This window comes from Polypterus senegalus, chromosome 1, assembly GCF_016835505.1.
Source record: "Polypterus senegalus isolate Bchr_013 chromosome 1, ASM1683550v1, whole genome shotgun sequence".
NCBI classification, from domain to species: Eukaryota; Metazoa; Chordata; class Cladistia; order Polypteriformes; family Polypteridae; genus Polypterus; species Polypterus senegalus.
Window position 1 is genome coordinate 42400178 of NC_053154.1, and position 56017 is coordinate 42456194.

The 56017-nt window shown below is 36.1% G+C and overlaps 1 protein-coding gene and 1 pseudogene across 6 annotated transcripts; both read right to left on the minus strand.

Annotated features, from left to right (window-relative positions):
• Positions 1-3776: 3776 nt before the first annotated feature.
• Positions 3777-47826, minus strand: znf143b (zinc finger protein 143b). 6 transcript variants are annotated; one of them, XM_039748118.1, is made up of 17 exons: positions 47638-47826; positions 38401-38568; positions 25711-25828; positions 23695-23787; positions 20965-21060; positions 20433-20516; positions 20100-20293; positions 19094-19174; positions 18756-18878; positions 18507-18582; positions 17813-17938; positions 16417-16596; positions 15317-15544; positions 12193-12341; positions 9302-9460; positions 8118-8264; positions 3777-4375 (listed from the first exon to the last, which is right to left on the minus strand). In XM_039748118.1, exons 2-17 carry the CDS (start codon positions 38437-38439, stop codon positions 4292-4294), a joined length of 1977 nt encoding a protein of 658 aa, XP_039604052.1. In that variant the 5' UTR covers positions 38440-38568; positions 47638-47826; the 3' UTR covers positions 3777-4291. The 6 variants fall into 6 exon arrangements, with proteins under 6 accessions (XP_039604052.1, XP_039604059.1, XP_039604043.1 ...); XM_039748125.1 differs by having other exon boundaries at positions 20965-21048; positions 46950-47826; XM_039748109.1 differs by having other exon boundaries at positions 46950-47826.
• Positions 35908-36026, minus strand: LOC120520264 (annotated as a pseudogene).
• Positions 47827-56017: the final 8191 nt, after the last annotated feature.

A 56017-nucleotide genomic window follows, 5' to 3' on the forward strand; every position in this document is an offset into this window, starting at 1 on the left:
TTTAATTTCATAGCTTGTTAGTGCTTTATTGGCAAGAATTGCTTTCTAATTAAGCAACCAGGTCAGAACAAAAACCTGCAGCCACTGCGGCTCTCCAGGACTGGGATTGAGGACCCCTGCAGTAGGTGCCTTTCTTGCAGTATGCGTTCTGTAAAGTGATGTGGTTATGTTAGAACCAGACACTGCTGCAATTTGACATTTTATGTTGGCGAAAGCCTGTCATGTTTTATGTATGTTCACCCACACCATACGAAAACTGAAATATAGTGCCTTGTTGGTCACTTAATGGCTTACGGCATGGCAGGCATGATGGACTAAAGCTTGGCAGAGATAGTCCTGACCTATTGGTCAGTTCCCTGAGAAGTGACAAGAACAAGAACTATTGTTAAATTCTGCTCCGTACTTCTAAAATTTTTATTTTTATGCTGTATTGAGGATTTGTTCTGTTCTGTGTATTGTATTGTATTGTATTGTATTGTATTGTATTGTATTGACCCCTTCTTTTTGACATCCACTGCACGCCCAACCTACCTGGAAAGGGGTCTCTTTGAACTGCCTTTCCCAAGGTTTCTTCCATTTTTCCCTACAAGGTTTTTTTTGGGAGTTTTTTCTTGTCTTCTTAGAGAGTCAATGCTGGGGGGCTGTCAAGAGGCACGGCCTGTTAAAGCCCATTGCGGTGATTTTGGGCTATACATTATATATATAAATTGTATTGTATTGTATTGTAACTAGCCGACGTAAACTGACAATAAAACAAAAAAAGTTCTTCAGTGAAAATAGGCAGCATTGGCCCTCTTAAAAGAGAACTAAACTACAGTCTGTACATCATGTTCATCACTTGTGAGGTGCAATATGCTTATCGGTGGTATGAATTGTTATACACGCGAGTCATTATTTAGCTAGGTGGCCTGCATTTCCCTGCTTGATCAAGGGTGTCGTCATTTCTCAGTTTCTCTGAAATGTTGCGAACGCGTGGATCAGAGTTGCCGTAAACATAGTCAAGTTTTCTTTTATAAATCCTGACATTCGTGTGGAAAGAAAGTTACGTTTGCACATTTCCAGTCTTTTTTGTGCATAAACACAAACTTCAAAATCCAGACCCCAGGCAACTAAGGCATTAGAATCTACCATTTAATCTGAATCTCTATGTTCAGCTTCACTAAATAATTGAGAGTGTGGGTGTAAGTGGCCAAAATGAGGTTTCTACACTGGGTTTCTAGTCAGACTTGCTGTGGCAGGATTAGTCCCACAAAGATCTGTGAGTTGAAAGGTTGCTTTTAGATCCGATCTGAAGTTTGAGTTTTCAATATCCCTGGAGTTCTAGTGTCTACCATACTATTTAGTCACTTAATAACCCAGCTGCAGGGTATGCACAAACTTGCTGGTTCCAAGCCCGGATAAATGGGAAGGGCATGTCAGTAAAGGTATCTGGTGTAAAATTCTATCAGATCAATATGTGGACAACAATACAAATTTCCATACCAGATTAGTCGAGACTCGGGTTAACAACGACTGCCACCAGTACTGTTAGCCAAAAGGGTGCTGGAGCAAATTAGGCTGCTGTTGTAAAAAGAAGGAGAAGAAGAGGGGGAAGGCATGTCCAGAGGCAGAAGGACAGGAGGAAGGATAGGAGAGTGGAAGTGATAGTAGGAATTTGAATGTTGGCAGTATGACTGGTAAGGGAGAGAGTTAGCCGATGTAATAGAGAGAAGGAAGGCTGATATATTACGTAAGGGGAGTAAGGCCAGGTGTTTCAGAAGCGAGTTCAATTGTTCTACCAACAATGGGAGGCAAAATAGGGTAGGGGTTATCCTGAAAGAACAGTATGTCAAGAGTATTTTGGAGGTGAAAAGAGTGTCGGACAGAGTAATAATTATGAAGCTGGAAATTGGAGGTGTGAAGATGAATGTTGTTAGTGCATATGTCCTGCAAGTTGGGTGTGTGATGGATGAGAAAGATGATTTCTGGAGTGAGCTGGATGGAGTGGTGGAGAGTGTACCCAAGGGATAGAGAGAGGTGATTGGAGCGGATTTCAATGGGCATGTTGGTGAAGGGTACAGAGGAGACGAGGAGGTGATGGCTAGGTATGGTGTCAAGGAGAGGAACGAAGAAGGTCAGATGGTAGTGGATTTTGAGAAGATGGACATGGCTGAGGTGAATACGTACTGTATTTTAAGAAGATGAAGGAACTCAGGGTGACATACAGGACTGCAGGAAGATGCACACAGGTAGATTACATCCTATGCAAGTCAGTCTGAAAAAGATTGGAGACTGCAAAGTGGTGGCGAGAAAGTGAATTTAGGCAGCATAGGATGGTGGTCTGTAGGATGATACTGGATATCAAGAAGAGAAGGAGAGTGAAGGCAGAGCCAAATATTAAATAGTGGAATCTGAAAAAGGAAGACTGTAAGGTGGGTTCAGGGAGGAATTAAGATGGACATTAGGTGGCAGCAAAGAGTTACCAGATAGCTGGGTACCTACAGCACCAGGTGTAAAGGTGAAAACTAGAAGGGTGATTGATGTGACATCTGGACAGAGGAAGGAGGACAAGGAAACCTGGTGGTGGAATAGGGAATACAGAGGAAGAGGATGATAAAGAAGTGGTATAGTCAGAGAGAGAGATGAAGAAAATAAACAGGAGTACAAGGAGAAATGGCGCAAGGTGAAGAGAGAGGTGGCGAAGGCTAAAGAAAAGGTGTATGATGAGCTGTATGAGAGGTGGGACACCAAGGAGGGAGAAAAGGACCTGTACCGACTGGCCAGACAGAGTGACCAAGCTGAAAAAGATGTGCAGCAGGTTAGGGTGATAAAGGATAAAGGATAAAGATGGAAACGTACTCACAAGCGAGGAGGGTGTGTTGCACAGATGGAAAGAGTACTTTGAGAGGTTGATGAATGGAGACAATGACAGAGAAACAGAGAGAGAAGAGGTTGGATGATGTGAAGATAGTGAACCAGGAAGTGCAACGGATTAGCAAGGAGGAAGGAAAGACAGCCATGAAGAGGATGAAGAATGGGAAGGCTGTTGGGCCAGATGACATAAGTACCTGTAGAAATAGGGAGGTGTTTAGGAGAGATGGCAGTGGAGTTTTTAAACCAGATTGTTTAATGCAATCTTGGAAATTGAGAGGATACCTGAGGAGTGGAGAAGTAGTGTACTGGTACCATAGGAGGAAGTGAGGAGTGGCAGAGAAGTATGTAAGAGTAGTACAGGATATGTACAAGGGAAGTGCGACAGTGGTGTGGTCTGCTGCAGGAGTTACTGATGCATTCAAGGTAGAGGTGGGCTTACATCAGGGATCGGGTCTGCACCCTTTCTTATTTGCAATGGTGTTGGACATGTTGCCAGATGAGATTAGACTGGAGTCTCCATGGACTATGATGTTTACTGATGACATTGTGATTAGTAACACGAGTAGGGAGCAAGCTGAAGAGACCCTGGAAAGAAGCAGAAGATGACTACTTGGCCACTTAATCCATGTGTCTATGGTTCCATATGTGAAAATAACTTTTGTTTTTCTGCAAAACGTTTGTGTATGTGTGTACAAAACGTACCCTTAAAAAGTCTCCAACTGTGTCCCCATGTTCTTGTTGAACTAATTTTAAAGTAACAGTCTTGATTCATTTTACTAATTCCTTTCTGGCTTGAAAGGAGTCAGTTCAGGTGGTCTGGGCGTCTGGTGAGAATCTGTGTCATCTTGGACGCGCCCTATGGTGCGTATGACATCTGCACAAAGCCCTGCTCAAACTCAAAAAGCACCCAGTTGTACAGAACAGTCAGAAGATTGTACTGCTTTAATATTGCACAACCAAAATGTGTTCATCATTTTTACATAATCAGAAGAAAATATAAGAAGAAATGCAGCATTAAGAATTTTCTTTAAATATACAGGGGACACTGGCATCTGATATTTACAAAGCAAAAAAAATCCATTTATAAAATGTTGAGTAAGTGAGAACCTGCTGTGTTAGAATGTTCCATTTCATAACAAGTGCTATTATAATTGCATGCAAAATACTTGTTATCACATTATTTTTACTTTCAGTTGACCTTTATAGCTTAACGGGTAAATTCAAGTAATTAGATGTGTCCAAATGAAAGTCTGTGTGTGTTTTTTTGAACACAAACAAAACACACACTGCACATCACACGCTGTAATGCAGCTGCCACAGTTAGTGACCTCCAGATATTTTTAAAATGTTGGCTAAAGATTTTTTTTTTTTTAATCAGTTGTTTATTTCAATGGGTAGTATGTCGAGACACTGTACTGTTTTTCAGTTCTGAAGTCCATTAGTCATCAAGCCCTGGATTTTCACCTTGTTGTATCCTGGAGGCTATTCTTATGGCTTCTTCTAAGGATGGAGGTTCAGATAACTAAAAAGAAAAAAAATAAATATTGATATAACATATTCAGACCTTCTTAATTCATTTAATAAATCACAAGGAATGGTGCCTCTCAGGGCTGCCTTGGGCACAAGGCAAGAACCAGGTCAGGGTACCAAACCTCTGTAGGGCATACACACACAGACACACGCCTATACTTACACTCATAATTGTTCAATTTAAAACCACAAATTAAGTTAACTGGCACATTTCTGGATATGTGAGAGGAAATACAATGTGACACAGAGGAAAAGGCCACAGAGAGAGACACAGGGAGAACAAAACACACCACAACTAAATTCAACTTAAAAGCATTAATGTGATCCTAACACAGTCCTGTTAAAACTGAAGTCCAAATGAAATTGACACACATTTGACTATCTGTCATTCAGAAGACTGAATGATGAAACCATGACATGCTGTAACCAATAAGGCATACACGTGAGAGAGAGCAAACCTGATTAACAACCTCTTTAACAGGTTTGACCACCCTAACCCACTCTCACCTTGGAGTACTGCACCCTCCACCTATCCTTCTGCTGATACCAGTATAGGAGAGAGTTTCCCCCGACCCACAATTACGGAAACCCAGGTAAGCAGAAAGCTGAGGAGACTTCGTGCCAGCAAAGCAGCGGGTCCAGATGGAGTATTGCCATGACTGCTGAAGGCCTGTGCGCTGGAGCTGGGGAGTCGTCTACAGCGCATCTTCAACCTGAGCCTGGAACAGGGAAGAGTCCCGAGGCTTTGGAAAACATCTTGCATCGCCTCAGTCCCAAAGGTATCACGTACTACTGAGCTGAATGACTTCCGGCCTGTCACTCTGATGTCATATGTGATGAAGACCATGGAGTGGCTGCTGCTTCACCACCTGTGGCCACAGGTCCGCCATGCCCGGACCCTCTGCAGTCTGCATACCAGGAGAAGGTGGGAGCGGAGGATGCCATCATCTATATGCTACACCGATCCCTCTCCCACTTGGACAGAGGCAGTGGTGCTGTAAGAATTATGCTTCTAGACTTCTCTAGCACCTTCAGCACCATCCAACCTCTGCTCCTTAGGGACAAGCTGACAGAGATGGGAGTAGATTCATACCTGGTGGCATGGATTGTGGACTATCTTACAGACAGACCTCTCAGTATGTGCGTCTCGGGAACTGCAGGTCTGACATTGTGGTCAGCAACACAGGAGCGCCGCAGGGGACTGTACTTTGTCCGGTCCTGTTCAGCCTATATACATTGGACTTCCAATACCACTCGGAGACCTGCCACATGCAAAAGTTCGCTGACGACACTGCTATCAAGGAGTATAGGAACCTAATCAAGGACTTTGTTAAATGGTGCGACTCAAACCACCTACAACTGAACACCAGCAAAACCAAGGAGCTGGTGGTGGATTTTAGGAGGCCCAGGCCCCTGATGGACCCCGTGATTATCAGAGGTGACTGTGTGCAGAGCGTGCAGACCTAAAAATACCTGGGAGTGCAGCTGGATGATAAATTGGACTGGACTGCCAAAACTGATGCTCTGTGCAAGAGAAGGTCAGAGCCGACTATACTTCCTTAGAAGGCTGGCGTCCTTCAACATCTGCAATAAGATGCTGCAGATATTCTATCAGACAGTTGTGGCGAGCACCCTCTTCTACACGGTGGTGTGCTAGGAAGGCAGCATAAAGAAGGACGACGCCTAACACCAGGACAAACTGGTGAGGAAGGCAGGCTCTATTGTAGGAACGGAGCTGGACAGTTTGATATCCGTGGCAGAGTGACGGGCGCTGAGCAGGCTCCTGTCAATCATGGAGAATCCACTGCATCCACTGAACAGGATCATCTCTAGACAGAACAGCAGCTTCAGCGACAGACTGCTATAACCGTCCTGCTCCACTGACAGAGAGGAGATCGTTCCTCCCCCACACTATGCGACTCTTCAATTCCACCCGGGGGGGTAAACGTTAACATTATACAAAAGTTATTGTCTGATATACCTGCATTTTTATCAATCTTTAATTTAATATTGTTTTTATCAGTATGCTGCTGCTGGAGTATGTGAATTTCCCCTTGGGATTAATAAAGTATCTATCTATTTATCTATCTATCTATCTATCTATCTACACAGTATAGGCCAAGATGACAGTACAGAGGATCACTCAAACAATTCAGACATTGCATTATTTGTGTATTGTGTATTTGTTTATTGATTTATTTTTCCATCTGACCTCTTTGTAATCAAAAATTCTTTCATTTTTCTGTTTCTTATTGTGGTACCAAAGAAGTCTCAAGTATGATGTAACTTTAATGGAATCATCACAAATGAAACTCTGTACCATGACATCACTTATTAGCTTACATGTAAAGATTCACCATATGCTGCTATTTCAATATAATACGTTTTAAAAATTTACCACAAACATAATCTACAGGCTAATATGCTTAGCATCAACATAGTTTAGGACTAATCTATGAACAAAGTAAGAGACCGACCCATTATAAAAACGCAGGTGATGGATGGAAATCAAACATTATATAGCAGTGGCTCATCATACATAATTCATCATTATATGTAAAACTTTTATTCATGTGATATATTTCATATAATGTTTTTATTTAAGTGATAACCTTAGTAGTAAAATGAGTTTGGTGATTGTTCAGCAGCATTTATATGGGAAAACATTATTTTAAAATGTAACAACATATTTTTGATATTCCAAATGCTTTACATTTAATTCTGAGAACCCTACGAAGCCTAATAGAGCACGCACACTGTAGTTTAAGTGTGGTTACCTGGTGTCCCTTCTGCCTTATTTTTTTTTTTCTCTTTAGAATAATCAATTGCATTGCTCTCTTGCAGTCAGCAACCCTGTAGGTGGTATCCCCTACCCTCACCCTGATCTGAACAAGAGGGTCAGAACATGGACAGTCATTTCTTAAAATAGGCTTGTGGTCAGTGCTGCTTCTCCATAGCTTAGATTCCTGGCCCATGATTAAAATTGCTTTTATGCAATAGAAATTTTTTATGCAGAATGCATTAAACAAGTGGACTGGACAGTGGACAAACATTGACTGTTTTTTTGCAAAGACGTTGAAAATGTTAATTTATAATGAAGTACTCTATACAGTATAGGTACATTTTAAAAATTTTTCACCATAGGAATTTATCTTTTTTTTTTTTTGGGAAAAGGGAAAAGACAGCTGATTCATAGAATTTTCATTCTAGTATAAAAAGTTACTTTTATGTACTTTTACTAATAATCAATCTACTCTTTTAATTAAAGCTTTAGAACACTCATCCAAGGCATACTTAAATGCTCAAATTATCAATTATAACAGCTTTTCATGACATTTAACTTTTTGATACTTAAAGAGATGTTTACAAGAACAATAACTGTGATATTAATTCTTAAGCATAAACGTACTAGTAGATTTCCTAAAAAAATGTAAGAGACAATTTATCCAGGTCCTATTATGCTTTCAAGTGCCACATAATAAGTAGCTGAAGACAGTTGTTAAGACATCATGTTAGTTGAGCGTGAAATGCAATTCTTCTTCTTCCTGAATCCAGTGTTATAAATACACAAAAGACTACAAACAACATATTAAGTATTTATAGTAATTTAACAAACAAACAAATTTCTTGTAGTAGGTTGTAAAAAAAAAAAAAACAAAAAAAAAAACATATTTAGAACAAAGAGTGCTGTGCATATCAAAGATTAAAAATAGATATTATTTTGTCTCACGAACCTGAACTGCAATCTGAGTCCCATTGGAGGTTGCTAGCAAAGTCACCGGGTGTGGACTGCCAGCTACTAGGTGGTGTTCATGCTGTTCATGAGTCAGGTCAGCTTGCGCTGCCTGGAAAGCAGTTAAGTCTGGAGTGACAATTGCAACCTTGAAAGGAAATAAAAGCCATAAATTTGGACAACCTACTAAAATAACATTGTTATAAATCAATACCCAACAAGTCAGAATAAAATATAATTGTGAATAGCTAGATATAGAATACTTTTAATAACATATCAATTAGATATAATTAAATGCACTTCAAAAAAGCCAGTGAACAAAATATTGTACAATTAAAATGTACATTTACTATTAAGCTGACCATACAATATCAATTTAGATCTCATCACGTGCATGTACTATACAGAATAATTATTACTTAGAAGGTTGTCAGCTAATAACACAAAAATACAGAGACAGGACAGCTGTATTTTTTTTTTAAATTAGACAAACATTTACACTCAAAAAACACAAATAACTAAAATGAGGATAATTTAGGAAATTTACTAATATTTACTTCAGTATTCATCTATGCCTTTTTGTTAGCATTTGCCAAAATTTATAATATGGAATCCTAGGACTATCCATTGCTATTAATACCTGACACAGCTGCACTCACAGCTGCAAGGGCAATTTATAGTGACCAAGTAACCAAATGGCATATCTCAGGACAGTGGGCTGAATCCAGGAATTTCAAGTATCTTGTGATAGTTATGTGTGTGGACAACCCTGGTATTCCAAACTCCCTCCGGAAACTGTTCCTCCATTTTTATATATGCTATGCAGTATGTATGGTATAAATAACTTTACTTAGTAACAAATTTAAAAACTGCATTTAGGATCAGAGGCTGGACCATTAACAAATAGCAAAGGCAATGTGAAAACAGAAATCTCAGTCTGAAAAACTGAATGCACTTTGTTTAGCTTTGTTATTTGTTTTCTTTTCTTTTCTAAAAGAGGTAGTTTGAAGATTTTCTTCATAAATACATGAGGGATATGAACTGGACTGGAGATGATCTGATTTGAAAGATTCTTTAGCATACAAGGAAGAACAGCATGGAACAAATTCTGAAGAAACTCTTTTCAAAAATGATAAAGCCCACAACTCAGAGAACAAATGGTAAGATTGGTAGCTAAATCAATACCTGTCCTTCTGTTCCATCTGCTGTGACCATTGTAACAGAATGTGTTCCCCCAGAAGACAAGACTGCTTCATGTGTAGGCACAGTGATTGTAGTCCCATCTTGTGTTACCATAGTTATGGTGTTCCCAACTGTTTGTATATCTGCTTGTGACAAGCTAACCTAAATAGAGGTGAAAGAAAAACATTTGTTTTAATCTAAATGTAGAAATCCAGCACAAGAAAGCAGATATGAACACAACTAACTGAAGGTGAAATATTTAAAAAGCAACACGTATGCATGAGTAAAGATAAATTAACACAAATGCCGAAGCAGTGAAACACTATTTGGCAAATTCATGTTAACAACAGCCTTTTTTAAATAGTACTACTTGTGATTATTTTTTATTTGACAGCAAAGAATTAATCTCTAGTGAGTAGCTTTTCCTGCAGCATAATTATACATAATTAAACTGTATGTGTACAATCAAAAATACTGCCATGTTACATGTATTAATTTATTTCATTTCATAGTTAAGAAACAATCTCAGAATTCTAATATTACATTTAATGTACAATGAGTACATGAGTGATGTAACGTATCTCCCTGGAAAAGAATTATGTCCAGATGAACTGAATCATCTTTCTAGAATGTCCTTACCTGGATTATTGAGCATGCATCGAGATATATGTATAATTGTAAATCTTGAAAGAAGCAGTATATTTGTTACCACTCTTAAAAACTGAAGAAAGAATTTACAAGTAACTGAAATTTAAACACATCCACTTTCTGGTATGGGTGACATAGAAGAGAACCAGCTTTACACAGGATTTGGGGGCATATTTATTCCCATTCAACACTTCATTGTAGTATCAGTTTAAGTAGAAAAAATGATAGTGCTGCATTTTCTTCAGGCTCCCTCTGGACATTTCTGAATGGAAAGTCAATCATGCTCCTGTATTTGCTCCAAGGCAAACCTTGTTTGTGCGTTTCTCCTGTTTATGGGCTAGGTATGTCATGGTCATTTGCACTTTTCATTTTATTGTGCTTGTGTAATATTGACAAAAGGTATAAAAAGGCTATATCATTCCCTTTGTTAATCTGTAATACTTCATTATTTAATTTCACAGTATCCTTGGCTAACTTTCTCTTTTCCCATTTCAATGTAATATTCCATATTTGCTAAATTGTCAGTGACTAAGCTATAGTTTGAATATTGTTATTATGTACAGCACTAAGCAACCATGAAGGGCGCTGAATAATGCCATTTAACTGATGGACTGAAACTACTGTCAAGTTTGAAAAAGACTGTTTACACACTTCAGGAAGTGGACTACAAAGCCACCTATACCTTAGGGGGTGTAATGGAGAGGGTTAGCCAGCTTCAAATGTCTTGGGCTTACGGATGACCTGAAGTAAACCCAACACATTTTAGCAGTGGCCAAAAAGACTCATCAGCATCTATCCTTTCCTAAATTTCTAAGAAAAACCCAAAGATAGTTTTTATCCACAGGTTGTTCAATCATAGTGACCAATACATGTTCTTTAATATATGTTATATTCACATTCCCTTTGTGACTGTTGTTGGCAACTGGTAAGTGAATAAAAATTTTGGAACTTGTGAAGTTTTCATAATTTGTAAATGAATTGTACTATTCGCACTCACATGAAAAATGTAATGGATTTTGATCTATAGACATGAAATGCTAAACTGATATTACTGGAATTGCTTGACTTGGTTAAGATTTAACAGTTTGTGTTCACTGATTAACAAATCAGGTCAATGACAAATCCATTCCAATGGTACTTTCTCTTAATCCGCACAATTATTTACTAAGTGCTTTTAAAGGATAACAAGGGACATGGCTCAGCACTCACAGGATGGGCATGCCTACTAGAAATATAAATCAGATAATAGCCTACTTATAAATCCTTTCTTCTTTAAATAAGATAATATCACACGCTGCTCTGTACCTCTACAGAGACTCTGTTATGAATAATGGAGTGAAAGACCATCATAAAACTAGTGCAACTACAAGAGCCCAGGCTGTATACTTCATGTAGTACTTCTGCCTATACTCCTGGTTATAATATCACATTTAGATTACACTGAATAGTAGAAGAGTTTGTCTTCACTGCTATACTGCTTGTTGTTTCTCCAGCTGAAAGTGTTATATAATAATATTCTGGAGTACATGCTCCCACACAACAAAGAACCTAAAGTTTTTGGACAGTGTAGAAAGAAAAGCATTTTGCGCAATAAAATAGCATTACAATGCTGTCACTAATTTAAGAGAGGACAGTAAGTTAGAATTTCATTATATTACTTACACATTGCAATAAACTTGCACTTAAACTTTAAAGGCTGAAAACAGTAGTAGAGTCAGGATTAGAGTTAGGGTTAGTATGGCCATATGTTACAGACTACGTTGAAATTCTTATTTGCATGTCCTTCTCTGATGACACAAGGATATCATTGTTGAAATGAACACATACATTCAACTACTTATTTAAAAATATAACTCTGCCCGCTCACTTAAGTAACACTAAGAGGCTATATTGTTAAATAACCTCTGATTCATTTTTAATACTATTACTACTCAGTAGCATCAGGTGCTGAGTCATTCAGCAGGAGCACCAATGCATAGCTGTCTCCAACCTATGCATACTTGTTTTGGTATACAGAAAAGCCAATATAATGTGCACAATCCCTAGTTCACTTATTGTAGGAACACATTTTTATTATTTTTTTAAATCATAATTTTTAAATTATTACATATGCTTATAAAGAAATTATTTAAGTTAAATAATATAAGCAAAATCAAAGATTTATGAGCTACTGCTTTTTATAGCTATTACCTTTAAGATAATAAAACCTATAAATTATTTTAGATGAGTGCCACCAATATTCTTACCTGTTCGCTGCCATCTTGGCTAATAAGGGAGACATGCTGACTAATGACAGACTGGTCTACTGCTCCACCTTGTGATGCTTCTGTATCTTCTCCGTCAACTCCAGACACAAATTCAACTTGTGACTTTATAACATCCTCAATTGGATCATCTAATCAAAATATGTTAATTTATAGATCAGTGCAACATTATAAAACATTATTCAAAAATCCTAGTACTAAAAAAGGCCCAGTGACATTAACCAATACCCAACACAAGAAAATCAAGTACAGCATAAAAACTAACCCCTGACAAAGTTTAATTTTAAAGACAGGAATATGAAGAAATTAATAAATATGTAAAACTAGGGTAAATAATTAAATTTGCCACATATCTCATGCCCTTGAAACTCAGAAAATAATTCTAGCATTTAAGCGTCTTGTATGCTCATTTTATATGGGCATTTGTTTCTCATACTTGTATCATCTTTTTTAATATTTCAGAACCTACAAGTTATTTGATCATAAACAGTATGCAGTTCAACTGTGTGCTGTGCTAGCAAATACTTCTGTATATATCCCTGCATTGCTAAGTTTGGAAGAGTATGGGTACTGCTCCTTATATTTTAACTGTGGCACAAAACTACTGCATACAGAAAAATGTTAATTGTTCTAAACATTATTGTACCTAAAGTGCAATAAAAATTTTACTGAAATGCAAGTGTTGTCCCATTTGTTGTATCAGCCTGCAAAACTCTCCAGCAGCAAACATGCACCAGCTTTGTGTTGCTTCTATGTGACTCAAAGCTCTTTAGTTTATCTGAGAGGAAAAAATACCTAATGTGATTGCAGCTACATACAAAACCCTGTGGTTTTGTGTGGATTCCAATGCCTCCGTATAGTGATGGGACACAGTGATGTAAAAATAGTGACACCCTTCAGGTGAAATTTTAAACTGTGGTCTTTACACTTGGTGTTCATAAGAGATTCCTGGGCATCTTTTGAAAAATAGTAGAGTGTATCCTAATGTTCTGGCTAAAATGCAAACCATGGTCTTGTTCATTCTGGCCCTTATTCATCCTCTGTCCTTTATTGGCTGACTATCACTCTCACTCCTTCACCACCTAGTAGCTAATGTGTGGTGCACATACTGGTGTAGGAATGGCTGCTGTTACATCATCCAGATGAATGTTAAATATTGGTGGGGGTTGAAGTAGCTCCTTACTATCTACATAAAGTGCTTTGAGCAGGTTAGTAACGCACTATATACATTCAATAAATAAATAAATAAATGTTATTGTTAAAAGCAATTATGGATACATACTTAATTTTAAAGTCACTATAAAAAAATCATCCATCAATTTTCTTAACTCACTTTTCAGTTCAAATAAATTTTATTTTAGGGGCTAAGATAAAATTAACATGTACTGTTAAGCACTTGCTCTACCTTCAATAAGTTATTATATAATATTGGTGTAAAATGTGAGCTGCCATTTCTTAATTAAAACATTTAGTCATGCATTCAAGAAAACAGTATTCACTTAGACTGACATGTGCAAGCTACATTATCATTTCCATGGTGCCACAGTCTAGCTGTCACTTTTGACCATGGAACTGGATAACACAGCAGATGTGAGACTACAATCTTGGTCTATGTCAAGACAGGTTTCTGATATTTACTTTACTAATGACATAGTCAAATATATATACTGTATAAGGTTAACAGATATGACACTACTGTTATGACGATAACTGCAGCATTGAACCGTCTAGGAATTTTCGTCATTCATTGGTAATATTTAATAACTTCATTAAATTTAAGTACTGTAAAACACACAAGTGGTTACGGCTGCTCATTTGCCTTGGGTCCCGTATAGGTTTACCTTCTCCAGCATCCATGCCAGCTAGAGTTCCTCTCCTCACTGGTCATCTGACCATAGCATATGGTATTAGATTGGTACATTGACTTTTACTTTTTTAATCATGTAGAGATTTACAAATTGATTTCAACTTGAGTTTAATTTTTGAACACCTTCATTAGGGATACTTCATTGCCTACACCTTTTCTAAAAATATTAATCCAGAAGAGGTCTTCTGGGCAGGTTCTAGCTGATTCAAAGGAGCATATTGTCCCTGCACTGTATAAACACAAACAGCCAAAAGTTAAATGTACCCATTACAGATTACGCTCTCTGTCCCTATTATTGAGTTTACCCATTTTCTCCTTGTAAGGCTGTCCCCACAGCTTACTGCTAACTATTCCAGTCAGGTTTTACAGCAGGTCATTCAACAAACGATGCTATCCTTGTTCTCAGGCTGCTGTCTGAGATACACAAAGAGTTCACTCACCAGTATGTCACTTATGTCAACCTCAAGGCAGCCACTGTCTTGGCCGACCACCAACCTTTGTGGAGGACTGGCACTCCAACACTCTTACTAAGCTTGCATGAGGGCACCACTGCAGAGTAAATGGCATTTTCTCAGAGAGTTTTACAACCTCTTCTGGAGTCAGAAAGGGTTGTGCTCTAGCTTCTATACTGTCAGAGGGCCATGCACTCTAACGTCAAACGAATATATTAGAGCAACAGTATCTATTTGCCAGGATATAATTATTTTCTAATCTTGGAAATCCTGATAATGTTCCCTTTGCTGGATGCCTCCACAATCTCCAGATATCTCTCAACCAGCTCGAGAACGACAGATCCTACCTTGGCCTAAATGTGTCTTGTAAAAAAACATGCAGAATTTAGTGTCTGGAAGGTACACTGGAGACATTTGTATTTGAATTCAGAAGGTTGAGGCCATCAACAACTTTACTTACCATCTGAAGCCAAATTCCCTAATTATGTTGTAAATAATTGCTCCAGCAATTTTATTTCATATGAGTTTAATTCTTTAACTTCAAGTTAAGGTAGCTATTTCTGATAAGGAAGACTAATGTTTTGAGGAAAGTTGACAGACGTTTTGATGCAAGGTAGTGACACTCACTGATCATGGTGCAAGAGAAGGCAACATGTTGCATTTTGGTTAAAATACAAGATTGTATATCAGGTTAGATGCAGGCGTTTCTTGCTATTTATAAAGTAACATTTGATCAGTGAAGACACATTCATAAATGCTTAAAAAGTAATTTATTTCCACTACTCACCTGTCTGTGGCTCAAAGTACGCCTCCTGTTCCTCTTCAATGGGTTCTGTATCATTATGTGCTGTCCTTTTATGCATAGCTAGTGTGGAAATCTGTTTGTAGGTCTTTCCACAGTGGTTACAACTGTATGGCTTGGAAGGAGTGTGAACCACATGATGCTTGTATAAACTTGAATATTCAGTAAAACGTTTATCACAGCCTGGTACGGTACACACATATGGCTTTTCCCCTATAAAAAGAATAAAAACGAGTCATTGAAGTTTGCCTGAAAGCAGATGTGAAATTCAAATATAAGGTGGTATATCTCTTATAGCTTCTAAAATTGTCACGGATAACTTTATTAAATAATACATGGACACTCCCTCCCTCTCTCTCTGTGTATATATATATATATTGCAAGCGAAGCGAGCAGGGGACCGAGCCCCCTTGTATATATTAAAAATAATTAAACCAGAGAATATTTAAAATACTTGGGATTTTATTCCTTTGACTTCAAGAAATAAGTACTACAAGAAATTACACTTTAAAATGTAATATAATGAGCAAATTAAAGGTTTTGGTGTTTTCAGAGCAGCAGATTGTTCTATAATCAGTAAGGTAGTTATATTTCATATTCTACATGTTAGTAACAGCAAGTTGATATTTATGCATTTCCAAGAACACTTTCAGATGCCTATAAACCATGTTTATTCTTTGAAATCTATTTGAAAATCTTGATTTATGAACAAACACACACATTTACAATTGTGTGTTTTTATTGAATGATACGCCTGATTAAAATATTAAGGACTGTGTAGAAACTTCATTTTAAATCATACCGGCATTTTTAACTGAAATAAGAAAAATTAATTCTGTACTGAAAAATGAGAAATACACCTCCTCAACAAATTTATATAAAGTCTTAATTGTTACATTCCTAACTCTTTTTCTTTCCACAGTGAAATTACCATTTACCTACAATTACTTGCTAACGCAGCTTTTCTTAAAGCCTTTCAAATTAATGTTTTTTGACCCTTTAAAGTGCTTAACTTTTGCTTGCTAGACTTATCAAAAATAATAAAAACACAAAACTTAAATTTTAATGTCCCAAAGTCCACACACCTGTATGTATCCTCATATGGTTTTTATAGTTGGTTGCACTGGCAAAGGCTCGTCCACAGCCTGACTCTAAGCAGTAATAAGGTCTTTCTCCTGTGTGTGTTCTGATGTGAACTTTGCGAATATTGGATGTTGTGAATGATCTGCCACATCCTTCAAAGGGACATTTGAAAGGTCTTTCACCTTTAGGAAAAAAAAAAGGTACAGGCAGGATGAACACTTATTATTTAAACAGGATCTGTCAAAAAGTTGGACTGTCATTACAAATGTCCATTATAAGAATAAAGAAGACATATTTATGAATTAGCTATAACAAATAAATTATCAAAACGTACAGTGTATCTTTTCATTTGATAAACTCTTAATTATATGCAATCGAGTTACATCTAGGTGTTGTTTAAAATAATACCTCAAATTATTTGCCATCTTGACTTGAACTTGTTTCAGACAGACAAAGAAAACAGGAACTGATAAGCTAGAATGCTGTCATGACAGCATGGTAGTGCAGCGACATATGCTGATGCCCCACCATGTCTAGCAGACTGGGTACAAATTCCAACCCAGTTTTTGCCTGTGCCAAGAGTGCAAAACTCTTCCATTGTCTACAAATGTTTTACTCAGGGTACTATTTTTTTCATGGTTGTGCAGGTTAGGTGAACTAAAGACTGAAAAATTGCTTGGAGTAAATGAGCGCATATGCATGCCCTTCAACAGCATGGCTTCACATCCTCGACTGGTTCCTGTCTTGTGGCAAAATCTACCAGAATGCCACCAGTTCCCTGAAACTCTAAGCCCAATTACAGGATGTATGATGGGCTGAATAAATAGTGTTTAAAAAAAAATAAAATAATGACACTACAACATATTTACAACACAAGCATCTGTTTAGCATAAAATATTGCATACCTTTTCTGCAATTAAATTTTGAAATCCTTAATTTTGCATAAAGGCTGATCAAATAATGTAATGAATTACAGTGGAGACTAGTAAACAGATTGAGGGAAAAAATATGTAATGAAATCATAACCCAATTTAAAGATGTGGTCTTCTTTATCGCTATTATTGCAATTTGTTTGATGTTTTTAAACAAGGAGACTCACAAGATCAGAACAAAGTACAATTGCTGATGGATTAGGTGACTTGCACTAAGTTGTACAGTCTGTTGGAAGCAGATACCAAATTGATAACTTTCTAGTTTCAAAATTCGATAACTTAAGTATAACACCATACTGCCTCGATATCCTGCTGGCTTTCATTTTCGTTTCGTTTCGTTTCTTTACCAACAATGCTTAAGAAAAGTTGCTTTTGTTAAACTGTAATGGTATAAGGGAAACACTGAGGTACATTACTAAAAATACATAATAATATACTATACATAATGGACCAAAAACAGACATACCTGTGTGAGTTCTAATGTGTTTTTGTAGGTCTCCAGAAGTCTTAAATGATTTGTTACAGTTTATCTCTTGACATCGGTATGGCTTCTCACCTGTATGTGTCCTGATATGACTTTTTAAGCCGTACCCTTTGGAAAAAAGGTAAAACTATTAATGAAAATAGCACAAGTCAGCTTGTTGTCCTAGGAAAGTATGCTACTCGTAATAAAAAGTAACAAGTAAACTGTTTGCCTAATTACTAGTAATCTGTGAAAAAACGTATTGACAAATATTTTCATTTTATTAAGTAATTCTCATTTTCAGACTCCAAACTGTTAAATCTTTAGATGGTAAACTTCAGTCCACCAGTTAAAAGGAAAAGAAAAACATAATTTAGAGGGACACTGAGCCTATGTATCCATTGAACATGTACTTGCCATATACATGATTACAACAAGAAAATGTGACTCCCCTCTACCACCTCCAGTATCAGTTTTAACAATCTTGCTAACTAAAATAAAATAATTCAACTATCCACTAGCAAAAATGCATTACCTGCTGCTTGAAAAAGTAGAGGCTGTGAAAAACCTGACAAGAAATTTTGCACATTTATACAATATATTGTATGTTGCATGCTATGTGTACTTTTTGATAAAAAGACAAACAGAAAATGTTATATGTTATAAAACAGATGTTATATATACAATGTGTAATTACCAGTTGCAAATGCTTTCCCACATCCTATATGCTCACACTGGTATGGTCGGTCACCAGTATGAGATCGTTCATGCACCTACAGAATACACAAAAGTAATCCATATAAACATGATTAAATGATATGTTAAAAAGACTCCAAAATATGCAGACTATGTTGTGATATTAGTCATTTTAAAAATGTAAAAATGATAGTAATACTGTATAACAAATCAATTAGTTAGGCAAAGTTAATAAAAAAAAAAATCCTGCCTTCAGATGATGTGCTGTTGTGTAGAGTTTTCCACAACCATCATAATCACAGCGAAAAGCTTTTTCCCCTGTCTGTTGCGATTTTGCAGGTAGGCGGTTAGGAGGTGCTCCCTGAAGGACAATCTGAAAAATATATTTACATGTTTGTATTAATTTCAATAGCTGTACCATTGAGTAATTAATTTGAAAAAGATTACATGTAAAATGACCAAACAAAAAGATTGGAACCAAGTAATAAAAAGAATTAAAATGCCTTCAAAAGGAATGAAGCATTTTGTTACTATGCAAAATAAAATATCTGTGCACATAATCTATAGAAGTGCCTTTTCTGATAGTACCTGCATGTGCATGTTACTCTCCTGTTCAGTTCTGGTCATTATCCCAGTGTTTGTAATACAGTCATTTCCATCCACAGGTACCTAGGCATAAATGGCAATTTAAAATAAAAGAGGCAATAGTTAAAACAACTAAAGAACAACTCAAACTATTGATTATTTATTCCCATATAAATAACTATAAATACTTGTATACGCTGCAGTATATACCAGAAAGATTATACATAATCAAATAACACATGGATTACCTCTTTTCTCTAATATCTCTATATCTCTGCAAATGTACATTCAAAAACTTGTAAGGCTTTCTGTGATACTGCGACCCTTAGGCACATTACACATAGTATTAAAACATAATACAAAGAATGGTGTTATTATTCCTGGATGGAGTGGTACCTGGGATTTCCAGAGTTCAAACAGATCTAATAGTCATTGTGTGTGACCATGACTATTTGAGGTTTAAAGAAATAAACACATTACAAAGGTCTTCATGGCTTATGTTGTACTCATTCCAGACTTAGAACATATATATTATATGTTCTTCTGTTAGACAGCAAGAAAGCAGTAAACACAGTCCTAACAGGGGTCAAAATTAAACATTACGTGTCAAGGTACAGTGCTTTGCCAACTAGTTAGCAAAGCATCCTCCCAACATATTGCAACTCATAACACTATTGGCTAGCATATTATTGAAACTATAAGCAGAACTGTTAGTATAGTACACTAAAAAATGTAAAAATAGTGAGTTGCATTCATTTGTTTTAGTTAGTAATTACAGCTCTTGAATTTACTTTCTGCAGATTTTTTTACAACTTAATCTCATTATTGTACTGGATTTTGTCTGAAGCTGAGGAGAATAATTCCAGAAATTAAAGATATACATTCATTTTTCCTTCTGTTTCTAATGTATCTTCTTGATATTTCTTATACATAATATATATTAAAAGCACTGTGCCTAATCAAAATGCAACTGGGCTCTAGATGACTATCACACTTTATAATAATTTACCTTTGTTGTGTACTGTTCCAGTACACTTATAGTTTCAGGATCTATTGTGCCATCAGCATGAATATCAGACACTGTGCCATCAGCCTGTATAGCTAATATAGTATCTGACTGGGGAACTTGGACTGTATGATGAATGTATGCAGTCGTGCCATCTTCTAACTGCACAGCTTGTAAAGCACTCTGGTCATATGTTTCTAAAATATTAAACAGAAATAAATAAAACATTAAAAATTGCTAGTGTGTTTACATTTTGTTTATATTATTATTAACAATGCTTAACCTGTTTTAAAGCATTTAATTGTTTTAACTTCTGATGAAAACTGGAATAACAACCTTTTGGTGCATGGTGAATAAAAGCTGTTGTGCCATCTTCAAGCTGAACAGCTTGCCCATCTTCAAGCCTCAAACTGTCTCCACCTATGCAAATACAAGATTACCTTTACAATATCAAAATAACTGGTATTAAAGAGCTTCCTGAATATTACATACATGCCAACAGAAAATCTGGAAGTTAAACCTGAGATCTGACTGACTGATGTGTATCAGACGATAATGTTTCATAAAATTACTACAAGATGTAATAGGAGTTTAGAGGACAAAATTTAAAACCCAAGTTAAACAGACATGGGGGAGCAGACAATCAGGAGAATAAACATTTGATATATTTTAAGGATAAACTGAACTTGAAGCACATGATTAACTGTGAAGACTTTTGATGGCTGTATTAAAAATATCTAACTATAAGAAAATAACAATGACCCTATCGACATAGCCTTCCTTCATCCTAGTCACAATATTAACATAAAAAATAAATGCAAATAACCCTAATATTGGGTATGTAATTAAGATACACAGAATAATTTACCTGACTTTGATACTGGTAAATGCTGAACGTATGCCGCAGACCCATCTTCCAACTGAATTACTTGTCCATCCATTAATTTCCCATCTGAAAAGGAAACTGCATTTCTCAGTCAGACCAGTCTTCTGGTACAGCAATCAGCAGAAGTAATAGTTAGCAGGCATTGACCATGATGCGGTTATAAGTTCGAACCATGCATGATGGATTTGAACCCTATTTATTGTTAACCTTTTAAAATGAAGGCTATTCATTAATAAAATCAGTATGTTGAGTTAAGACCCCAGAATTAATCAAACAGCACCAAAGCTATACCAGTATGGCTTACAACAAAAAGGTGACCTAGCATTTGGCCCTGTTTATTTTCCTTACACTGTAAATCCATACACAAAACCTACAGCAAACATTCACCAAATACTCAGTAGTTCTGACCCCACTAAGAATTTGCTATCAGGGCAGATGTTACTTTAATAAAACTGAAAAACTTGCTACTGCAAACAACCATATATTTCTCACTTTCTAAAGTGTCCAGTATTTAATACATGACACAATCATGGTATCATAGCTTTCACTGGCTTGTATATCAATCACTAGAATTTTGGAATAGTTTAACGAGAACAGGTCAATCCCCAGCAAGTCTTGTCAATCCTGTTCAGCAAAATCTTCCAAAACAACATCAAGAGAAGTTTTGAACGTCCTAAAAAGAACTATCTACCACTATTCTTGGTAACTAATTCAGCTATGGCTGTCTGTATAAAGTAAAAAGTAAAAAAGTAGCATTATTATCAGCGCATACTGTTCAGCACATATTTTGACAATTACTAAAGATAAATGACTACCATTAAGGACTAATTAAAAGATGTCCAACACTCTTTGTTTAACTTGTAATGTTTATGGTGTCTCTGCAAAAAGTATACGAAAGTGTAATCTTCTTGAGACTTTCAAATGTGTTAGCATTATAAATAAACTTTTCAAACATTGAGCAATGTCTTACATTTCTCCTAGAACAACATCTGAGAAATACTTTTACACATCAAAACTGTTACTAGCTGTTAAAATGGTCTCCTGAGCCCCCCCAAACACTGATGGAAAACTTGGTACAGTGATCCCTCGCTATATCGCGCTTCGACTTTCGCGGCTTCACTCCATCGCGGATTTTAAATGTAAGCACATCTAAATATATATCACGGATTTTTCGCTGGTTTGCGGATTTCTGCGGACAATGGGTCTTTTAATTTATGGTACATGCTTCCTCAGTTTGTTTGCCCAGTTGATTTTATACAAGGGACGCTATTGGTGGATGGCTGAGAAGCTACCCAATCAGAGTACGTATTACGTATTAAATAAAACTCCTCAATGATATACGATATGCTTCCCGCGCGGTGCTTCGCACACTTCAAAGCCCGAACAGCATGTATCGATTTTTGATTGTTTGCTTTTCTCTGTCTCTCTCACTCTCTCTGACATTCTCTGCTCCTGAATGAGGGGGTGTGAGCAGAGAGGCTGTTCACACCCTGGCCTAAAGGATACGGACGGTCATCTAAAAAATGCTGAAAGACTACCTTCACATTGCTCCCTTCATTGTGGCCGCTTTATCGCGGTGCTTTGCATACTTAAAAGCCCAACAGCCCTATTGATTTTTGCTTGTTTACTTTTCTCTCTCTCTGACATTCTCTGCTCCTGACGCGCGCACTCCTTTGAAGAGGAAGGTATGTTTGCATTCTTTTAATTGTGAGAAAGAACTGTCATCTCTGTCTTGTCATGGAGCACAGTTTAAACTTTTGACTAAAGGGTGTTATTTCATGTCTAGATGGCTCTAATAATGTTAAAAAACGTCTTTAGAAGGTCGTAAACAGGTTTTCTATGCTCTAACTGCGAAAATATTAGATTTATAAATAAAGAATCCTACTTCGTGGAAATTCATTTATCTGTGTGGAGCGGATTAACCGCGATAAACGAGAGTTTACTGTATAACTGTGCGGAGAATATTAATAAACAGTGTGGGAGAGTTTCTAAGGGCTTAAAATATATAAAAATAACCATACAAACATATGGTTTCTACTTCGCGGATTTTCACCTATTGCGGGAGGCTCTGGAACGCAACCTCCGCGATCGAGGAGGGATTACTGTACTACTTTTGATTACCACTCAAAACATATTTATTTTTATTATAAACTTCATCAGTTTTTGCATATTCAATTTAATTTGGTGATCATTCAAGCTGTGTATAAGGTACTCAAATATAATAATGAAAATAAACAGCAATAAATTGTCATCGGCAGAAAAAGAACACTGAGCTGGATCTGCTAGACAGTCCAAATATCAAATATGTAGTTATTAAATCACAAAATAATATTAATACATAAATTGAATATACTTTATGTCGCCTTTTAAATAACTATAAACAAAAACAAGCTAATATGCATGGTTACGGAGATTAAAATAAATTTGTTGTTGGTTTATCCTAAATGTATAAGATAGATACATTTATACAGATGCACATACCAAAATACTGCTGTTAGTATTTTTGCATAACTAAATGATTAACTGAGTGGGCTAACACAATTCATTAATCACAATCTAACTTGGCATATGTCAATAAAGACTCCCTGGAGCTCTCAGATGCATGTGTTAAAGCAAGACTAAAATATCCACCTCCATGGTAATTTATTTCAAAGAAAATACAGTATTATTAGAGGAAATATATGCCAAAAATAAAAAGGGGAAAAATATTACCTTTAGGATTGTGCTGTATGTAAGCAGTGGACCCATCAACAAGTGTTACAGCTTGCAGACTCACAGCATCCATATGTTCAAGCTGGTCACCATCTGAGGGGAGGAAACAGTTTTCTTTTAAATTCTAAAACAATATATTAAACATATTAAGCTAAATTGGTCTGTTATAAATCTGTGTAGGTGTATAGCTAAATATGTTTTTTTCTTGCATTTATCTTTTTTTTTTTAATTCATCAATATTGTAGATGGCAGCACTACAGCACAAATGCTCACATTTTCTAACTTGTTACAATAAGAAGGAGGGCACACAACTGCTGTTTTTCTTCTTCAGTCTCTTACTCTTTCGACCACACAAGCACATCTGCCGATGGCACAGTGATTTTCCTCCAATATCTCCTGTTGCTCGCCAACCTTCTCACTTCCTGTATTGGCCTTTTTGTCCAACCTCTGATGTTGTCTATTTGCTTAATTTGTGGTCGACCCCCGTTCTTTTGACTTTCCATTGTCCTTTCTTGTGCCATTCTTGGTAACCATGAACTCTCCATTCAGCACACATACCATACCATTATATGTCAGTTTTTTCTGCCTAATATGAACCAGTAGGAATGCATGTGTTCATCTCTAACACTAAAACTTTCACTTCAAAGGCACTGATTCACTTTTCTGCTGGTTTTGTTAGTATCCATATTTTACTGCTATAGGTGTAAACCTGGACTATTACTGTTTAGATTTTTTTTTTGTTTCAAGTCCAATATCTTTACTCCTTAGTAGATTCAGCAATATTGTTGTGAGTGTCAATGCCAGTCCTAATCTTGCCTTTATATATGCATCACATCTAGAGTCACTGGTGATGAAATTAGTGAAGTACTTAAATTCCCATGATCTGCAGATTTTCTGATGTCTTTGCTGATGTCAAGCACTTTGTTATGCTCAGATTTACATCCAACCCATATTTTTTAACCAGTTACTATTGTAATTGTATGTAGACTTTGCTCATCTGCTGCTATTAAATCAGTGTCATCTGCAAACCTTTGGTTGATAATTTTTCAACTGCCAATTGATTTGTTTTAAACATTAAATTACTTAAAAGGGTTGTGAATTGTGGGAATGTATTTGCTTTGTAGAAAAAAAAAGACTTAAAGGCATTGCCAGATTTGCACATCAAAACAATTTCCATCGAGTATTAGATTGAAGGCTTTTCACATTTAAAGGAATACTGCACCCAAAAAAAGATATTTCCTTATATGTTACTTACCACATGTAGTTTGTAGCAATGGCCAAAAAAAAATTTTAATGTCACATTTTCATTCACAACAGACATAATAAATTTCCTGATAAAATACAATTCTATGGTGACTAATGCTGGACAACAGCAAACAATATCAAAAATACTCATGAAAAAGATCTTAAATTGTCATGTCATCCAGCCGTATATGCACAATGTTCCACACGCATCTTTGCTAATACTGCTAAACAAACCAAAACATTCTCATGAATGAAAATTGAATATGCAACAAACAAACAAGCATTCAGAGCCTCCTGTGATTAAACAGATATGCTTCTGAAACTTTTTCCGGCATACCCTTTAGAATTCATTTTCTAAACAGACTGTTCTTGAAGATCAGACTCTATCATTAACCAAAATTTGCACGTCAGTTTTATAATTTAGGGTACCTCCAAGCTCCTCACTAATTGTAACACTGAATTCAAAGTAGTTTTGGAGAAGTCATCAACCTAAAGGTTTACCTAATTTTTCCAACCTGGACTCTCAACTTTTAAATGATATAGTAAATACTGACAAGAGGATGTACAACTGCTTTTTAGTTATTAGTTTGTCTATATTTGAGACTTGGCGCAATGTCAGACTTACCTTGTATGAGTATTTCATCCTGAAATTCCAGTAATTCCACTGGGTTAACAAACATTTTTATTGCAACTGTACATGTGAATAGTTAATGTCATTGTATGATCTCAACATCAGTAACCCACAAATTATATTTAAAAGGACCAACGCACCTGTTACTGCTACAGCCTCTGAAAGGCATATAGTGACATGTTGGGTATCTGCACCACTTCCCTGATACTCTGCCATCCCCTGGGAGTCTCGATTAATCTGTGCCAAAAGCATGCTTTCCTGAAAACCAAAAGAAAAATGTTATGTGGCTTTATATATGTAATTACTATGAACAAAGTGCTGTAATAAGTACATATTAGTGCTTATTTTACTAACATGTTTCACATATGTATATCTTGCTTTAAAGGATTATTAAGTTCTGTTATAAATTGCAATTGTTCCCAATTAACAAAAACACTAGTGTTTTTACTCATTTAAGAGTTTAACATTAACAAAACTGAATTTATTTGTGTCTTTATGAAAAGTAAACTAAATACCAGTAAAAGTTCTACAAGTTAAACCTGGTCAGATTTATGACAGATTTATTAAAAATAAGGATTTAAAAACAATATGCCACAGACAAGCCACCTAAGACTGTATGCTGTGCTAAATGAATTGTGTCATATTTGTTATAGTCTTTCAAACAAGAAACCAAAACACAAGAGTTTTTTGAAAACATTTTCATGAAAGAATTAAGCACTTCAAAAACTGAACAAATTATTGTTAATGTATGAAATGTAAAAACAGTATAATTAAATACCTGAATAATACTGTATATACCTGTCAAACATTCAACAGGTGTGTGTTTAGTACTAATGACAACTGTGAAGCAGAAGGTGGCAGTTAAACTCAAGCTTTTGTGCAAAGGAAACAAACTCGCCTTTGATGGAAAAAGCAGATGCATACCTTTGCAAGGCTGGCGAAATGAAGATACAATAGATTAAATCAAGTGTGCATTCATCATATTCTTGAGGCTTGAAAGTATTCCGGTTAAATTTCAAATAAATGTTTTGTTCTCATAAGAACTTAAAACATACATTATTTGTACACACCAGTATTTGATTTTTCCACATAATTTCATAAGTGATTTTTTGCTAATATTTGACAATATTTCAACAGGCACATTACCTGTTAAATACAAAATCTCACTTTTATCAAACAGAACAGAATATACTTGGCAAAATCAGTGACATGGGGGAATAAAACTAAGACATTGAGCTCTGTGACACACCTGACAATTCTCAACAAAACTGTCAGCCTGTAATGTATTGGATTTCCCACAAAAGCACGATTTAAATGACTTTTAATGAAGAAGCTGCTTATCTGTGGAACATAATACTTATGACATTACTGATAATTGTTGACAGCACAATGACACAGTGATTAGCGCTGCTACACTCACTCTGAATAGACACACTATGAGGGAAAGTGTGTGTGCAAGTGTCCTGAAATGGATTACACCTTGCCCAGATTTTGTTGTTTTCTGCCTTTCCTGAATGGCACCCAGTAAACACACTCCAGCCCCTGTAACCCTAAATTGGATTAACCAAGTCTGAGAAGTGGGCCACTTGTATTCTGTATTCATAAATGAAACATTTGTTTGGTAAAAGTAACTCAGATTTTGCCAAAATAACAAATGCTTCTCACAAAATGTTTACCTCAGGTGAGAAAAATAAATTAGTCTTAAAAAGGCATGAAAACATATTCCATAAGAGACAAAGTTTGCAAGTGTTTAATTCTGGCCAACAATCCTTGCATTTTCAAAAAAAAAAAAAAAATCACTTGCCCCAACACAAACACAAGACAAAATGTATAGATTTCAACAGACCTGACAGCATGTCTTTAGACAGTGGGACCAAATTAGAGAGTCCCGAGAAAAATCAGGTTAAATCAGGAAAAGAAAAATATTCAAACTAAATGAATAAGACACTAAAGTGAACCTTGTGCCCAAGTGCAGCGGTCAGCAAGCTGAAGAAAAAACATTTCCCAACAACATTTAGTACATTTCTCAATAGAAGGGATGAGGCCACAGAACATCAGACAGAATTATCCAGGCTTGTTGCAATCCTATACTGAACAAAGTGGGCTCTGAAAACAAATGGAGAAACTGTGGCAATTCCAATTTTTACCCTTGGGCAAAATATCTATCTGTCTAAACACAGAAATCATGGTCTATTTCTTTATTTTATACAGTGGCCTAGCTCAAAAACGTACGGAATTTCAAATATAGTATATTAGATATATCTGATTCATTTAATAAAATTGAAATTGCCATTTCTGACACAAGTAACAAGCACAAGTGACAAGACAATAAGACAAAATGCTGTGCTGCAATGTTTCTGGTAAAGTGAGAAATGAATGAGGAATAACATCATAATTTTTTAATAATAAATGTGGGACTTGATTATTAAAAGGAAATATGGTTTGGTACCCATTCCAAAAAGAAAAAAGAAAATATACTGATAAATCAGCTTTTCCTTAATTTGTTTCCACACTTGTATAGAATTTTGCATTGTGATAATTATCTGTGAAAAACACTAGTTTCAGAATATGTGCAGGCACCTCTCAGGATCCATGTTTAAGTAGGGCACAGCACTGATCATTGCATTCTTGATGGTCTCCTATTTGGTTTATAGTGATTTCTGATGAGAACAGTAGATTTTTGGAGGTCCCTTAACTACTGTTACCTAACTACACTGCTCCTTCTATTAAATGGTTTTGTTTGTGGGAAAAAAAAAACTTTATGGTGCACAGAATCTACCCTATATTTTGCGTAATCACTCATTTTTAAGTAAAAGCCAACATTACCTCGTCTCTCATACTATGCCTGCAGATGAAGGCTCCTGTGAAGCTTAATGATATTTTCTCGATTTGTATTTAACACATCACATCTTACTAACCATCTTAGTCTCTTTACACTGTAGGCAGGGATTTGGTCATTGTGGGACCCAACTATTTCTCATTAGATGTACTTTATGAGTCATATTTAACATTTTTTCTTCCTCAGTGAAAAAATTGCATTTGTATCCTTAAAAGTTCAACCTTCACATATCTGCTGATGTCTGGATTCCATACAGGTACTCCTATAGAAATTTTGCCAACTCTTGGATACCTTCTTTCCACTCAGTTTGTCATCTGCAGACTTAATCATATAGTTACACTCATGTTGTGATCATTTTCATAAATTTAAAAAGAGGTCACAGGATCAGATCATCACTTTTAATTTAATCACATTTGGGAAAACTCCTTGCACTAAAGAATTATGCTTTTTCTTTTTTTTTTTTTAAGATTTATCGTTACCTTCTCATGATATACTTTTTAAAACATTTTTGATACTACTATTTTTGTATAGCATCATTAACATAATGCACAAGTCACTTTACTGTATTAACAAAAGTGTTTGTTGATTAAAGTATTACATCATTACAATATCAAGAATAAAAACACACGGAACACTCGAAATGGGCCTCTGGCCGTCACCACGAGACCATAAAATATGCCTGACATACTTAAATTGTTTAAAATTCTCAGTAACATATGGAACTATATTGATCAAGCACAGTTACAGAACAAAGAGTGTGCAAATTAGTACTGTGTTATGAAATGCATTAAAACCGTGTTCAGCAAATCATCTAAGGCTCCTAAATTGTGACCTCCAGTGCATTGTCAGGTGGTCTACAGCTGTGTCATTAATTGTGGTAAAAAGTGCTTTGATATTACTCCGATTTTCTCTATGGTTGTAGTGATCACGTATTTTTTGCTATTTGCAAAAAAACAGCCTTATGATTTAATAGTATAAGACCATGTAGTTCTCGTCTCCTTCCAACATGGACGTGTCACTACAATCAGGAATTGCTCACATCTATACATTTGTGCTTACTGTGAAATGTTTTAGTGATGCTTCTTTGATACTGTCATTCAACTAATTTTCTTAAAATCCTTTAAATTGTTTGAAGTAAAACTACTTCAGCCTTTTCACTCAACCCACATCTTTGGAACTGCATTTTCTGTCCTTAGTGCTATGAATATAACACAGAAACCGTTTGCATGCAGAGAAAGCTTTGAGACTGTCCTTAACCTCCCTGACCCAGGGCGTGAAAGCACAAGGTTCCCATTGTATACTTTGTGATTCTGACCAACAAACTGTATGATTATATAGTATTTAGCCAGTACGTATGTATTTATAATGTTTGTAAAAAAAGAATTTTTCATTACTATGACTTTACAATTTCCTTGCCATTAGACAACCAAATTACATTATTGATTTCAGGCCTATTTATATAATTAATAAAAAATAAATAAGATCTTGTTTACGGCATTGCAGTATTACAAATACAATAAGGTAGTAATCTGCAACTCATATATGGATGAAAAAAATGCTAGAAACTACTGTGCTAATTAAACTCATACCAGGTAGCATGGAGGTGGTCATTACACGAGTCAAAAAACTTTACTTAAAAAATAGTAATAATAAAACACTGTAAAGTTAAATACTTTTCTTATTGTTTCTAAAATTCCAACAATTAAAAGGTCTACTACTACTAAAGGTCTATTTATACAGCGCCTTTCAACGTGCGTAATGCAAACTGTCATATCGCCTATGAGGCCAAAAATAAAAATGAGCATTTCACTTGAAGCATGTTATGCTCACAATGAGGACGTTGTGAAATTCAAATATTGCCTTACAGAATTCTAACGTTTTATGAAAGGCTATAAATATTGAATATGAGGTCCCTGAATCGAACAATATGGACGCGATGCGGGGATACGTTTGGCCCGAAAGAAAACGTACGACGTGACTACTACATAAATACTTACATTACTAGACAACAATTACATCTCAACTGCAGTTTGTGAAACAAAATAAACTTGCTTTGCCTTAAAAGTTTTTTTCTTTTATTAATTACAATATTGTAACAATCATGACGACACTTTTGACTCCTCAGCGCTAAACTGCACGGTATCCAAACTCATTATTTTGAAACCTCGTATTTCCGTTTTACAAGCTGTTAGTCTATTGTGTTTGGTTGGCTCCGTAATTAAAAATGGAAAACAAAACAAATTAATAAACTCGCAACAATGTTGTAATTAACTTCAGTACATCCAGCCCGTGTAAGGGATGTATTCAGTATATAAAGGAAGACAGAGTGGCCGCCTCCGGAATCCATTAATTAATAATATAACATTTTTGGGCTTCTGCCTCTGTTTTTAGGAGTGCATTTTATTTAAATTGCAATGCCTTTCTCCCCTTATTTCTCTTTCTCTGGCTCCGCTGAGATCTTCCCCCGCTGGAAATGGCTGTTTGAAATAAGGCACACTGGGTAAAAACACATTTATATACTAACCTCCGAAAATTTTCCAACAATTCCTTCGTCCGACCACCATGCATCAGGGCAGGAAACGGCCTAACTGGCGCGCCTGCGTTCGACGGCAGGGGCCCGGGAATCTGAATGTCGAGAGACTGCGATCAGGCAGCGGCGACAGTGAAAGGGCAGGGCCAACTTAAACAAAGCCCTGTGATTAGCCGTCGCTTAAGTCAGTCAGTTCATCGCAACGAACGGATGGAAAGGCGCTCACGCTCAATATGACTACAATAAATGAGCAGCGATGCGAAATGTGGCATGTGTAATACCCATTATCACAAGTAGAATTGCGATGGAATAAATGTATTGTAACTGTTGTATTCCATTTTTTACTTACTCAATTAACATTGTATACGTGTTTATTTATAAATGTAACACGAAAACAATGCAAATACTTGCATCTTGTACATTGCACGATTTATATTTCAGTATCATGTAAGATAAAATATCAGGTGCTTTCTTCATTTTCTTTCCACTAAAGACTGTTTACACAAAAACAGCAGTGCTTTTAGAAATACTAAGACGAATGAATAAACATTTATCTTTTGAGAAGGCAAAAACACTTTCTCTCTATACCAATGGCCGACCCTCCAGTGACCCCTTAGTTAACCTGCTAAAGTTTGCTATTGATACCACCCTGGTTGCAGACAGGGCCGTGGTGCCATATCGGAGGGAGGCACAATGAGGAATGATATAAGAACATTTATATTACTGTAGGTGGAATGCCCAGTTTGGGGCTGGGCTGTCTTTTTGCCTTGTAACCCCTGCTGATTTTTTTTTTTCATTCTGCTAAACTGGAGTTATTTTATTATTTAATTTTTTCTGTCCTCTCAAGTCGACCCTACCATGATATGCATCCTTAGAATTTTAGAATATGATACCATATTGGAGTCTACTCTTCTACAAATTACATGTTATGTATGCCTGTATTGATTTAATTTTTATTTACTCATTATTGTTCCTACCCAATTTAATTTTTCTTTTCTTGCAACAATTTCTTTTTTATAAAGCACTTTGACCTACATCCTGTATATGAAAATGGGCTATAGAAATGTATGTTGTTGTGTACTTTAGGAGAAACTCCTGACCTGCTACATCCCAAGTTATAAATGGTGTAAATGTGAACAGGGTGGAATCATTTACATTTCTTGATAAAACTATAACATACAGTCTGAACCGGGATGAAAACATAATTGCTATTATCAGAAAAACGGACCACGGGATCATTTTTTTCCCATCATCTTAAAACTTTAAATCAGTGCTGGTACAGTTATACAGAGCTGTTATTAAAAGTGTCCTCATTTTCTCCGTAACAGTCTGGTATGGCAATGCATCTGCTCACTTAAAATATAAATGTGGTGTGTTATTCAGACAGCAGAAAAGGTTACAGACCTGAATCTGGACTTGATTGAGGTATACATCTCAAGTCAGGAAACAAGTCAGAAACATAATCAGACTACACTCACCCAGGCAACCATCTTTTTCAGTGATTACCACTGAGAAAACGTTACTTATCACTAAAGGTAAGAATTTCTAGATATTTAAACAGTTTCCTTTTTATTGCTGTCACTGTGGTTAAACACAATCTCTGATTTCATCACTGTATTTTCCTGATTTCTAAACTTCTCCATCCAATGTAAATTATTTTTATTTTATAAGGACTCACTTAATGTATTACTGGGCATGTTTGCAGTTCTACATTTCTATATTGTTTTGTATATTTTTGTTGTATGCAATATATTTTTCACTCCTACTGCATATAATGTGAGTGCCATGTATTGTACCTTGTGTGAATTGTATTTACCTTGTTGTACATATGTGTACGGAGGTAAGACCATGAAAAACTTGATTGAAAGTAAACTTCAGTTTCAATTCACCTTTAATCTTTAATGTTGTTTTCCAAATTTTCTCACTTTAATCTAAGAAATTAGAGATTATCATAAGAATAACCATAGCCTGTGCAACCTGAACATAATTGGCAATAATAGCAAACAGGACCCAAAGTGAACATATACACAAAATAAACCTTCAGAATTTTTAAAAATATTTATCTTTCATTTTGGGTAAAAATAACAGATAACATATTTTTGCTTTAAATTATACAGCATGTATTTCCTATTTGATATAAATTTAATATTCTGTTTTCACATCTTTTATTTTTTAATATAGTTTTAGATATTTTGCAGATGGCATTACTCAAGGTGACTTACAAGAACAAAATAAATTGTAAATGTTTGCACAAACTGGAGCTTGGGAAGGTTAAATAATTTGCTTGGGAGAACACAGTTGAAGGCTTTCCTGCAGTTTAAAGTCCAACATCTTATCCATTACATCACATTTTCTGCTTGCCTGATGACAAATAGAAATATGGTATGTAAAATTCAGCAAATGTTTGTGTCCTGGAAGAACAGGATAGACAAAATTCGTACCTTTATTTTCACGGTAATATTAATAATTTTGATGTTTTTTTGATTTTTGGACAGAAGAGCAGGGGAAATATTCAATGGTGAGATTTATAACTTTAAAGATCACCATTACCTGGTACAGAAATTTAATAAAATTTCACAAAAATTCAGAAAGAACAACCGGCTTATAAAACGCTGGATACAAATAACAACATCTGCTTGAAACACTAAATAAAGATAAATACAGGATATACAAAGCTTTGAAATAGAATAAAAAAAGAATATACAAATACAAAATAGTACAAGAAAACCCTGAGCAAATAACATAAGTTGTGATGCAAATATCTGGACAGACTGACTTAAACTGAAAGTGGTTGTTACGTGCTCGCTGTCTCAGGTTCATGTAAGGACTCTTGCAGCAGAGTTCTGAACCAACTGGAGCTGTCAGGAGAGGGTTTCCAATAGTAGATGTGGGATGTAATGAAAGTATGGACAAGTTTCTCAGTATTACAAGAGAGGAATAAGCAAACACAGGATATGTTACGAAGGTGGAAGTAAGAAGGTTCCTTAATGTGGCTTATGTGGATGAAATAAGAAAGGGGAATCAAAAATGACTACAGCATTCCTAGCAGAAGAAGAAGGTCTGATGACATCTTTACCAAAGGTGATTAAGAAGGAATTTACGTTCTTAAGCTGAGCTTTAGTGCCAACTAGCATGACTTGAGTTTTATTGCAGTTAAATTTTAAAGAGTTGTATTCCATCCAGGTTTTAATTTCACAAGTTGTGAGCTGAGAACCTATGATGAACTTTAACTTTAACACCAAAATAGATAATCTGCATAAAAATGATAACCTAACTATCCAAATGATAATCCAGAGCTGCAAATAATATGGCTTAGCAGAAGCATGTAGATACAGAAGAGCAGAGGGCCTTGCACAACTCTGTGTGTAACTGGTGCTGAAGGGGACCAGGTGTTGCCAAGAGTAACAAACTGTTGTCTATCAGTCAGAAAGGACTTAAACCACTGGAGGGCATTGCTGAAGATACCCAGAATGATCTCCATTCTGGACAGTAAAATATCATGTCTAATAAGTTTCAAATGCTGAGGTCTAACAGAATTAATATGCTGGTTTGCCCACAGTCTGCAGCCATATGCAAATCATTGGTTACCCAAGGTAGTTTCACAGCTGTGAAGGGTTCCAATGGAACAAGTTAAGTAATTGGCTGGTTGGGAAGCTTGAGAACTTCAGACAGAAAAGGTAAGTACGAGATGGGACAAAAATTGCTGAGATCATCAGCATCAAGACCAGAGTTTTTTAATGTTGGGGTTACAGAAGTGATTTTCAAAGTAGATGGAACAGAGAAGGTGCAAGGGGATGTATTTATTATAGATGTAACAAGTCAGAATTAGGGCATGAAACAGGATCAGAGGGGGGCCAGTAAACAAGTAGTAGGCCTCATCTTACAAAGCAGGTGATTAATAAATGGGGATAAAACTGATGAAAATTTGGAAAAGGATTTGGATAGAGATGAAAGACGGAAAAATATAAAAGGAGGATGATTTTGTATTACTGAAATCATTTAGGTGTCCAATTCTATAATGGAAAATGTGAAGGAATTTTTCAGTCTTCAGTGGAAGAGGTGATTGGGCCAGATGCAGGCTGAAGTAGTTCATTACCTACAGAGAATAAATCCCTCAGGTTTATCATGTCCACTCTTTATTATTGAGTCAAACTGTGTATTCTTGACTGCAGTTAGTGCTACTCTGTAAGCCTTTTGATGGTCAGAGAAAGTCTCATCGTTCAGTGAGGCCAGTCTCAAATGACTCTCTCTCATGGCTTCGGCCAGCTGCTTTCATTAGAACATTTAAACAATCTAGGTGAGAACAGGCATTCAGCCCAACGCTTGCCAGTCCTATCCACTCAATTCTTTTAAAATAACATCAAACCTAGTTTTGAAAGTCTCTAAAGTCCTACTGTCTACTTAGTAGCTTAATCCCTATGTGTATGGTTCTCCGCACAAAGAAACACTACCTAATGTTTCCGTGCAATTTACCCTTAACAAGTTTCCAACTGTGTCTCCGTGTTCTTGCGGAACTAATTTTAAAGCAACAGTCTTGATCCACTGTACAATTACATTCATAATTTTAAATACTTCAGTAATGTCTCCTTTTAATTTCCTTTTGCTTAAACTGAAAAGGCTCAGCTCTTTAAATCTTTCCTCTTTCCCCTGTAACCCTGGAATCAGCCTAGTCACTCTTCTATGGACTTTTTCCAGTACTGCTATGTATGTCGTCTTTTGTAGCTTGGAAAAGAAAACTGTACACAGTAATCCAAATTAGGCCTAACCAGTGAATTATAAAGATTCAGCATAACCTCCCTGGACTTGTACTCTACACATCAGGGTGCTAGATAACCAAAGTCTGTTTTAGCCTTCTTAATGGATTCTGAACACTGTCTGGCAGTCAACAGTGTTGAGTCCAACACGACTCCTAAATCCTTCTCATAAGGTGTACTTTTCATTTTCTCACCTCACATTGTCTTTTCAAATAGTTTACAGCACTCAGTATTCCCATGTTCTCTCCCATCCAAGTACTAATGGAGCCCGATCCTGCTTAGCTTCTGAGATTAGACGAAATCTGGCATATTCAGGATGGTATGGCCATAAACTAAGCATACACCGTTATGGTGAATTATGTCATACAGCTGAGCATTTAAAAGAAACCTCTTTGTGTCTCAAAGGAGCAATTTAATCTAGTGCTGAATGGAGGCACACACATCAAGGGCAATTCACTTAACCTGCATGTCTTTGGACTGTGAGACGAACCTGCAGAACTCCAAGTAAACCGCGGTGGACACGAAAATGCAAATTTGGACTTGAAACTCATGTTCCTTGCTGCAGCCACTGTACCATCATGTCAGAGAATAATAGTTGCATGAAAACCTAAAAATAAAATGAAACTGGCATATTGGGAGGGAGCCAGAAACATTGGCTTGAAACTGGTTTAAAAAGCAATTTATTAAATGTGCTGAAAGAAATAAGGACAGAGTATACATAACAGCCTGGTGATAGATTGGAGACCTTTTTTGGGCTGGTTACCTTCTTGTGCCTTGTAGACTGGACAAATGGATTAGAAAATGGATGGATGGATGGAATGACTGTATAAAAAAGGGTAGCATATGATAGACACGCATTAAGTGGAAACAAAAAGGCTTAAAATCAGCAGATATATCTTGACCTAATGCGTGAATCATTTAGTTTGGAGTTTGAAGTTTGCTGATGACACAGCTGTGGTGAGCCTGAACTCTCAAACACAATGAGTAGGCTTATCAGGATGACGTGGACAGTCTATCACCTTCAAAATTTTTGTCCTCAAGTCCTCAGACAATTCTCTGCTCTTCTTTCTGTTCTCCATGCTTAGTGTGGCACACTCAGACACACAACAGAAAAGTTGAGTCAACTTTTCTCCATTTTAACTGGCTTCAGGTGTGATTGCTATATTGCCAGTACCTGTTTCTTGCCACAGGCGAGTTCAAACGAGCATCATATGCTTGAAATAAAACGATTTACCCACAATTTTGAAAAGGTGCCAATAATTTTGTCCAGCCCGGTTTTTACGTTTTGTGTGAAATGATGTCAGATTTGTCTTTTTTTTTTCTCTGTTTTTTTGTGTTGATCCAATGCACATAAAGGAAATAAACGTGTATACCAAAACATTTGTTTTTGCAAACAATTTTCTGGGAGAAATGATGCATTTTCTGGGAAAATTCAAGGGGTGCCGATAATTTTGGTCATGACTGTAGCTGCCTGCGTATGAGGCCACAAAACTGTAGACCTGTCAGAGTACCCATGCTGACCCCGCCTACTGCCGTAAGTACCAAGAGTGGCCATGTGCGTATCAGAACTTAACCATGGAACAATGGAAGAAGATGATCTAGTCCAGGGGTGCCCAAGACGTTGATCGCGATCAACCGGTAGATCGCAAAGGGAGTGCAGGTAGATCGCATTGCATTCAAAAAATTTTTTTTTAAATGTTAGTCTATCATATATCCTCCCTATGGCATTTGCCACTTGATTGACATACAGGGCGGCCAGTCTGAGATCTCTTTTCTTCTAACACACTGGTCATCCAGCACGCACAATCAAACGCGCGAGCTACTACAAAACTCCAACTGTGATCTAGTTAGCCTTCCAATTTATATCAACTAAAGAAAGGATTTTTTTTTTAAATTGTTTAGGGAGGGTATGGGCTGAATGTGGAATTGGAAGAGGATTTTTTTCTCTCACAATGTCACAACTGAAGTGCATTTGTCTGATCTGTCAATCTATCATTGCTATTACAAAGAAGGAAAATGTGGAAAGGCACTTTCGAACTGTTCATAAAAACTACGAAACTGACTTCCTTCCAAAAAGTGATCTGAGAAAGAGAACGGAGATGGAACTAAAATCACAGTTAATCGGACAGCCGTCATTTTTCACTCGGCTGAATTCAAAACCTCCTTTACTGCATTATTCAGCTCTACTTATTTATGCGAGTCAGCCTTTCCCCATGTGAAGATTATTAAATCCAAATTAGTGGATAAATAGTAACCATAAATGTATTGAATTGTTGTTGTGCCATAATGGTTATTCAGTTATGCAAGGTACGACAACATATATTTTATTTAGATTTATTTTCATTTAGATTATGTAGATTGTAGGGTGTATATGTATTTTTCAACGAGGGAAACAATGGCAGCAGGATAATCTTTGGGAAGAAGGCAAGCCAGCTGAGACAGTTTTGTCTGGGCATTGTTCTTTTGGGAAACTCTGGGTCTTAACATTTATGTGGATGTTACTTTGCCAATCTATCTAAAGACTTTTGCAAACCATGTACAGCAGGATAATGCACCCTTCCACACTGCAAAAACAGTTCAGGAATAGTTTGAGAAACATGACAAAGAGCTAAGGTGTTGACTTGACCTCCAAATTCCATAGATCTCAATTTGATTGAGCATCTGTACTTTGTACTGTAAAAACAAGTCTGATCTACAAAGGCCTCACCTTGCAACTTACAAGACTTAAAGGATGTGCTGCTAACATCTTGGTGCCAGATACAACAGGACACCTTCAGGAGTCTTGTGGAGTCCATGCTGAGAGCTGTTTTAGCGGCATGACAGGAGCCTAGGCATGCCCGTAAACGATGTACATGCAACTGGCCTTCAACATGATCTATAAGAAATGTGATTTTTTATAATTTAAACAAATATATTACAAAATACAAATAACATCATATAATACTTAACAAATGATATTTAAGTGGAATATTAAACATACATAATACAGACATAAACAGGGAAAAAAAATTAAACACACAGGCATATTATACAGCTATGTCAACTTTAAATTTAATCTCATTCACAATATCAAGCATTCTCCTAGCTTTGGTGTTCATACAGCCACTTATAGTCACTTAGGAGGTAATGACTGAATCCAGTCTTGAAAGTGTTATATTTTGCTTTTACCCTAGACCATTTTATTTTATGAATAGGATATAGTCCAAGAATTATTGAAAGGTTAATCAGATATGTAATTTTAGGGTTAACATCATTCCTTTTAAAACACAGAAATATATCACTATCATTCACAATAAAACAAAATAAGTAATTTAGTAAATTTTGTAAATGAGTCCAGAACACCTTACAGTATGGTTTCTTGAAACTTTTTTTTTTCTCGCAATCCAATCTTGTCCTTGTTAGTGTCTTTGAGACTCAGTTCATGACTAACGTCAAATTGTGGTGCCTCTATGGAGAATGACCACATTACCACCAACAGTCATAGTGGAGCAATGTCAACTGCTTGAACAACCCACGACAACCCATCGTGAGACACTTGGAGACCTGTACGTGACTCATTCCTATTAAATACAATGGTGAGTCACATCCCTACAAAACCCAAAAACTGCAATCCCATGGTTTAAGAAACTGTGCCTTAGAGTACTGACATTCCCACGAAAGATGGGAAAATGTTTTTAGATCTTTCTCTAAAATATGTATTTAAACCTAAATGTATGTGCAAGAAAAGCTTTAACAAGAAAATTCTATGTATCAATTTGAACGATACCTCTTTCACTTTATTCATGATACAGTATTTATTTGGTAATAACCATATTTTATTCCAATCAATATCATCTAACACAGCATTCCATCTAAAATCTGCAACAAGTGTAGATGACTGGCAGTAAACATTTCTAATTGGAATTCCTAAGATCAAATCCAACTACTTGAAGGGATGAGGTAAAACTTGTGACAAGCACACTTGAGATTTCATGGTAACCTGCCCTCTGAATAACCTTTGGCAGAACACATGTTCTTTTAACACCAAATGCATAAACTAAGATTGCAACACTTTACTTATTAATACATTCTTCATTGTGCAAACATTTCCCTTCATGCTATTTTCAAACAGATTTTTAAAGAATTAGGGCAGGTAATCGATTAAAAAAATTAACTAATTACATAAATGTATGTAATTAATCATGATTAACTGCATTGAACATTAAAACATGTAATTATAAAATTAATACATAAATCATGAAGTAAATACAGACTGAATCACAAAATTAATGTAGAATAAACACAGAGGAATTAAAAAAAATGACATAGTTTAAACTTAAAAAATGACCTTAAACCTGAACTTTTAACAAAATACTACTTGAGTAAGTACAACCTTAATTTGAATTCCTTCCTAAAAGGCAAGTTGAAAAGAAGGCAAAAAGAAGAAAACGCCAATGTATTAATTCTCAAATTGGCATAGAATATGAAACACAGACTTGTCTAAGTAAAAAATGATCAATACGACTGTTGACTTTGAATTCACTGCTAAAAAGTGGTTTAATTAAAAGAATAAGCATCTCTTAAATGGGAATATTGTACATTAAAACTTTTGTTAAGACTCTGTAAATGCTATCCTCAATTGTTCATCACCATCAACGACTTAAAAGTGTTATGTTTGTGAATGGCAATCTCCGAGCTACTCTTTGTCCTGCTCCTTCGGAAAGTTTAGCACATCTAAGATATTTAATACTTTTGTGGTTTTAGAATCGTGGTGTGCCTTGGGAATGTTTGGGTTACAAAGACAGAACTAACACCATGCATCTCTTGGATGGTTATGGTGTGTTCTTTACACAAATTAACAAATACACTGCAAACTGGAATAATGGGTAGGGATAATAATTACACTTCTAATTTGTAGAATTTTTTCATTATATTAGGGCAGTCAGCACTGTAAGCTACCTGGAAGACCAGGAAGTTAAATGAAGAGGTACTAGAGACTTATTTTGATTTTAGTGCCACACAAAGATACATTATTTAGCACTTATGTAATAGGATATTGATCTGATCTTCTTACAGAAAAATGAAATGAAATGAAAAAAGGAGTATGAAATTTTTACCTTCCCAACTTTTTTCTAGCATTGCACCAGGACTGCCATACACCCCTCTTTTCCTCCCACTCTCCTGCACCTATGTCAATCTGTATAAATCAAGAAAATGAACACCAGTGCCACATATTGACATGTGGCATATCATTGTGAATGGCGTAATACAAAATTTTAAACCTTTAAAGGAAAATTTGATTTCATAACATTTTTAAAGGTGGTATATAAATACGGTACTAGATCCTTATGTAATTCCTTAGATAAGCACTTAACTTTTTTGTATTATTGTTTCATAATTTTAAGATAAAAAAAATTACATGAAAATGCCATCCTGACCAAAGAACCGGCTAATGTGTTTTCCTTGTTGCTAGCCCTGGATGCAACAATATTTTTTAATGCATTAAACAGGTCACAATAATCACAAAAATTAATGCGTTTACTTTACCAGGACTAAAGAAATACAGATCTGTTCTGGAATTTTACATCTTTATTATTACATAACATACATCTATGCGATGACAAGTTACATTTACACAGTGCATTAATTTCCAAACTAAAATAATCTGCTTATGAAAATTAAGACAGTTTTAGGGGAATTTTAACAAAGTTGCATTTAAGGAAAGATTCCAAACACTCCCAACCTGTTGAAAGATTATATTGCAGAATATGTGCCAAATCTGTATTTTATAATTAACATATTAATGTAATGTAATGTAATAATGTAGTAACCACTTAATTCTGAATGTAACATTAGCAGTTTTAGAATCAAGGACATTTAACCCACCCTTATTTATAGATGCACATATTATGTCTTTCTTTGTATAGTGGGGTTTGTTTCTCAGTGTAAAATTAAATAATGTGTAGGCTGTTGATAACAGACATTCAGAGCAATTGCTTTGTGTACCAATCTTCATACTATAAATAAATAAATAAATTCTTTGCATTTATATAGCGCTTCTTCTCACTACTCAAAGCGCTCAGTAATTGCAGGTTAAGGGCCTTGCTCAAGGGCCCAACAGAGCAGAGTCCCTTTTGGCATTTACGGGAATTGAACCGGCAACCTTCCGATTGCCAGTGCAGATCCCTTGCCTCAGAGCCCCCACTCCGCTCTAAACCTTCCGATTTAGCATAATTTGTCTATTCAAAGAAAGAGTTTTAATTCTAGATCTATTATAGTGTTTTTCATTGGAATTTCACAAATATTTTCAGTTTGACAATTCCTAAATGTCAATAATTCATTTATTTTTATTTAGGGTCAGACCAGACACTCCAGAAAAAGAACTTAAACACAGCTTTTTAGATACTGTCTGACTTTGAAGAAATATCTCTGTACCATCTGACAGCTTTTTGGATTTGATTTGCCTCCCTTTTATCTTCATTCCCCCTAAATGGGTCATAACTTATGTGAAAGAGAAGAATTAGTTTCACTACAAGAAATAAAAATGGGATGATAGGACAGCCCTAGGGAAGTTAATGAGCCAAGTGAAACCTTTATGATATGATGTTCCTGTGCCTAATTTAACTGAACTATTTGCATTTTTGAATAGTGTTTTGACAACTTGTTGAAAATAATCACCAAAATCAAAATAATGAGGAGTCTCAAGATAAAAGTATCAAATGTTTTGTAGAAATCAACAAAAAGATTAAGACTGTCTTGTTCAATGTAATCATTATAGTCAATTAAACCCAAGATCAATCTAATATTGTTAGAAATGAGTCTCAAACTCAGACTTAGAAGTATCAATTATCATGCCAAGTCCAAGTTTTAGTTTTTCTGCAAAGACTGAAACAAGAATTTTGTAATCACTGTTCAAAATTGTAATATGCCTCCAATTTTCTAAACTTTAAAGATCTTTAATTGGCTTTTGGTTAAGAATAATTCAATTCTGTCACTGAAGAATGTAAAATAAGTTAATTGTATCCTTAAAGAAAATCAGTGAGTAAATCTTGAACCTCCTTAAAAAAATCACATTTGAGATTATCATTCCCAGGAGATTGGTTACATTTACACTTCTTTATACTATTTTTTTATCTCTTCATTTGAAATCCCATTCCCACAACTTAACTGGAACTGTTCATCAATACATGAACCATGTTTTCCTATGTTGACTATAAAGGTAGATATAATCTTAATAGGACATGATTTACTTGCATAAGGTTTTTAAATATGTCTAACGTTTTGATATATGTTTATGGTTTTGATTTTCAGCAGCTTCTATTCTTTATTTATTAATAATAATTTCGTTTCAATTTTACTAAGTTAAAAAAATAATTTCCACTATTTTTGTGTTCTTTCACAATTTCTTTACCACTTCTTATAGCAAGTTGTCTAATTTCAAACTTTATTAATCCCAATATTATTATTTCCTAATACTTGCAAAAAGTTTGGTGAGAGCATGCATGATTCCTATGTGATAAATGCAGTATTCTGTAAAGTTTATTATTAAATTTCCAGTCGCTTTTATAATTATTTAGAACACCAATTTCTAAATCCGAAGTAAGATTTATAGCTTTATGATCTGTTAATGTAGAAGGTTCAATACATACCTTTTAAACTTTTTCTTTTATAGTGTCAGAGATTAACCAATAATCGATTCAGGACTGCTCAGTTAAATCTTCAGTACATCATGTGAACTGTTTGATAGCAGACTGAAGGGCTCTTTATATATATCACAAACTCCAGAAGCTTTGCAAACTTGAAAAATAATGTTGGACAATAAACGGTGACGTGTTGTACTTGTCACTTGTCTCATCAAGGTTAAATTCCCACCTAAAATAATTTTTATATTTAGAAAAATGTGTGGGGTTCTTCTTCAATAACGCTCTTATTAGTACTTTTAATACTTGATGCATAAACATTTCCTAATTTAAAAAAAATGATTATTTAGCCTCACTATAAGGATAACCCATTGACCTAAAAGATCACAATATGATTTAATAATTTCCCCCAAAACCTTCTCGTAATATTGCAACGCCTGCACTGTGACTAACCAAATGTCATCACCCCATTGCTGTGTCTCCTGAAGAAAATAAAAATAAGCAATATATTTTTTTACAGTACAGAAAATGTGCTCCACGTTTCAATGTATTGTGAATATCCCTTACATTAGTTGAACATAAAGAGAATATCATGAAAAACAACAAAGTCGTAGGATTATTATTGTTAAAATATATAGCTCAAGTGGCTACCCACCCTTGAGCTCTAATAAATGATCTGCATTGGCAGAACATTCACTTTAGAACAGAAAACTGTATTTTATTATTTGAACTTTACTATAAATTGTAAAAATGAACTGACATCCACATGGCTGCCTGTACAAAAACTTAAGTATTTTACATAGTTATTAGTGCTGGGAGATTACTTTTTAATAACGATGATAAGGTTAGGGTATAAAATTCAATAAAACATTTTCGACCCATCTTATTTTTACAGAAATACACAAGGCTCAAGGCTTATCACGAAGCATGAAGTATTGGCAAAATGTCAGAACAACAGCCAGTCTCACTGTACTTTGTAGTATTGCACATCTCTATGTATTAAACATGCAGAAATTATTAACAACGTGGACCATCGTATAAAGACAATCACCTGGCAAGTAAAGCTGTGGAGCAAAATGTGTTAGCTGCAGAAGGAGAGAAAATACCAAAGAATTACACAAATCGTCAAACTTTTTGTAGTGGTTTAGCTATCAAAAATCAAACCAAGCACAAATAAACTCGGTACGCAAGGTTTGCCACTACCAAGTACCTGCAAAAAATGATAATACAGCATATCAAAAGATACTATCCTACTGAATAATTGTCCAAAAAAACACACATGATGTGGCTAGCAAGCATTCAAGCAGAGGAACTGCACCTAGACAACAGTTCATTGTGTTAACATTTGCAGCCATGACCCCATATTAACAAGAATTTAAAAAGCACCAGAAAATCATGAATGCATTCACAAACGTAATGGCTGAAAGACATGTCAATGAGTGTTGTCTTAAAAGAGGAATTCAGGAAATTTTAGAAAGTCCTCAAATCAAGGTGCCAACCTCCTGGCTGAAAACATTTTTATCACACTGTGCTGCCATAGCTTTATAATGGATGTTGGGCAAAGTTGGTGGCTGCAATGAAAGACTTTTCCACTACCACAGATTTATGCTCAAGTTGGATATCAGAGACATGCATAACTCTTAACATGCACTACATTGATGCAGAATGGAATTTACAGAGCAAACGCTTCCAAACTGTTTTTTTTTTCCAGGAGGATCACAAACCATCTCATTGGTGCTTAAAGACACCATGTGATCCTGAGGCATAGACAGGACTGCCAAGCTTGTAGTACAAGCATTGTCAAGAATAGGTCTATGAAGAAATGGGGTCACCTACAGTGCCTTGGATACATAAAATAATATTTTATATTTAATTCATTTGTTTGGCTGTTGTTAATTTATCCAAGGCAGCTTACAACAGCTGAGATGCAACTGGTTACATTTCTATTGTTATTTCCAATTGGAGCTCAGACAGTTTAAGTACCATAACAGAGGTTTGAATCCATTTTATTTTTTTTTCTCCAGCCTTTGGAGTTTTTTTTTTTTGTTTTTTCTGTCCACCGGACCTTACTTTTTCTATGTTAATTAATGTTGACTTATGTTTATTTTTTATTGTGTCTTCTATTTTTCTATTCATTTTGTAAAGCACTTTGAGCTACATTTTTTATATGAAAATGTGCTATATAAATAAATGTTGACTTATTGATTGATTGATCCACTACTTCAGGATTTCATCTCCAAAGACTTTACCAGGACACAACACAAATACCATACCGACATATGACTACTGCTGCTGCTTTATCCAAGAAAAAGAAAACAAGCTGGCCATTTTGTTACACATACATATGATTGTCAGTTTTGCTGGCTCATCCAGCTCTCATTGTAGCGATAATACAACAATATATTCATGTATTATTAGTAAACTATTATTGTTATATTAATAATATACAGTACATAGTAAGCTTATATTACTGTAATGTTTGTATCAAAATGTATTTGCACATTTGCATTGTTACATACCTTGTTAATTTGAGCAACTATAAGTAACTGCAATTATTTCACTGAAAACCTTTCATTTTCTTGTTGAGACATTTTTGTATGTAGATAGTTTGTGTGTTATTTATTGATAATAAATCATAGTTTAAACCATAATAAACATCTTGGTTGATCAATCTGCAGTACTGAGGTATACTCCTAGATGAATGTCATTGTTCATAGTAGTTACATCTTCTTTGCCTTATGGGCTTCCTATCAAACACTGACCCTCATTGTTCTGCTGTTGATCAGTCATGGCTTAGGGTGTAGAGAGTTTCTTGTGCTCTTTATCTTTCAAATGTTGATTTCTACGTGTAAATTGTGTTTGGCTTTGGCAACAGCTTCACTATAGATTCCATTAATTTCTTCTTAATTTCCTCTAATGCTTTTTTTGGTTACATCCTAAAGCTGCACATTTTATCTCTGCTTATATCACACCAATGTAGACATCTTTTGATCAATCTCATTAATTCACTTCTTTTTTGTGTTGCATGATTTAATCTTTTTTATGTTGTCTTTAAGATTATGCAACTCTCTGAGAGCAGTCAATGTTCCAAGGTACTGGATTTAAGAGTACCCTCTAAGTTATCAGGTTTAATACCCTGAATTTCAATAATATTTTACTGTAACTCTTTCAGGGAAATATCAGGATTTGTTTTCATCTTTCGCATCTGAAGACTCTTTGACAGCATTTCTGGGGCAAAGCCTGGTGATGGTGTTGATTACTCAAAACTGAGTGACTGCTGTGCGTACGAAAGGTCTTCAGTATTCTTTGTAATTTCATTCTGTTCTTCCAGCTTTCTAATATGATTGTGTTCTTAATTTTATCATTAGCTCTCTTTTTACTGGATGCAATTGCCACTGCTGTTATAATAATTTAACATAGCCCATACAACTGTAAATCCTCAACTGGGACTGTAGTGTGTCGCTTATGTAATTCAGTTTGATTCAGTGTTATTGGTAACATACATGTTTTAAAACAAAATAATAATTTAAAAAAAATCTATCAACAACGAAAATATACTCATCTACACAATGTTATATCTTAACAGTGTTACATCCGTTATCTGGATTAAGAAGTCCCTGTACACACATGTACGTACATTCATAATTCAAGTCCTCACTGGTCGCCATCTTGCCATACCCTCAGAAAACGGGATTCAATAGTCCAGGACACCTTCTTCCAATGCTTCATGGTCCAGTTCTGACGCTCACCTACCCGTTGTTGACGCTTTCATTGGTAGACATGGGTCAGCATGGGCACTCTGACCGGTTAGCTACGCAGCAAAATGCTATGCTTTGAGAGTTCCGACTCCTTTCCCCCATGGCCAACATTACGATTTTAAGTCATTTGTGCTACGCTGGCTCTTCTGTAGGTTTGTACCAGACAGGCTACCCTTCGCTTCCCACACGCATCAATGAGATTTGGGCGCCAATGGCCAAATCACCGATTCACTGGTTTCCCTTCTTTGAACCAATTTTGGTGGGTACTAAACCACTGCATACGTGAAACACGCCACAAAACTCACAGTTTCAAAGAATCTCGGTCCCTGTCGACCAGCCATTACAATTTGGCACTTGTCAAAGTCGCTCAAATCCTTACACTTGCCCATTTTTCCAAATATGTGCAGACACACTCCACGCCCCGCGCTCCTTTAGTGACCCAATCAAAATCTGAGTGCAAACAAATGACATCACCAGCTTAAAACTTGCTGTCAAAATAAAAGTTCCCACCTGTAATTAATATCACCCCAATCGCAACAGAACAGTTGTCAAAATAAAATAGCACACCTTTACTTCGTTATTAGTTTTCTAGCTGTCCGTTGCTGGACCCTTCTCATTTTTCCTGCTTCTAACACATCACTTTCAAAAAATTAATTTTAACTCGCTGCCTAATGCATCACACCAGTTGACATGTTTCATTGTAATGCATTCTCCAACATAATTCTTTTTTTTCACGTACTATGACAAGGCCTTCTTTCAGCAAACGGAAGTAATGTTCGCCGTTTCCGCTGTGACTCACGTATTCCTTCTCGCGTGACTTTGTCAGGCCGATATTCAGAGGCCGGGGTGGGTTTGTGTCCCCATTTTGTGATCGTGAAGTTAAGATATGTGGATCGAGATGTTTAAAATCAGATTATTAACACGTTTTTAAGAGATTCGTTTTAAAAAGTCAGCATGTGTGTGATTGTGCATTTAACGGTTTTCGGTACCCGCGCTGTAAACGTCGTCCCCTACGTATAAAAACATTATAAAAATGCAGTCGTTCAGTCAAGCGTATTTAATGTAGTTTACCGTACTTGCGAATTCCGTATTCCCGGGAAAAAATGTGCAGCAGGAGTGTATGTTCCGAAAATGTCACGTTTTGTCCAGATTCGTTTTAAAAAGTCAGCATGTGTGTGATTGTGCATTTAACGGTTTTCGGTACCCGCGCTGTAAACGTCGTCCCCTACGTATAAAAACATTATAAAAATGCAGTCGTTCAGTCAAGCGTATTTAATGTAGTTTACCGTACTTGCGAATTCCGTATTCCCGGGAAAAAATGTGCAGCAGGAGTGTATGTTCCGAAAATGTCACGTTTTGTCCACCATAGATGAGCAAGTTTGGTCAATTATTGATTCTCGGTTGGTTCTACTGTGATTGTGGATGTGTCAAGGGCAGATTGCTATCTTGTACTTTGCGCTGCTGTAAAGGTATTTCCCATCTGTGAAACTGTTCTGAATTATACTGGTTCGATAAAGAGAGAGGTAGGAGTTGTGCAAAAACAACTGTTTAGACGCATGAAAAGATAAAACCACTTAAAGTGAAACACATACAATTAAATTCAAATTAAAAACAAGTTAAAGATGAGTTATTTATATTTGTTGTGTTTTCTAAATACTGTAGTCACTTCTTTCGGTTCCTCTGGAAGTTGCATTGTAATTTATTGTTTCTGGTGGCTCATCTCAAGCAAGCAGAACCTTTCAGTATTGGCAACGAATTCTTTTGATTTCACCATGAAAAAATACAACTTGTTATTGATCATAACACTTCAGGTAACTTTCCTAATTTTTGAACTTCAAAGAAACATTGTAACTATAAGAAGGCAATGCTTTCATGTGATCATAAGTTTTGACTATTGACAATCTTCTCTCACTCTGTTGTTCGTAAGTTCTGTAGTTCTTAGACTTCTTACATGCCTATTAACCAACTGCTTTATTGCTCCACATTCCAGATACTACGTTATGTCAGTATAGTTCAGCACCTTGTCATCTTACTCTTTCAACTTCTTCATCTCTAAATCACCTTTTGCGATTTCTTGACACTCGGCCATTGTCGCTGCTCATATTTCTTTCTGTCAATTTGGTGATATTAATTTGGTTTCGCAAACACTTTGTCACCACCACAGGTCACTTTATTAAATATCAGTAAAGGACAACAAAGTGCAGTGATCACTAAACATCATTTCTTGTACTTGGTCATGAAGTCTACAACATGTATGTATTGTATTGTGTCCTGGGAGATTATCAATAGATAGGATTGCCACAATCTGAAATTTTTTGAATTTCAAGAACATATCGGGCTACAGCCAGGATGACATCTTGCCTGTGTAGGTGCTTCAGCAGCTTGATGCTAAGCAGATGCCGCTTGGTGTTGTGCTCAATTTACCATAATAAACACACAGCCACAGGTCACTTCGCCAAGATTGCTGTCACCTAAAATTGTTTAGAATTTAGAGAACATTTCAGGTCATCAGGTTTCAATTAAAACCAAGGTTTTACCCTGAGTAGTTAACAAATAGTCATGTGGCACACAAACTTTTTCATTTTATTATTATTTATATTTATTTGCTTGGCAGATGCTTTTAACCAAAGCGACTTAGAAAAGAGGAAAAAGGCTTACATCACTTGGGGTTCCCATCCAAGTACTGAGCGATCCCAAGTATGTTTAGCTTCCAAGATCAGGCATATGATTTAGGGAAGTTTTCCATGCAACAGCAACTTTCCTTGCATTCCAAATTGCAGAAAGTGAAATTGTTTCATCAAAACGTTTTTTGTATTGCCACAATGAAACTAGATGCAATGAGTCACAGGATTCATCACATCTCGGTCAATGCCTCGTCCAGCTTTTGCCATCAGGCAACAGATACAGAGCAATGAAAACCAGGATAAACCACCCTAAAAACAGATTTTATCCAAAAGCAATCATGGCCCTGAACTGAGAATAAAACTGCTCCATATCATTCTCTCCCAATGTGCAATACAGTATAGACCTTAAGTCAACAAGTGCAATTTGTATATTTTGTATAGTACTTTTATTACTATTCGGTTTGTTATTATTTTCTCTCTTCTTGTCTTTTTAACTCTTATGCCTTACACAGAGTCGACTGCACCTTCAATTTCGTTGCTCCTTTGTAAAAGTGACAATGACAATAAAGATCTCTCTCTATTTCTCTCTACATTGACAGTACTGTATATACATAGAGGTGTTAGAGGCACAGCACATTACTGTCTCCTCATACAATGTGTAATAGAAAAAGGTCCTGTGCAACTGAAAATGAGTCTACAAGACACTGCAGCTGGATTAAGAGACTTAATGAAATTGATATCATTTAAAAATATTGGCACCTTTATTCATTAGAAATCAAACTTACAAGACAAATCAGCCCTTGGACTGCTTAAGGATATCATGAATTGTTCTAGACCAGCACCTCATTTGTAGAATTTTTGCTGTCAGAAAAATATTTTCAAATTCGGAGACCACAGAATTTTTTTTGTCATTACACTAAATAAAAATACTACTATAAATATAGGTTGTTGTACCGTGTTAGCCATTATGAATGTAGAGAAAAGCCAAGCAAAATGACACCTTTTATTGGCGAACTAAAAAGATTGCAATATGCAAGCTTTCGAGGCAACTTCTTGCCTGAAGATGGGGCCTGAGTTGCCTCGAAAGCTTGCATATTGTAATCTTTTTAGTTAGCCAATAAAAGGTGTCATTTTGCTTGGCTTTTCTCTACTATAAATTACTATAAATACTGTTTTAGAAATCTTCAGTTGTGCACTAAGCCTGTGTTTGATACTTTTGTTAGAAAATGGATCAAAGGATACAGGCTGAATACAACATATGGATGCAAACTAGAAAAGAAACCCATCCATCCATCCATCCATCCTCCAACCCGCTACATCCTAACCACAGGGGTCTGCTGGAGCCAATCCCAGCCAACACAGGGCGCAAGGCAGGAATAAACCCTGGGCAGGGTGCCAGCCCACCGCAGGGCACACACACACTAACCTACATGTCTTTGGACCGTGGGAGGAAACCCACACAGACACGGGGAGAACATGAACTTAATTTCTGGCATAGATCAAATGTAATGTACAATTCACATGCCTTATTTAAGTTGGCTTCCTTTGCAATATGTAATTATCTTCAAAATTCTGCCGCAGAGGCTACATTCACACTATGTTTTCATGTAAAAATGGCATTTTTAAACTAAAACGATCTTCATCCACAGCTAAAACATGCATGATGTAGATGTTCGCCTACTTTGGGCATACACTCCTATATGTAGAAATCCTTGAAGGGACAGTAATGCCGCTGGCCACAGGATTTCCTGTAATCTGCACTGATCAGTATATTATTTGCCTTTTGCACATGTATGCAGTATTAACACTGTACAAAGCTCAATTTAGATGCACACAGTTTAGCAGCATAAATAAGTGCCATGGAAAGTGAGCAGGACCCAACCAGGGAACGGCTTCGTAAGAAGCATGAGCACATCAGAGTCTGTTTTTAAAAAGTCTCTGTTGTCACCCAACTATGTTACAACACTGAGCCAGTGTTTTTAAAAGTCTGTTTTCAGGGGCTAAAAGCACCATGATATTGTGGAAGACAGACAAAAAAACAGACTAATGTCTCATTTTGTTTTTTTTTTTTTTAAATAGAAGCAAAAGCATAGTAGTGGTGACAGAACATGAGTTACAAAGATGTTCAGTCCATTACCATAGGTTACTGTAAAGTTTATTCCCTGTAATTTATCTCAATTTTAAAGCCCACTTGCTGGTTGCAGGTCATGCCACCCAAAGGCAGAATTAGTAAGACCACACTTTTATACCATATAATTTTCTTCAATTTCCCTTGGGGTCAATAAATATCTATCTGTCATTAGCATCTGCAGGAGAATTCTCAAGTGTTCCTAAGTCAATGGAGAGGTTACTCTGGAGGGTCGAGTTTGGCCCCAGTTTACTTCCAGAAAAGTTGTGGCTATACTCCGGTTTTCAAGCATCACCCCATCCATAGAGAAGCACAGCAAGTTTCTAAGATATCCTTATTTTAGTCATTTAACTGTACATAAATGACAATCCTTACAGTTGTCACTGAATGATTGTACAGTACTTGCAAATGCAGATGGGGATGCAGCATTACCAATAAAGCTTCACCCTTTTACACTAATCAAAAAATTCATTGAATCACTTAGCACCTTGGAACAAATGATCAGAGAGCCTCCAACATCATTTGGAATAAGCAAGAAACCACCCTGCAGCTCAAATGGCATTGAAAGAAACAGAAATTTGTGCATGATGGCCATGTAGATTATGTGATGTACTGAAGGCAGCCTCTAGCTAGTTCTATGCCTCTCTGTTCTAAGCCAAGCAGATACCATCCCAAGATAGAGTGTAACCAACGAACTCCACTGCGTTCCTGTTAAAGTCATGGAGCACCGAGTGAGAGAGCCAGGGAAAAAGTCACTAGTGAGCCTCCTGAACAGATTAGTAGGCAATAGTAACAGCAAGAAATTAAAGTTGCTCATCCTCTCACCAGCACCCTCCAATGTACAGACATCTTCGACCAGATCCATGGTTTTGTTGAAAGCAGAAGCGAGACTGCTGAAGCTGGACCACTATGCCAAAATGGCAATTCTCCTCTGTGTAGGTTGGATCAGAGGCTGACGCTCTTGAAATCTGTCACTTGTTTCATTACTCCCACATACACTTTCTCAAAGTGAATAGGACAACTTGCTAATTAGAGCACAACTTGTCACCCCTGCTCATACAAATGGGGACCTGCCACCCCAGTAGGCCAGTGTTGAGAAGTTCTAGGGTCACATTTAAAAGTTAACAAACCCATTGCTGTACACAAAATCTTTTATTTTTTTTAACCATGAAATGCAGTTTTGAAATAATTCAGAAATTTCAGCATTTCGAATGAGAATGTCCCTAAAGCAAAATACACATAGGATAAAGAAATTGTACAGCTGTTAAAAACAAAAAAAACCCCTTATTTTATTACAGTACAATCCCTCTTAACTGGCTTTGCATTAACCGGCCTGTATAAAGTATATATTTATATTTTTTTTAATCCTGAGTTCTTTATATTATACTGCATATGTATGCACTTCCTTCTTTCCTGGAAGGTGACAGGTATTTTAAAACCAGCAAACAGCAAAACAGTGTTCAAATTAAATAAAGTGTTGCGTATCAAAAGCCTTCACTAATAATAAATAATTCATTAAAACAAGTGAATTAGTGGAGGTTAATTAGTAAAAAAACAATGCAAACGAGGTTAAAACAATGGCTTGAAGCGGTCTCTTAAAATCCAAAGCATGGTGCCTTCTTTCTACCTGGCGGCTCCCCTGCTTCTCCCATCGGGTTTCGCAACAGGGGAGTCGCCTACCTGCAGGTGCATCTGCCTTCCACACTGGTCCTACGTCGGACTTCATCCGGACTGAGACTTGGGTTCTTTCCCCAGCGGCCAGGGCGCTCATGCTGGGGCTAAACCAGCCCAAAGCCTCCACGACAGCCGTCTTCAATACCGGGCACTCCAGCTTCCTGATCGCTCAGCTGGAGCAACCGCTTTCTTCAGTCTCACGAATTCCCAGGGAACGATCGGCGAGTGCGGTAATTATTTATTGAAAAAGTGGCCTTTTTGACTTGAGCTGTGGACACCTCTACTCCACACTGTCCAGTCATTGTACGAGGAAAAAAAAAAAAACTGCTTGCGAAGTCGTAGATAAAGCCTTGTGGATATGGTTTCTTCTGGAACGAAGAGGTACAGTACATACCTTAGAAATATTTTTCAACATGAAAATAGGTATGCGTTGGATTAACCGGGTAACCGGCCACGGGTCCAGTCACGAGGAGGCCGGTTAAGAGGGATTTACTGTACTTGAATCGAGATAAGGCAGGAGCAGAAGAGATGAACCTTGATAGAGTGTTCAAGGAATACTCCACCAAAATTATATATATTTATGTTACACACATTACGTAGTTTGTAGTAAAAGGCCAAGATAAAACTTTTAAAATCACGTTTTCATGCAGAATGGAGTAAGTCCAATATAACAGGGGTTGGTCTATAGTGACCAATGGCAGACAACAGCTAAAAAAAAAAAAATTCACATAATCCACATGTCAAGACATCCCAAACACATTTTTGCCAAAATATTTTTAAATAAACCACTTCCAAAAAATGCCGTAGAAGAAAATGGAAATCATTCATACATACATAGGTATTTGAACTGAAGGCCCACCTCATTACCTCCTTCCTTGGCCAACATTGCAATGTTCATCCCACATGAGGCACAAAGTGCACTGAGAGATAAGTAGAACTCAAGATCAAAAATTAAATAAAAAAGTGTGTGAAAACATTTTCAAGAACAGCATTAGATAGACTTCAGCAAGTTAAAGGTCAATTCACTTGTGCCGTTTCACAAAATGTCGTAGTGGCTCAAATTACCGTAAACAACGGTGGAAAATGAGTCTTTCATTCACGAGCATTTTCCAGAAGTGATTAAACATTATTTTAATAAAATAAAATGTCTGGGATGGCAGAAACATCTTAATTCTGCTTGAAAAACATGACTAAAGATTCCACTCTGCCACCATTACAAAACTACATGGGCTAAGAATTTTTTTTTTTTTTTGGAGTGGAGTATTCCTTTCACCGATTGAGCTAACCAATTAAACGAAATAAGGTAGGGAGGTGCAAAAAAAAGTTAAAAACAGGTCAGTTACTCTTTCAAGGGAGAGTATCATCATGCTTTGAACTAAGGAAATGTCATCGGATTTGAAGGACGCTCAATCTGGAAAGGTTATAAATCCATTTCAAAAGAACTTGGACTCCATTAATCGACAGGTAAATAGTACTGTATAGAATTGGAGGACATTTAAAACAATGGCATCCCTGCCAAGAAGTTGACTCTCCTAATTTTCATCCAGGCCAACAGAGAGAAAATTTTTTTTTTTTTTAATTAAACCTCAAGTAACAACTGGAAATCTGCCAGTGTCCCTGCTGCCCCAGGAGTAGTAGTGTACAGATCAACAGTAAGAAGAATCCTGAACAGAACCAGGAAAAAGGCTCTTCTGTCAAAAAATATAACTGCTTGTGAAGTTTCAAAGACCAAGACCAAAGTGGACATATGAGAACTCAGCAAGACAGCAAATATTTTGCAGAAAGAACCAACACAGTAGACCTGTCATATCAGCAAATGTATCAACATCTGAAAACGCTTCATTTAAATTCATTTTGGTTTCCATCCACACTGAAACAGCATGACTACTGAAAAAGCATCATTTCAAGAACACCCCCAAAAATGTATAAATTAAAAATAAAAAAGCTGGGTCTCGCTTAGCAATGTGGATGCAAAACACAGTGCTTTGTGCAGAAATGCAGACAGGGAGCAGGCCTGGACTTCTTTACTCAGCGATTTGTTATTCCCTAACTTCTTTGCATCGCCCAACAAGTGGAGCATTGAGTTGTTCAAATACTTTGCTGGAATTGCTTTGGAAGGACTTTTAGTCTGTATTTTCCATGGCTTTTATAACCTTATACTCACTTGTAACTTTTAAAAGTAGTTGCATTTTATTGTCACAATTCGTCAGAGTTGTGTGCCACCCCCTCCCCATTTTCTTGCACATTTCAAGTTACTTCAGGTTTCTTCAATAAACAATGGGCTTGGCCGATAAACCATACTTCCCCCAATAGGTAAGATTTATACATTTTGTGGCATTACAGTGTAGATGCCAAACTAAAAAAAAAAAAAAAAAGTATTTGAACACTAGTATTGTGTACTAAGCCTAACTCTGGCAGCTTGAAATCAATGCAGGAATCAAATTCTCAAGAGATATCAAGCAAGTTTTAAAAAGAAGGTCACACCATCAGAAGCTGAGCACAAATTGGATTTTACAGTAAG

Excerpts from the sequence above, each read along its gene's own strand:
- znf143b (XM_039748118.1), bottom strand. The coding sequence starts at position 38,439 with ATGTTAGCAGCACATCCTTTAAGTCTTGTAAGTTGCAAG. Across the intron at positions 23,788-25,710 it reads AGAGGCTGTAGCAGTAACAG|ATGGTGACCAGCTTGAACAT; the intron begins GTGCGTTGGTCC and ends TCCTCCCCTCAG. Across the intron at positions 8,265-9,301 it reads CAGATGGAACAGAAGGACAG|GTTGCAATTGTCACTCCAGA; the intron begins GTATTGATTTAG and ends TTTCCTTTCAAG.